Source organism: Hordeum vulgare, chromosome 7H (assembly GCF_904849725.1).
Source record: "Hordeum vulgare subsp. vulgare chromosome 7H, MorexV3_pseudomolecules_assembly, whole genome shotgun sequence".
Taxonomy (NCBI): domain Eukaryota; kingdom Viridiplantae; phylum Streptophyta; class Magnoliopsida; order Poales; family Poaceae; genus Hordeum; species Hordeum vulgare.
The window spans coordinates 247,473,739-247,545,827 of record NC_058524.1 but is presented as its reverse complement, the minus strand read 5'-3'; the positions used below and the strand labels follow the sequence as shown (position 1 = coordinate 247,545,827).

General features: G+C 44.3%; 2 protein-coding genes across 2 annotated transcripts; both read left to right on the top strand.

The window, feature by feature from the left end:
- Positions 1–35,433: 35,433 nt before the first annotated feature.
- Positions 35,434–41,108, top strand: LOC123411244 (peptidyl-prolyl cis-trans isomerase CYP71). Its single transcript, XM_045104178.1, has 14 exons — positions 35,434–35,744; positions 35,852–35,940; positions 36,090–36,178; positions 36,319–36,558; positions 36,643–36,764; positions 37,330–37,405; positions 37,810–37,917; positions 38,004–38,180; positions 38,524–38,741; positions 38,882–39,014; positions 39,153–39,376; positions 39,889–40,042; positions 40,135–40,237; positions 40,744–41,108. The coding sequence occupies exons 1-13, from the start codon at positions 35,509–35,511 to the stop codon at positions 40,216–40,218; spliced, it is 1,950 nt and encodes a 649-aa protein (XP_044960113.1). The 5' UTR covers positions 35,434–35,508; the 3' UTR covers positions 40,219–40,237; positions 40,744–41,108.
- Positions 41,109–41,436: 328 nt separating this feature from the next.
- LOC123411245 (monodehydroascorbate reductase 4, cytosolic) lies at positions 41,437–44,277 on the top strand. Its single transcript, XM_045104179.1, has 10 exons — positions 41,437–41,646; positions 41,759–41,830; positions 41,929–41,980; positions 42,057–42,137; positions 42,355–42,473; positions 42,631–42,850; positions 42,953–43,071; positions 43,169–43,294; positions 43,485–43,625; positions 43,764–44,277. Exons 1-10 carry the CDS (start codon positions 41,593–41,595, stop codon positions 44,085–44,087), a joined length of 1,308 nt encoding a protein of 435 aa, XP_044960114.1. The 5' UTR covers positions 41,437–41,592; the 3' UTR covers positions 44,088–44,277.
- Positions 44,278–72,089: the final 27,812 nt, after the last annotated feature.

Genomic DNA, 72,089 nt, shown 5'->3' with positions numbered 1-72,089 from the left:
TAGTTCCATTCAAATCATACCAAAACCATATAAATTTTTTGTAAACATGGCATAAATACTTCATAAATTATAGATACGTTGGGGACATATCAACATCCCCAAGCTTAATTCCTACTCGTCCTCGAGTAAGTTAATGATAAAAGAAATAACTTATGAAGTGCGAATGCTAGCATAGTGCATAAGTTTGATCAATGATAATTTCAATCACTTTTCCTAGCATAATAACAGCAACTCTTTCTTATAAAACTCATCATGACAAAGTACCAATTGAAAACTGAATTTTTATGTGGAATTATACCTATCATATTCATCATATTCTTTTCTTTATAGCATGGACATATGGACTTGTAGATGATTCAAAGCAATAGTCTATACTTTGACATGAAAACTTTAATACTCAAGCATATCAACAAGCAACAAAGTCTTTCAAAATATCAATGCTAAAGAATGATATCCCTAGCCCATCATGCTCAATATTTGATCCCTTCATGCAACACAACCAAATATTAGCTACATTCATTGCTAAAGTATGATAGCAGTGTTCCATAGTTGGTGCTTTATAAGAGAAGATGGAGACCCAAATAAAAATAAAAAATGCATAAAAGTAAATATATAGGCCCTTCGTGAAGGGAAGCAGAGATTTGTAGTGGTGCCAGAGCTCAAAGCAAAAAAAAAATGAGAGATAAAATATTTTGGACGGCATGCTTTTCCTGTCAACGAAATCGACTAAGAGTTCCCAATATCTTCATGCTAAACAAATCATAGGCGGTTCCCAAACTGAAAATAAAGTTTATTCCTTTTTCCACCATTCTATCACAATCCATGGCTAGCCGCATCCACGGGTACCGTCCATACCAACACTTTCCAAGGAATTTATTAATTGACAACATAAAATAAATTTCTTTGCATTTCAGGACTAGGCATCCCTATTACCGCCATACTCTCGTGCAATGACAAGTGAATAAACACTTATCCTGAGAATAACCTATTTAACATGGAAGATACTGGCCACCCCTCGCCGCTTCATGATCGGTACAGGCACACAAAACAAAAGTTTATTTTGAACATTAGAGTTTCCACATACAAATTTACTTAGAATGGCACTAAAATATCGCATATAGGTAGGTATAGTGGACTCATTTGGCACAACTTTGGGCTTAGGATTTGGATGCACAAGCAGTATTCCCGCTTAGTACAAGTGAAGGCTAGCAAATAGATTGAGAAGCACCCAACCAAGAAATGAAAACCATCATAAGCGAACATTAAACATAAATAAAACCGAATAATGCAACACAAGTAGGATGTAATTTCATAGCATAATTACTGACTTCATGTTCATGCGTAGGGAATCACAAACCTTAAACACCAATATTCTTTCTAAAGCATAATTACTCATCAACACAACTCACATATCACTATCTTCTCGCAAAACTATTGCAAAGAATCAAGTTTAACATCCAATGATCTTCATGAAAGTTTTTATTATATCTCTCGTGGATATATATCACTTTGGTGCCAAATTCTTTTAAAGCATATTCCCATTGCTAATAACAAGCTCTCAAACAAATTTAAGTGGAGTACGAGAGCACAAGTTCCTTTAAAATTTCCAAATCTCAAAATAATATAAGTGAACCAAGAGAGGATTTCTTCAAAGTTTCTACTATCTCTCAAAATAATCTAAGTGAATCATGAGAGCATATTTCTTCAAAATTTTAGCACCATCGTGCTCAAAAAGATATAAGTGAAGCACTAGATCAATTCTAACAAATCATGGCATAATTATGGCTCTCTATCAATAAAGATTTTCAGATCTGATATTTTATTTCAAACATCAAATAAAACAAAATACTGTTGGAAATATGCCCTAGAGGCAATAATAAATTAGTTATTATTATATTTCTTAGTTCATGATAATTGTTTATTATCCATGCTATAATTGTATTGATTGGAAACACAATACTTGTGTGGATACATAGACAAAACACTATCCCTAGTAAGCCTCTAGTTGACTAGCTCGTTGATCAAAGATGGTCAAGGTTTCCTGGCCATAGGAAAGTGTTGTCACTTGATAACGGGATCACATCATTAGGAGAATCATGTGATGGACTAGACCCAAACTAATAAGACGTAGCATGTTGATCGTGTCATTTTGTTGCTACTGTTTTCTGCGTGTCAAGTATTTGTTCCTATGACCATGAGATCATATAACTCACGGACACCGGAGGAATGCTTTGTGTGTATCAAACGTCGCAACGTAACTCGGTGACTATAAAGATGCTCTACAGGTATCTCCGAAGGTGTTCGTTGAGTTAGTATAGATCGAGACTGGGATTTGTCACTCCGTGTGACGGAGAGGTATCTCGGGGCCCACTCGGTAATACAACATCACACACAAGCCTTGCAAGCAATGTAACTTAATGTAAGTTGCGGGATCTTGTATTACGGAACGAGTAAATAGACTTGCCGGTAAACGAGATTGAAATAGGTATGCGGATACTGACGATCGAATCTCGGGCAAGTAACATACCGAAGGACAAAGGGAATGACATACGGGATTATATGAATCCTTGGCACTGAGGTTCAAACGATAAGATCTTCGTAGAATATGTAGGATCCAATATGGGCATCCAGGTCCCGCTATTGGATATTGACCGAGGAGTCTCTCGGGTCATGTCTACATAGTTCTCGAACCCGCAGGGTCTGCACACTTAAGGTTCGACGTTGTTTTATGCGTATTTGAGTTATATGGTTGGTTACCGAATGTTGTTCGGAGTCCCGGATGAGATCACGGACGTCACGAGGGTTTCCGGAATAGTCCGGAAATGAAGATTGATATATAGGATGACCTCATTTGGTTACCGGAAGGTTTTCGTGCATTACCGGAAAAGTTTCGGGCTCATCGGTAGTGTACCGGGAGTGCCGGGAGGGGTGCCGGGGACCATCGGGAGGGGTGTCACGCCCCAAGGGGTCTCATGGGCTATGGGAAGAGATAAACCAGCCCCTAGTGGGCTGGAATAAGTTCCCACTAAGGCCCATAAGGTTTGAGAAGGAAAAACACAAGGTGGAAAGAGTTTCCAAGTGGGAAGGTGGAATCCCACTCCAAGTAGGATTGGAGTAGGACTCCTCCACCTCCAATTTCGGCCAAACCTTTAGGTTTTGAGGCTGCCTCCTCCCCTCCCTCCCACCTATATATACGGAGGTTTTAGGGCTGATTTGAGACGACTTTTCCACGGCAGCCCGACCACATACCTCCACGGTTTTTCCTCTAGATCGCGTTTCTGCGGAGCTCGGGCGGAGCCCTGCTGAGACAAGGTCATCACCAACCTCCGGAGCGCCGTCACGCTGCCGGAGAACTCTTCTACCTCTCCATCTCTCTTGCTGGATCAAGAAGGCCGAGATCATCGTCGAACTGTACGTGTGCTGAAAGCGGAGGTGCCGTCCGTTCGGTACTAGATCGTGGGACTGATCGCGGGATTGTTCGCGGGGCGGATCGAGGGACGTGAGGACGTTCCACTACATCAACCGCGTTCACTAACGCTTCTGCTGTACGATCTACAAGGGTACGTAGATCACTCATCCCCTCTCGTAGATGGACATCACCATGATAGGTCTTCGTGCGCGTAGGAAATTTTTGTTTCCCATGCGACGTTCCCCAACAGTGGCATCATGAGCTAGGTTCATGCGTAGATGTCTTCTCGAGTAGAACACAAAAGTTTTTGTGGGCGGTGATGTGCGTTTTGCTGCCCTCCTTAGTCTTTTCTTGATTCCGCGGTATTGTTGGATTGAAGCAGCTTGGACCGACATTACTCGTACGCTTACGAGAGACTGGTTTCATCGTTACGAGTAACCCCCTTTGCTCAAAGATGACTGGCAAGTGTCGGTTTCTCCAACTTTAGTTGAATCGGATTTGACCGAGGAGGTCCTTGGATGAGGTTAAATAGCAACTCATATATCTCCGTTGTGGTGTTTGCGTAAGTAAGATGCGATCCTACTAGATACCCATGGTCACCACGTAAAACATGCAAACAACAAAATTAGAGGACGTCTAACTTGTTTTTGCAGGGTATGATTGTGATGTGATATGGCCAACGATGTGATGTGATATATTGGATGTATGATATGATCATGTTGTAATAGAAATATCGACTTGCACGTCGATGGTACGGCAACCGGCAGGAGCCATAGGGTTGTCTTTATAACTAACGTTTGTGCTTGCAGATGCGTTTACTATTTTGCTAGGATGTAGCTTTAGTAGTAATAGCATAAGTAGCACGACAACCCCGATGGCAACACGTTGATGGATGATCATGTTGTGGCGCCGGTGACAAGAAGATCGTGCCGGTGCTTTGGTGATGGAGATCAAGAAGCACGTGATGATGGCCATATCATGTCACTTATGAATTGCATGTGATGTTAATCCCTTTATGCACCTTATTTTGCTTAGAACGACGGTAGCATTATGAGGTGATCTCTCACTAAAATTTCAAGACGAAATTGTGTTCTCCCCGACTGTGCACCGTTGCGACAGTTCTTCGTTTCGAGACACCACGTGATGATCGGGTGTGATAGACTCAACGTTCACATATAACGGGTGCAAAACAGTTGCACACGCAGAACACTCGGGTTAAGCTTGACGAGCCTAGCATGTGCAGACATGGCCTCGGAACACATGAGACCGAAAGGTCGAGCATGAATCGTATGGTTGATATGATTAGCATAGAGATGCTTACCACTGAAACTATTCTCGACTCACGTGATGATCGGACTTGAGATAGTGGATTTGGATCATGTACCACTCAAATGACTAGAGAGATGTACTTTTTGAGTGGGAGTTCTTAAGTAATATGATTAATTGAACTAATTGTCATGAACATAGTCTAATGGTCTTTGCGAATTACGATGTAGCTTGCGCTATAGCTCTACTGTTTTTATATGTTCCTAGAGAAAATTTAGTTGAAAGTTGATAGTAGCAAACTTTGCAGAGGATTGTCCTCGTTGCTGCGCAGAAGGCTTATGTCCTTAATGCACCACTTGGTGTGCTGCACCTCGAGCGTCGTCTGTGGATGCTGTGAACATCCGACATACACGTTTCTGATGACTACATGATAGTTCAGTGCAAAATACTTAATGGCTTAGAAGCAAGGCGCCGAAGACGTTTTGAAACGTCACGGAACATAAGTGATGTTCTAAAGAGATGAAATTGTGATTTCATGCTTGTGCCCTTGTTAAGAGGTACGAGACCTCCAACAAGATTCTTTGTCCACAAAGTAAATGAGAAAAGCTGAATCGTTGAGCGTGTGCTCAGATTGTCTGAGTACGACAAACACTTGAATCAAGTGGGAGTTAATCTTCCAGATGAGATAGTGATGGTTCTCCAAAAGTCACTGCCACCAAGCTGTGAGAGCTTCGTGATGAACTATAACATATCAAGGATAGATACAATGATCCTTGAGCGATTCGTGATGTTTGACACTGCGAAAGTAGAAATCAAGAAGGAGCGTCAATAGTTGATGGTTTGTAAAACCACTAAGTTTCAAGAAAGGCAAGGGCTAGAAGGGATACTTCGTGAAACGGCAAAACAGTTGCTGCACTAATGAAGAGACCCAAGATTAAACCCAAACCCGAGACTAAGTGCTTCTGTAATGAGGGGAACAGTCACTGAGGCGGAGCAACTCTAGATACTTGGTAGATAAGAAGGCTGGCAAAAGTCGAAAGAAGTGTATTTGATATACATGATGTTGATGTGTACTTTACTAGTACTCCTAGTAGCATGAGGGTATTGGATACCGGTTCGGTTGCTAAGTCATTAGTAACACGAAATGAAAGCTACGGCATAAACGGAGACTAGCTAAAGGCGAGGTGACGATACGTGTTGGAAGTGTTTCCAAGGTTGATATGATCAAACGTCGCACGCTCCCTCTACCATCGGGATTGGTGTTAAACCTAAATAATTGTTATTTGGTGCTTGCGTTAAGCATGAACATGATTGTATCGTGTTTATTGCAATACGATTATTCATTTAAGGAGAATAATGGTTACTCTATTTTCTTGAATATTCACCTTCAATGGTTTATTGAATCTCGATCGTAGTGTTACACATGTTCATGATATTGGTGCCAAAAGATACGAGTTAATGATGATAGTACCACTTACTTGTGGCACTGCCGCTTGAGTCAGGTTAGTATAAATTGCATGAAGAGGCTCCATGCTGATGGATCTTTGTACTCACCTGATTTCGAATCACTAGTGACATGCAAATCATACCACATGAGCAAGGCCTTGTTTTCATTGAGATGAAATAAGATAGTAACTTGTTGGAAGTGATACATTTTGATGTATGCAGTCCAATGGGTGCTGAGGCACGCAGTGGATATCATTATGTTCTTACTTCACTGACGATTTGAGTAGATACAGGAGTATTTACTTAATGAATCACAAGTCTGAAATGTTGAAAAGTTCAATTCCGTTTCAGAGTGAAGTTCATCGTAACAAGAGGATAAATTGTCTACGATATGATCATGGAAATGAAAATCTGAGTTACGGGTTTTGGTACGGAGTTAAGACAATGTGGAAATTGTTTCGCAGTTCATGCCACCTGGAACATCATAGTGTGATGATGTGTCTGAACGTCATAGCCACGCACTATTTGGTATGGTGCATACTATGATGTCTCTTATCGAATTACCACTATCATTTAGGGGTTATGCATTAGAGACAACCGCACTCACTTTAAATAGGGCACCGCATATTTCCGTTGAGATGACACAGTATAGACTGAGGTTTAGAGAAATCTAAACTGTCGTTTCTTCAAAGTTTGGGGTTTCGACACTTATGTGACAAAGTTTCAGTCTGATAAGCTCGAACCCAAAGCGGATAAATGCATCTTCATAGGATATCCAAAACAGTTGGGTACATCTCCTATCTCAGATCCGAAAGCAAAGTGTTTGTTTCTAGAAACGGATCCTTTCTCGAGGAAAGGTTTCTCTCGAAAGAATTGAGTGGGAGGGTAGTAGAACTTGATGAGGTTATTGAACCATCACTTCAACCAGTGTGTAGCAGGGCGCAGGAAGTTGTTCCTGTGGCGCCTACACCAATTGAAGTGGAAGCTGATGATGGTGATCATTGAGCTTCGAATAAAGTTACTACAAACCTCGTAGGTCGACAAGGTCGCGTACTGCTGCAGAGTAGTACGGTAACCCTGTCTTGGAGGTCATGTTGTTGAGCAACAGTGAACCTACGAGTTATGGAGAAAGCGATGGTGGGCCCAGATTCCGACAAATGGCTGGAAGCCATGAAATCCGAGAGAGGATCCATGTGTGAAAACAAAGTATAGACTTTGGTAGAACTACTTGATGGTCATAGGACTATTGAGTAAAAATGGATCTTTAAAAGAAGACAGACGATGATGGTGATAAGTCACTATTAAGAAAAGCTCGACTTGTCGCAAAGATGTTTTCGATAAGATCAAACAGTTGACTATGATGAGACTTTCTCACTCGTAGCGATGCTAAAAGTCTGTTAGAATTATGTTAGTTGTTGATGCATTATTTATGAAATATTGCACGTAGGATGTCAAAACATTGTTTTCTCGACGGTTTCCTTGAGCAAACATTGTATGTGATACAACCAGAAGGTTTTGTCGATCCTAAAGATACTAGCAAGTATGCAAGCTCCAGTGATCCTTCAATGGACTGGTGCAAGCATCTCGGAGTTGGAATATACACTTTGATGAGATGATCAAAGATTTTGGGTTTGTACAAGGTTTATGAGAAACTTGTATTTCCAAAGAAGTGAGTAGGAGCACAATAGAATTTCTGATAGGTATATGTGGTTGACATATTGTGGATCAGAAGTAATGTAGAATTTCTGTAAAGCATACAAGGTTGTTCGAAAGAAGTTTTCAAAGGAGTACCTGGATTACGCTACTTGAACGTTGAGCATCAAAGATCTATGGAGATAGATCGAAAGCGATTAATAGAAGTTTCAACAAGATGCATGCCTTGACAATTTTTGAAAGAGTTCAAAATAGACCAGCAAAGAAGGAGTTCTTGGTTGCGTTGTGAGGTGTGAATTTGAGTAAGACTCAAAACCCGACCACGGCAGAATAAAGAGAATAGACGAAGGTCGTCTTCTATGCCTTAGCCGTAGAATCTAAAGTATGCCATGCTGTGTACCGCACCTGAAGTGTGCCTTGACTCAAAGTATGTTGAGAGGTACAGAGAGTGATCCATGATTGAATCACTAGCAGCGGTCGAAATTTATCCTTAGTAACTAATGGACTAAGGAATTTTTCTCGATTATGGAGGTGGTTGAAGAGTTCATCGTAAAGGGTTACGTCGATGCAAGCTTTGACACTAATCCGAATAACTATGAGTAGTGAAACGGATTCGTATAGTAGAGTAGATATTTGGAGCATTTCCGAATAGCACGTAGTAGCAGCATCTATAAGATGACATAAAGATTTGTAAAGAACGCACGGATCTGAAAGTTTCAGAACCGTTGACTAAAACCTCTCTCACGAGCAAGACGTGATCAGACCCCATAACTATATGGGTGTTGGATTCATTGGAATCACATGGTGATGTGAACTAGATTATTGACTCTAGTGCAAGTGGGAGACTGTTGGAAATATGCCCTAGAGGCAATAATAAATTAGTTATTATTATATTTCTTAGTTCATGATAATTGTTTATTATCCATGCTATAATTGTATTGATTGGAAACACAATACTTGTGTGGATACATAGACAAAACACTATCCCTAGTAAGCCTCTAGTTGACTAGCTCGTTGATCAAAGATGGTCAAGGTTTCCTGGCCATAGGCAAGTGTTGTCACTTGATAACGGGATCACATCATTAGGAGAATCATGTGATGGACTAGACCCAAACTAATAAGACGTAGCATGTTGATCGTGTCATTTTGTTGCTACTGTTTTCTGCGTGTCAAGTATTTGTTCCTATGACCATGAGATCATATAACTCACGGACACCGGAGGAATGCTTTGTGTGTATCAAACGTCGCAACGTAACTAGGTGACTATAAAGATGCTCTACAGGTATCTCCGAAGGTGTTCGTTGAGTTAGTATAGATCGAGACTGGGATTTGTCACTCCGTGTGACGGAGAGGTATCTCGGGGCCCACTCGGTAATACAACATCACACACAAGCCTTGCAAGCAATGTAACTTAATGTAAGTTGCGGGATCTTGTATTACGGAACGAGTAAAGAGACTTGCCGGTAAACGAGATTGAAATAGGTATGCGGATACTGACGATCGAATCTCGGGCAAGTAACATACCGAAGGACAAAGGGAATGACATACGGGATTATATGAATCCTTGGCACTGAGGTTCAAACGATAAGATCTTCATAGAATATGTAGGATCCAATATGGGCATCCAGGTCCCGCTATTGGATATTGACCGAGGAGTCTCTCGGGTCATGTCTACATAGTTCTCGAACCCGCAGGGTCTGCACACTTAAGGTTCGACGTTGTTTTATGCGTATTTGAGTTATATGGTTGGTTACCGAATGTTGTTCGGAGTCCCGGATGAGATCACGGACGTCACGAGGGTTTCCGGAGTAGTCCGGAAACGAAGATTGATATATAGGATGACCTCATTTGGTTACTGGAAGGTTTTCGTGCATTACCGGAAAAGTTTCGGGCTCATCGGTAGTGTACCGGGAGTGCCGGGAGGGGTGCCGGGGACCATCGGAAGGGGTGTCACGCCCCAAGGGGTCTCATGGGCTATGGGAAGAGATAAACCAGCCCCTAGTGGGCTGGAATAAGTTCCCACTAAGGCCCATAAGGTTTGAGAAGGAAAAAACACAAGGTGGAAAGAGTTTCCAAGTGGGAAGGTGGAATCCTACTCCAAGTAGGATTGGAGTAGGACTCCTCCACCTCCAATTTCGGCCAAACCTTTAGGTTTTGGGGCTGCCTCCTCCCCTCCCTCCCACCTATATATACGGAGGTTTTAGGGCTGATTTGAGACGACTTTTCCACGGCAGCCCGACCACATACCTCCACGGTTTTTCCTCTAGATCGCGTTTCTGCGGAGCTCGGGCGGAGCCCTGCTGAGACAAGGTCATCACCAACCTCCGGAGCGCCGTCACGCTGCCGGAGAACTCTTCTACCTCTCCATCTCTCTTGCTGGATCAAGAAGGCCGAGATCATCGTCGAACTGTACGTGTGCTGAACGCGGAGGTGCCGTCCGTTCGGTACTAGATCGTGGGACTGATCGCGGGATTGTTCGCGGGGCGGATCGAGGGACGTGAGGACGTTCCACTACATCAACCGCGTTCACTAACGCTTCTGCTGTACGATCTACAAGGGTACGTAGATCACTCATCCCCTCTCGTAGATGGACATCACCATGATAGGTCTTCGTGCGCGTAGGAAATTTTTGTTTCCCATGCGACGTTCCCCAACAAATACACCCCAAGAATAACACATATCATGTGGACAAATAAAAATTTAGGCTCAACATAGGTTAACTCATAGTTGTTGATAAAGAAATGTGGGATGCGTAGCATCCCCAAGCTTAGATGCTTGAGAATTCTTGAAATATTTAATTGGGGTGACTTGGGAATCCCCAAGTTTCAGCTTTTGTATCTCATTCAATCCTCTCATATCTCGGTTTCACCTAAGTCTCAAAAACTTCATCCACACAAAACATGAAAAGAACTCGTGAGATAGGTTAGTACACATAAAAGTAAATCAACACTTCATGTACTGCCAATACAAGTTGAATAATAATTTTCAAACATTAGGTACTGTATACTATTATTTCCACAATTGTTATCTACCAATATAAGCTATGTATACTATAGGATAAGTAGATATCAAAACTATGACAACAAACTGTCCAAACAGAACAGTCTAGAGCAACCTATATAAAAAGTGTACTTATGTATCTCCAAAAATTCTGAAAATTTAGGACGTGACAAACAATTTGTATGACATTACTTTGCAAAAAATGGAAAAACTTTACAATTTCCAATAAAATATTGTAATTCAAATACTACAGCAAAAGTTTCTGATTTTGTGCAGCACACCTCACAGATGCAATTCAAGAATTCAACAGGCCATTCTTGGAAATTTTTATTGAAAAATAATATTATGAATAACATCTAACAGAGAACAACAAAATAAAATGACGCTCCAAGCAAAACAGCTATCATGTGACGAATAAAAATGTAGCTCCAAGTAAGATATACCGATAATGTTGGAGACGAAAGAGGGGATGCCTTCCGGGGCATCACCAAGCTTAGACGCTTGAGACTTCCTTGGATATTACCTTGGGGGTGCCGTGGGCATCCCCAAACTTAGGTTCTTGCAGCTCCTTATTCTCGTCATATTAGCATCTCACCCAAAACTTGAAAAATTCAATCACACAAAACTTAACGAAACTTCGTGAGATGGGTTAGTGTAACAAAGATAGATCATTCACTTAGGTGCTACCAAGACAAGATTCATAATTGTTCTCACATGATAAATACTATATATGTCATTCCCATAATTGATATCACTAAATATAAGCTACGCAAACACAAAAACAAGCAAACTATGCATGCAAAACAGAATCTATCAAAAACAGAACAGTCTGTGAATATATGAATTAAAACCATACTTACCTGACTCTAAAAATCTGAAAATTTAGGAAATTATAGAGAATTTGCATACGAAAACTGTGGAAAAATTTCAGGATTTTTTGATGCTCAAGTAAAATCATAGAAATTCTGCACTGGACGTAAAAGTTTTTGTTTTGCACAGAATCAGACAAGCAAGTATCCACACTATCCCAAAGGCTTTACTTGGCATTTTATTGAAATAAAAGCAATAAAACATGATTAACACAGTATATTAATCATTTGAACACTCAAAAAAGAAAGTAAAAGTGTTGGGTTATCTCCCAACAAGCGCTTTTCTTTAATGCCTTTTAGCTAGACATGATGATTTCAATGATGGTCGTATATGAATAATAGTTGAAACATGCAAGAGAGCATCATGAATCACATGGAAAGCACATTTAATTCTAACCCACTTCCTATGCATAGGGATTTTGCAAGCAAACAATTTATTGTAGCAAACATCAACTTGCATAGGAAGGCAAAACAAGCATAACTTCAAAACCTTGAACACATAGGGAGGAAACTTGATATTATTGCAATTCCTACACGCATATGTTCCCCTCATAATAATTTTTAGTAGAATCATGAAGGAATTCAAAAATATAACTATCACATAAAGCACTATTTTCATGATGCACAAGCATAGAATTTTTATTGCTCTCCACATAAGCAAATTTCTTCCCATTCATAAAAGTGGGAGCAAACTCAACAAAATAACTATCAAGTGATACTTGATTGATATGATCCATGTAAAAAATAAAATTATGTTGAAAAGTTTCATGTTCATCCTTATTCTTTATAGCATACATGTCATCACAATAATAATCATATATAGCAACTTTGTTGGCATAGTCAATTGAATCCTCTTCCAAAATAGTGGACTCGTCACTAAATAAAGTCACGACCTCTCCAAATCCACTTCTATCATTATGAAAAGATACAACACCCTCCAAATTAGTGGGATCATTAGTACCTATAGTTCACACTCTTCTAGACCCACTTTCATCAATATAATCATCATAAATAGGAGGCATGCTTTCATCATAATAAATTTGCTCATCAAAACTTGGGGGACTAGAAATATCATCTTCATCAAACATAGCATCCTCAAGCTTGTGGCTTTCCATATCATTAGCATCATGGATATTCAGAGAATTCATACCAGAAATATTGCTATCATGCTCATCATTCAAGGATTCCACATTAAGCATTTTCATAAGTTCTTCCTCTAGCAATTGAGCATAATTTTCCGAACCATCATTTTCACGAATGACATTATAAAGATGAACAATATGAGACCACTTGAATTCCATTTTTTGTAATTTTCTTTTTATAAACCAAAATAGTGATAAAACAAGAAACTAAAAGATTCAATTGCAATATATAAATATATACCTTCAAGCACTCACCTCCCCGGCAACGGCGCCAGAAAAGAGCTTGATGTCTACTACACAACTATATTCTTGTAGACTCGTGTTGGGACTCCAAGCACGGAGTTTTGTAGGACAATAGTAACTTTCCCTCAAGTGGATGACCTAAGGTTTATCAATCCGTGGGAGGCATAGGATGAATATGGTCTCTCTCAAACAACCCTGCAACCAAATAATAGAATTAGCTTATGTCCCCAACACACCAAATACAATGGTAATTTGTATAGGTGCACTAGTTCGGCAAAGAGATGGTGATGCGAGTGTATTAATGATAGTCGATATCGATTTTTTAATAGTAACAATAAAAAAACAGCAAGGTAACGAGTAACAAAAGTGAGCGCAAACGGTATTGCAATGCTTGAAAATGAGGCTTAGGTTCCGTACTTTCGCTAGTGAAATCTCTCAACAATGCTAATATAATTGGATCACATAACAATCCTTCAACGTTCGATAAAGAATCACTCTAAAGTTCCTATCTAGCATAACATAAGAAGAAAATGTTTGTAGGGCACGAAGCCACCTCAAAGTTATTCTTTCCGATCGATCCATCCAAGAGTTCGTACTAAAATAACACAAGTTATACTTTCCGATCAATCTATCTAAGTGTTCGTACTAAAATAACACCAAAACAAATTCAGACTCATAATACTCAATCCAACACAAAGAACCTCAAAGAGTGTCCCAAGATTTCTACCGGAGAAACAAAGACGAGAACGTGCATCAACCCCTATGCATAGATTACCCCAATGTCAACTCGAGAATCCACGAGTTAAGTGCCAAAACATATATCAAGTGAATCAATATGATACCCCATTGTCACCACGGGTATTCATAGCAAGACATGAATCAAGTGCTATCAAATCCATAAAAGTATTCAATCTGATAAAAAGAAATCTCAAAGGGAAAACTCAATTCGTCACAACAAGATAGAGAGGGAGAAACACCATACTATCCAACTATATTAATTAAGTCTGCGATACATCAAGATCGTGCCATCTCAAGAACACGAGAGAGAGAGAGATTAAACACATAGCTACTGGTACAAACCCTCAACCCTGAGGGTGGATTGCTCCCTCCTAGTTATGGCCTCTGTCGGGATGCTGAAGATGGCCACTGGAGATGATTTCCCCTCTCCGACAGGGTACTGGAACATCTCCAGATTGCTTTTTCATCTATACACAGAGTTGTGGTGGTGTAGCTTCTAACCTAGGGTTATTTCTGGGGGTTCCTATATTTATAGGATTTTTTGGCATCAATTTCATGTCGAGATGGCCCACGAGGTGCCCACTACCCACCAGCCCACGAGAAGGCCTCTAGCGTGCCCTAGTGGGTAGTGGACACCTCCTTCACCTTCTCGTCCTCCCACGAAGCTTATAGTGACTCTTTTATTCCAAAAAAATCATCAAAAAGTTTCATTTTATTTGGAGAAGTTTTATTTCTGCACAAAAAACAACACCGCAGTAGTTCTACTGAAAACAGCTTCAGTCCGGGTTAGTTCCATTCAAATCATACCAAAACCATGTAAAATTGTTGTAAACATGGCATGAATACTTCATAAATTGTAGATACATTCAAGATGTATCAAGGGGCAGAATCCCCTCCAAGATTGGATCTCCCTGTATGTTCTCTTCTGTTTCGCGTTCCCGATTTCTAGCCCTTCATTGTTTCTTAAATTCCCAGAGATCTGTAACTCCGATCGGGCTGAAATTTTTACAAATTTTTTTTCCATAAATTATATTTCTTGCGCCCGAAGAAGAGCCCCGACCGACTCACGGTGTGGCCACTAGAGGGCAGGGTGCGCCATGTTGTATGGGCCATGCCCTGGTGGGTAGTGGAGGCCACGGGCCTCCGTTTATGTTGATTTCACCTCCCAAAAATCACATATATTCTAAAATAATTATGTGTAAATGTTTATCGCGTTTGGACTTCGTTTGATATGGATATTCTATGAAACAGAAAACATGCAACAAACAGGAACTGGCACTTGGCACTGGATCAATATGATAGTCCAATAAATCATATAAAATGTTGCCAAAAATATGTGAAAATTGTATAATATTAGTGTGGAATAATAAAAATTATAAATATGATGGAGACATATTACTCTCCCCCTCTCTCCCGGTGGCGCCAGAGTGCCGTCGGGGCAACCATCGTGATGGCGATCTAGACAAACAACTTCACCGCCGTCACCACCAACTCTCTCCCCCTATATGCAGCGGTCTAAAACCTCTTTTCCATGTTGTAATCTCTACTTAGACATGGTTTTAATGCTATATATTATTATCCAATGATGTGTGTTTATCCTATGATGTTTGAGTAGATTTATTTTGTCCTACGGGTTAATTGTGGTATAGTGTGATTGATATGAGTTGTATGTTAACATGATGTTGTCCTAAGGTGCCTTCCGTGTCGCGCACATGTGAGGGATTCCCGCTGGAGGGTGTTGCAATACATTCATGATTCACTTATAGTGGGTGGCTAGAGTGATGAAAGCTTACACCCGAGTAAGAGGTTTTTTGCGTATGGGAGTAAAGAGGACTTGATGTGTTAATGCTACGTTGGGTTTTACCTTAATGATCTTTGGTACTTGCGGATGCTTGCTAGAGTTCCAATCATAAGTGCATGTGATCCAAGTACGCAAAGTATGTTAGCGTAGTCCTGTCCCTCGTTGCATATGATAAGTATCTATGGTGTTATATTCAATTGCATATGGACAATCTTTCTCTTGTGTTACAAAAACCTTTCTACTAAACAACTAGATTTTGTTATCTTGCAAAGTATCCATAGTTTTCTTCTCGTAAAGTACTTCTAGTTCTATTCCCGCAAAATAGTTGCATACTTGTTCTAGGTAAAGTAAGTATTAGCGTGCTTAGAGTTGTATCTCCTCGTTGGGTTAGACACTCTTACTTATCGACAAAGGCTACAAACGATTCCCTGAACTTGTGGGTTATCAAGAACTATTTCTCGCGCCGTTGTCAGGGAGCAATAATGTAGCGGGTGATATTCTTGTCTGTGCTTGTTTGCTTTATCACTAAGTTTTTTTTCTATTATAAGTTGTGATATATCTTTACTTATGGACATGGAACACGAAATACCAAAAAAATAGGTGTACTCGCTACTCATGGAGATGTGGAACCTCCTAAAACCCTCGATGTTGGTTATGTGCAAAACATTAAATACTAATTTGATAATCCTGAGAAATCCCCATTCAACTTGATAATGGGAGACACGTTGGATCAATGTGAGTACTTTAGGGATTATCTCTTGACTCAAAAAGGGAAACACTTACGGTATCAAATTAAAATGGTGTGTTGGTTTGCTTGGAATTTATGCTTGAGATGTGATTATACTTGTTGCTCTAAGATGAAGGCTCCACGCCTTCCCTTTCAGTGTGAATTTAATGATAATGAACCCTTGGCTTCTTATGCTAATGGTATATATGATTACTATTATGTGGAACAAATAGAAGAATTTGTTGCTTTTAAGGGTCATTATGAAATTGCTTCTTTGACTCGGAAGTATGATACTATTCTTTAAAAAGTTGATTTTTTGCCATACTTAAATATTGCTATGAGAATTATGAATACAATGCCTATATTGATGAATTTATTGAGAGAATGTCTGCTTCCTTGGAAGATACTAATATTTTGCAGGAATACATGGAAGAATAAATGTTGAAACTTTGAGCTCATTAGATGAAAAAGATGAGTAGGAAAGCCAAGAACAAATGGAGGAATACAGTGTTTAATTTTCCTTTGTACATATCAAAGGATGCTTGCTATGATAATTGCTATGATCCCTTGGATTCATTTGAAATGTCCCTTTACTATGAAATTAATGCTTGTGGCCATGATGTCAATATGAATTACGCTTATGTAGATGAATTTGATATAGTTCCTTATGTTAAGCTTTAAATGGTTGTTGTTACACCCACACATGATAGTCCTATTATCTTTTTGAATTCTCCCAACTACACTATATCAGAGAGGTTTGCACTTATTAGGCATTATATTGATGGATTGCATTTTACTATTACACATGATGTTGATGAATATAATGTGCATGTGCTTGCTGCTCCTACTTGCAATTATTATGAGAGAGGAACCAAATCTTCACCTCTCTATGTTTCCAATATGAAAAAATTGCAAGAAATTACTTATGATATGTATTCGCATTTACTTGATGTGCCTGAATTGTTCTTTTATGACATGCTAATGCATAGAAAGAGAGTTAGACTTTTTTGTCGCATGATATATATCACTCTGTGCTCACTACTTAATTACAAATCATTATTAATTAAAATTGGCTTTGATATACCTTGGGATCCGGGTGGATCAATTACTTGAGCACTATATGTCTAGCTTAATGGCTTTAAAGAAAGAGCTACCACGGAGATAATCGGAAGTTTTATAGACTAATTTTATTCTGTTATGTGTTTTTAAAATAATAAAAAATAAAAATATAAAGTGGGTAACCTAAAAAAATCAAAAATAAAAGTGAAAGTGAGAAGGACGAGCACCATTGAAGTGGGGGCTAGCCTTGAACTTAGTTCATGCCCATGGAAACTTTGTGAATCTTGATTATAGAAACTTTTCAACAAAAATAATAATCACCTTGTAAAAATCCATTGTATTATAAAAACAATATGCCAAGATTTTCCTTGAGGATGTTTAAATTGCTTGTTTGATATGTGTTGTGCAAAAACAAAAACTTTGGTTGAAGTGTTTGATTTTTCCTATTTTACTCGAACGTAAAAAAAATCTGAAATTTTTATATAATATTTTTGTGCAAAAAATTTAACAGCCTCCTAATATTTCATAATTTTCTGAGTTGCATAAGTATACATTTCATCTGCATCTTTACAGTTGTCCCGTTTTTCACAAATTGTTGTTATAGTTGCTTTATCTGCTTATGTTTGAGTTCTTGTTGAGCCCCGTTAACTTGGGAGGCACAAAATTTTGATAGAATAACGTAGCTAATGTTGGATTATAATTATACAATAATGTTATGGAAGGACATGATGAGATTTGTTGTTATATGTAATAACCTTTCTAATAAAAGTTATGTCAAGTTTTGTGTGGATGAAGTGTTCGAAGATCGAGGAGGTATCGATATGAGAAGAATAAGTAGAGACAAGAGTTCAAGATTGGGGATTCCAAAGGCACCCCGGTAAATAAGTAGACTCAAGCGCCTAAGCTTGGGGATGCCCCGGAAGGCATCCCATCTTTCTTCTTCAACAATTATCGGTATGTCTCAATTTTTGTTTTGTTCACATGATATGCATAAATTCTTGGAGTGTCGTGCGCCTTATATTTTTTATTTTAGCAATGCACCATGATACTATGAGAAAGTCCATGATTGATTTATACAATGCTCTTTGCACTTCACTTATATCTTTTGAGTATGCCTTTATAGAATGCTTCATATGCTTCACTTATATCATTTGAATTTGATGCATGTTTCTCTACATATCGAAAACCATTATTTGTAAAATGCTCTTTCGCTTCACTTATATTTATTAGAGCATGGTATTTTGTAGAAAGAAATTAAACTCCCATTCTGCACTTATACCTATTTAGAGAGTTAACACAAATTGGTCATTCACATGGTTAGTTACAAAATCCAACATAAAATTTGTAGATAACTGAATATGATATGTTTGATTCCTTGCAATAGATTTACGACATTAAGATAGTTATGTGGGGGCACTAGTGGATGATTGTGTATTAATAGGAATATCGGTGTTAAGGTTTGTGATTCCCGAAGCATGCACATATAGTCTCTAGTTATACAATGAAGTTGGAACATAATTTATCCTTGATTGAAATCCTTTGTGTTGTTATAATGAGGGGGGGTAACTCCTACCAAGCCCCTCCCTAGGGGCATGCGAGTAGTACTTTGCTTCGAGAGATCTAATAAAGCTTTGCAATAAGTATATGAGTTCTTTATGACTAATGTGAATCCATGGACGTATGCACACTCACCTTTCCACATATTTGCTAGCCTCTTCGGTACCGTGCATTGCGCATTCTCACCTCGAGGATCAGTGCAAACTTAGCCAGTGCATCCAAATCCCGTGACATGATAAGCTCTATTGCACATAAGCTACCTTATATCTTCCTCAAAACATCCACCATACCTACCTACCATGGCATTTCCATAGCCATTCCGAGATATATTCCCATGCAACTTCCATGTTACATCATATGAATTGTGTGTTCATTGTCATATTGCTTTGCATGATCATGTAGGTGACATAGTATTTGTGGAAAAGCCACGGTTCATAATTGTTTACATGTTATGCTAGATCATTGCACGTCATGTTACACTGCCAGAGGCATTCATATAAAGCCATCTTGTTTAGCTTTTAATATTGAGTTGTAAGTAAATAAAAGTGTTATGATCATCATTATTAGAGCATCGTCTCACTGATGAAAGGATGATGGAGAATATGATCCCCCCACAAGTCGAGATGACACTACGGACGAAAAATTAAAAAATGGGGGAGGCCAAATGAGCCCAGCAAGGAAAAAATAAAAAAGAGAAAAGAGAAAAGAGAAAGAAAAATATAGAAAGAAAAAAGATAAAATAAAAATAAAAAATGAACGAGAGAAAATGAGAGAAAGGACTTGCTACTACTTCTTTTTCACACTTGTGCTCTAAATTAGCACCATGCTTTTCATATAGAGAGTCTCATGTTTTGTCCTTTTCATATGCTAGTGGGAATTTTCCACTATGGAACTTGGCTTGTATATTCGGATGATGGGCTTTCTCAAATGCCCAAGGTCTTCATGAGTAAGCAAATTGGATACACATTTAGCTTCCCTTGAGCTTTCATACACTTATAGCTCTAGTGCATGTGTTGCATGGCAATCCCTACTCCGTGCATCAATATTGATTGATGGGCATCTCCATAGCCCATTGGTCCACCTAGTTGATGCAAGACTTTCTTCTCCACTTTTACACCTTTGAAACCTACCACCATACTATATTCCACCTATATGATATATCCATGGTTCATGCTCATGTATTGAGTGAGGTATAAAAATGCTTAAACATGTTAAAAGTATGACCCAATTGCTTGGTTTGACACCGGGGTGCTCATGATTTATACTTTATGCTAGGAAGACTAAGCATGACATGTTATATGATATTGTATGGATAATTTTCTTTAGCATTGCTATTTTGAAAGAACATGATTGTTTGCTAGTAAACCTTAGTATGGGTGTCTTTTTGTAAATGATAGATATTGCCTTGAATCACTTGTATCTTAATATTCATGCCATGATTAGACATTTGTTCAAGATTATGTCAGGTAGCATTCCACATCAACAAATTATATTTTTATCATTTACCTACTCGAGGACAAGCAGGAACTAATCTTGGGGATGATGATATGTCTCCATTGTATCTATATTTTTTTATTGTTTCATGACAATACTCTACAACTTTCATATACTTTTTGGGAACATTATATAAATTTATGGGACTAACTTACCGATTGAGTGTCGAGTGCACGTTCCTATTATTTTTGCATGTTTTACAAAAATTTCAACGGAGTCCAAACGCGATAAGAATTTATGAAGAGTTTTTTGGAATATATGTGGATTTTGGGAAGAAGAATCAACGCAACATGGTGCCCGAGGTGCTCCCAAACCAACAGGGCGCAACCAGGGGGTGGCTGCACCCTCATGGCTTGGGGCCACCACGTAAGTCGGTTGAGGCCCTTCTTTTGCTGCAAGAAAGACAATTTCCAATGAAAATCTCCTCAACTTTTGGCCCTAATCGAATTTACGGATCTCCAGATATTTAAGAAATAGTGAAGGGGTCAGAAAACAGTAGCAAAAATATGAGAGAAACAAAGAGAGAGATCCAATCTCGGAGGGGCTCTTGCCCTCCGGGAGCCATGTCGGCCATGGACCAGAGGGGAAACTCTCCTTCCATCTAAGGGGAGACCAAGGAAGAATAATAAGGAGGGGGGCTCTCTCCCTCTCTCTATCTCTCTCGGTGGCGCCGGAGTGCCGCCGGGGTAACAACCGTGACAACGATCTACACCAACAGCTTCACCGCCGTCACCGCCAACTCCCCCCCCCCCGCTATGCAACAATGTAAAACCTCTTTCCCCCGCTGTAATATCTACTTAAAAATGGTGCTTAATGCTACATATTATTAGTCAATGATTGTTGAGGAATGTCTCATGGGAAACAAAAAATTTCCTACGCGCACGAAGACCTATCATGGTGATGTCCATCTACGAGAGGAGATTTGGATCTACGTACCCTTGTAGATCGCACAACAGGAAGCGTTAAGAAACGCGGTTGATGTAGTGGAACGTCTTCACGTCCCTCGAACCGCCCCACGAACCGTCCCACAAACCGTCCCACGAACCGTCTCGCGATCCGTTGCACGAACCGTCTTGCGATCCGTCTCATGATCCGTTCCGATCTAGTGCCGAACGGACGGCACCTCCGCGTTCAGCACACGTACAGCTCGATGACGATCTCCACCTTCTTGATCCAGCAAGAGGGGCGGAGAGGTAGAAGAGTTCTCCGGCAGCGTGACGGCGCGCCGGTGGTGGTGATGATCTACTCCGGCAAGGCTTCGCCTAAGCTCCGTAGAAATACGATCTAGAGGAAAAACTGTGTGGTATAGGGTCGAGCAGCACATGGCAAAGTTGTATCTCAAAAACCCTCAATACCTCTAGTATATATAGGAGAGAGGGAGGGGAGGAGGCAGCCTCAAACCCTCAAGGTTTGGCCGAAATTGGAGGTGGAGGAGTCCTACTCCAATCCTACTTGGAGTAGGATTCCACCTTCCCACTTGGAAACTCTTTCCACCTTGTGTTTTTTCCTTCTCAAACCTTATGGGCCTTAGTGGGAACTTATTCCAGCCCACTAGGGGCTGGTTTATCTCTTCCCATAGCCCATGAGACCCCTTGGGGCGTGACACCCCACCCGATGGTCCCCGGCACTCCCGGTACACTACCGATGAGCCCGAAACTTTTCCGGTGACCAAAACACGACTTCCTATATATCAATCTTTACCTCCGGACGCTCCTCGTGACGTCCTGGATCTCATCTAGGACTCCGAGCAACTTTAGGTTACCAACACCTATAACTCAACTATACCGAAACGTCACCGAACATTAAGTGTGCAGACCATGCGGGTTCGAGAACTATGTAGACATGACCCGAGACACTCCTCGGTCAATATTCAATAGCGGGACCTGGATGCCCATATTGGATCCTACATATTCTCCGAAGATTTTATTGGTTGAACCTCATTGTCAAGGATTCATATAATATCGTATGTCATTCCCTTTGTCCTTCGGTATGTTACTTGCCCGAGATTTGATCATCGGTATCCGCATACCTATTTCAATCTCGTTACCGGCAAGTCTCTTTACTCATTCTATAATACAAGATCCCGTGACTTACACTTAGTCACATTGCTTGCAAGGCTTGTGTGTGATGTTGTATTACCGAGTGGGCCCCGAGATACCTCTCCGTCACACAGAGTGACAAATCCCAGTCTTGATCCATACTAACTCAACGGACACCTTCGGAGAAACCTGTAGAGCACCTTTATAGTCACCCAGTTACGTTGCGACGTTTGATGCACACAAGGTATTCCTCCGGTGCTAGTGAGTTATATGATATCATGGTCATAGGAACAAATAGTTGACATGCAGAAAACAATAGCAATAAAACGACACGGTCAATATGCTACGTTCATAGTTTGGGTCTTGTCCATCACATGATTCTCCTAATGATGTGATCCCGTTATCAAGTGACAACACTTGCCTATGGCCACGAAACCTTGACCATCTTTGATCAACGAACTAGTCAACTAGAGGCTCACTAGGGACAATGTTTTGTCTATGTATGCACACATGTATTTGAGTTCCAATCAATACAATTCTAGCATGGATAATAAACGATTATTACGAACAAGGAAATATAATAATAACTAATTTATTATTGCCTCTAGGGCATATTTCCAACAGTCTCCCACTTGCACTAGAGTCAATAATCTAGTTCACATCACCATGTGATTTTAATGAATCCAACACCCATATTGTTGGGGATATTATTTGCGGTGTGACCCGCCCTAGTTGGGCCGGGTCACCTAGTGGGCGACTCATCCTTCGACGATTCAAGATTTGGCCCAGTAGGCCCAGAAGCTGGATGGCGGTTCAAGATCCTAGTGGAGAACCAATTATCGGGGAGTTCTCCCGTCTTGGAAAGCACGACGACTTAGAGATAGAAAGAATCATGACTTGCGTGATGGCAAGGACTCTTGTAACCCTAAGGGCTCGACCTGTATATAAAGGCGAGTCCCTGGGAAGGAGAGGGGAGGTTAGAAATCATCGAGAGCTAGGTTAGGCGAGTTACGCCCTCCTTGTAATCGAAACATCATCAATACAACACAAAGCAGGACGTGGGCTTTTACCTCCTCACGAGGGGCCGAACCTGGGTAAATCTGAGTCCCGCTCCTATTCAACCCCTTTGAGTTTCCACCAAGGTGCGATGGCTCCAACACTAAGTCCTTTCACTAGGACATCTGCCGTGACAAAACCACCACACATATAGTTCTGGGGTCTGATCACTTCTTGCTCGTGAGAGAGGTTTTAGTCAACGGTTCTGAATCTTTTAGATCCGTGTGTGCTTTACAAATCTTTATGTCATCTTATAGATGCTGCTACTACGTGCTATTCGGAAATACTCCAAATATCTACTCTACTATACGAATCTGTTTTACTACTCATAGTTATTTGGATTAGTGTCAAAGCTTGCATCAACGTAACCCTTTACGACGAACTCTTCAACCACCTCCATAATCGAGAAAAATTCCTTAGTCTATTAGTTACTAAGGATAACTTTGACCGTTGTTCAGGATCACTCTGTGTACCTCTTAGCAGACTTGTGGCAAGGCACACATCAGGTGCGGTACACAACATGGCATACTGTAGAGTTTATGGCTAATGCATAGGGGACGACCTTCGTCCTTTCTCTTTCTTCTGCTGTGGTCAGGCTTTTTGAGTCTTACTCATTTCACACCTTACAACACAGCCAAGAACTCCTTCTTTGCTGATCTATTTTGAACTCCTTCAAAAACTTGTCAAGGCATGCATTTCATTTGAAAGTTCTGTTTAGCATTTTTGATCTATCTCTATAGATCTGGATGCTCAATGTTCAAGCAGCTCTATCCAGGTCTTCCTTTGAAAAAAACCCTTTCAACCAACCTTTATGCTTTACAGAAATTCTACATTACTTCTGATCACCAATATGTCAGCCACATATACTTATTAGAAATTCTATAGTGCTCCCACTCACTTCTTTGGAAATACAAGTTTCTCATAAACCTTTTACAAACCCAAAATCTTTGATCATCTCATCAAAGTGTATAATCCAACTCCGAGATGCTTGCACCAGTCCATTGAAGGATCGCTCGAGCTTGCATACTTGTTAGTATCTTTAGGATCGACAAAACCTTCTGGTTGTATCACATACAATCTTTCCTCAAGGAAACTGTCGAGGAAACAATGTTTTGACATCCTATGTGCAATATTTCATAAATAATGCAACAACTACTAACATAATTCTACAGACTTTTAGCATCGCTACGAGTGAGAAAGTCTCATCATAGTCAACTGTTTGATCTTGTCGGAACCATCTTTGCAACAAGTCGAGCCTTTCTTAATAGTGACTTATCACCATCATCGTTTGTCTTCCTTTTAAAGATCCATCTTTACTTAATAGTCTTACTACCATCAAGTAGTTCTTCCAAATTGTACACTTTGTTTTCATACATGGATCCTCTCTCGGATTTCATGGCCTCCAGCCATTTGTCGGAATCCGGGCCCACCATTGCTTCTCCATAACTCGTAGGTTCATTGTTGTTCAACAACATGACCTCCAAGACAGGGTTACCGTACCACTCTGTAGTAGTAAGCGACCTTTGTAGACCTACGAGGTTTGTAGTAACTTGATCCGAAGCTCTAATGATCACCATCATCAGCTTCCACTTCAATTGGTGTAGGCGCCACAGGAACATCTTCCTGCGCCCTGCTACACACTGGTTGAAGTGACGGTTCACTAACCTCATCAAGTTCCACTACCCTCCCACTCAATTCTTTCGAGAGAAACCTTTCCTTGAGAAAGGATCCGTTTCCTGAAACAAACACTTCGCTTCTGGATCTGAGATAGCAGATGCACCCAACTGTTTTGGATATCCTATGAAGATGCATTTATCCGTTTTGGGTTCGAACTTATTAGACTGAAACTTTTTCACATAAGCATCGCAGCCCCAAACTTTTAAGAAACGACATCTTAGGTTTCTCCAAACCATAGTCTATACTGTGTCATCTCAACGTAAATACGCGGTGCCCTATTTAAAGTGAATGCGGTTGTCTCTAATGTATTACCCATAAACAATAGTGGTAATTCGATAAGAAACATCATAGTATGCACCATATCAAATAGGGCGTGGCGATGACGTTCAGACACATCATCACACTATGGTGTTCCAGGTGGCATGAACTGCGAAACAATTTTCACTTTGTCTTAACTGCGTACCAAAAACTCGTAACTCAGATATTCATCTCTATGATCATATCGTAGACAGTTTATCCTCTTGTCACGACGATCTTCACTCTAAAATTGCTTTGAACTTTTCAATATTTCAGACTTGTGATTCATCAAGTAAATACTCCTGTATCTATTCAAATCGTCGGTGAAGTAAGAACATAACGATATCCACTACGTGCCTTAGCACTCATTGGACTGCACACATAAAAAATGCATTACTCCCAACAAGTTACTCTCTTGTTTCATGTGGCATGTTTTGCATGTCTCAAGTGATTCAAAATCAAGTGAGTCCAAACGATCCATCTCTATGGAGTTTCTTCATGCATTTATACCAACAGGTATGGTTTGCATGTCTCAAACGTTTCAAAAATGAGTGAGTACAAAGATCCATCAGCATGGAACTTCTTCATGCATTTTATACCAACATGACTCAAGTGGCAGTGCCACAACTAAGTGGTACTATCATTATTACTTTGTATCTTTTGGCACCAATATTATGAACATGTGTAACACTACGATCGAGATTCAATAAACCATTGAGGGTAATTATTCAAGCAAATAGAATAACTATTATTCTCTTTAAATGAATAATCGTATTGCAATAAACACGATCCAATCATGTTCATGCTCAACACAAACACCAAATAACAATTATTTAGGTTTTACTACCAATCCCGATGATAGAGGGAGCGTGCGATGTTTGATCACATCAACCTTGGAAACACTTCCAACACGTATCGTCACCTCGCCTTTAGCTAGTCTCCATTTATACCGTAGCTTTCATTTTGAGTTACTAATCACTTAGCAAGTGAACAGGTATCCAATACCCTCGTGCTACTAGGAGTACTAGTAAAGTACACATCAATATTATGTATATCAAATATACTTCTGTCGACTTTGCCAGCCTTCTTATCTACCAAGTATCTAGGGTAGCTCCGCCTTGGTGACTGTTCCCCTCATAACAGCAGCACTTAGTCTTAGGTTTGGGTTCAATTTTGGGTTTCTTCATTAGAGCAGCAACTGGTTTGCCATTCCATGAAGTATCCCTTCTAGCCCTTGCCCTTCTTGAAACTAGTGGTTTTACTAACCATCAACAATTGATGATCCTTCTTGATTTCTACTTTCGAAGTGTCAAACATTGTGAATCACTCAAGGATCATCATATCTATCCTTGATATGTTATAGTTCATCACGAAGCTCTAGCAGCTTAGTGGCAGTGACTTTGGAGAACCATCACTATCTTATCTGGAAGATTAACTCCCACTTGATTCAAGCGATTGTTGTACTCAGACAATCTGAGAACATGCTCAATGATTTGAGCTTTTCTCCTTTACTTTGTAGGCAAAGAATCTTGTCGGAGGTCTCTTTGAACATCTCTTATGTTCTGCGACGTTTTCAAAACGTCTTCGGCGCCTTGCTTCTAAGCCATTAAGTATTGCGCACTGAACTATCATGTAGTCATCAAAGACGTGTATGTCAGATGTTCGCAACATCCACAAACGACGCCCGAGGTGCAGCACATCGAGTGGTGCATTAAGGACATAAGCCTTCTGCGCAGCAATGAGGACAATCCTCAGTTTTACGGACTCAGTCCGCAAAGTTGCTACTATCAACTTTCAACTAAATTTTCTCTAGGAACATATCAAAACAGTATAGCTATAGCGCAAGCTACATCGTAATTCGCAAAGACCATTAGACTATGTTCATGATAATTAGTTCAATTAATCATATTACTTAAGAACTCCAACTCAAAAAGTACATCTCTCTAGTCATTTGAGTGGTACATGATCCAAATCCACTATCTCAAGTCCGATCATCACGTGAGTCGAGAATAGTTTCAGTGGTAAGCATCTCTATGCTAATCATATCAACTATACGATTCATGCTCGACCTTTCGGTCTCTTGTGTTCCGAGTCCATGTCTGCACATGCTAGGCTCGTCAAATTTAACCCGAGTGTTCCGCGTGTGTAACTGTTTTGCACCCGTTGTATGTGAACGTTGAGTCTAACACACCCGATCATCACGTGGTGTCTCGAAATGACGAACTGTAGCAACGGTGCACAGTCGGGGAGAACACAATTTCGTCTTGAAATTTTAGTGAAAGATCACCTCATAATGCTACCGCCGTTCTAAGCAAAATAAGGTGCATAAAAGGATTAACATCACATGCAATTCATAAGTGACATGATATGGCCATCATCATGTGCTTCTTGATCTCCATCACCAAAGCACCGACACGATCTTCTTGTCACCGGCGCCACACATGATCTCCATCAACGTGTCGCCATCGGGGTTGTCGTGCTACTTATGCTATTACTACTAAAGCTACGTCCTAGCAATATAGTAAACGCATCTGCAAACACAAACTTTAGTTTAAGGACAACCCTATGGCTCCTGCCGGTTGCCGTACCATCGACGTGCAAGTCGATATTAACTATTACAACATGATCATCTCATACATCCAATATATCACATCGTGTCATTTGCCATATCATATCACAAGCATACCCTGCAAAAACAAGTTAGACGTCCTCTAATTGTTGTTGCATGTTTTACGTGGCTGCTATGGGTATCTAGTACTCCCTCCATAAACTAATATAAGAGCATTTAGAACACTATTTTAGTAATCTAAACGCTCTTATATTAGTTTACAGAGGGAGTAGATCGCATCTTACTTACGCAAAAACCACAACAGAGATGTGCAAATTGCTATTTAACCTCTCCAAGGACCGCCTCGGTCAAAACCAATTCAACTAAAGTTGAAGAAATCGACACCCGCCAGTCATCTTTATGCAACGAGTTTGCATGTCAATCGATGAAACCAGACTTTCGTAAGCGTACGAATAATGTCGGTCCGGGCCGCTTCAATCCAACAATACCGCCGATTCGAGAAAAGACTAAGGAGGGAAAAATCGAACATCACCGTCCACAAAACCCTTTGTGTTCTACTCGAGATAACATCTACGCATGAACCTAGTCATGATGCCACTGTTGAGGAACGTCCCATGGGAAACAAAAAATTTCCTACGCGCACGAAGACCTATCATGGTGATGTCCATCTACGAGAGGAGATTTGGATCTACGTACCCTTGTAGATCGCACAGCAGGAAGCGTTAAGAAACACGGTTGATGTAGTGGAACATCTTCACGTCCCCCGAACCGCCCCACGAACCGTCCCACGAACCGTCCCGCGATCCGTCCCACGATCCGTCCCGCGATCCGTTCCACAAACCGTCTCGCGATCCGTTTCACGAACCGTCTCGCGATCCGTCTCATGATCCGTTCCGATCTGGTGTCGAACGGACGTCACCTCCGCGTTCAGCACACGTACAACTCGATGACGATCTCCACCTTCTTGATCCAGCAAGAGGGGGCGGAGAGGTAGAAGAGTTCTCCGGCAGCGTGACGGCGCGCCGGTGGTGGTGATGATCTACTCCGGCAGGGCTTCGCCTAAGCTCCGCAGAAATACGATCTAGAGGAAAAACTGTGTGGTATAGGGTCGAGCAGCACGTGGCAAAGTTGTGTCTCAAAAACCCTCAATACCTCTAGTATATATAGGAGGGAGGGAGGGGAGGAGGCAGCCTCAAACCCCAAGGTTTGGCCGAAATTGGAGGTGGAGGAGTCCTACTCCAATCCTATTTGGAGTAGGATTCCACCTTCCCACTTGGAAACTCTTTCCACCTTGTGTTTTTTCCTCCTCAAACCTTATGGGCCTTAGTGGGAACTTATTCCAGCCCACTAGGGGCTGGTTTATCTCTTCCCATAGCCCATGAGACCCCTTGGGGCGTGACACCCCTCCCGATGGTCCCCGGCACCCCTCCGGCACCCCCAGTACACTACCAATGAGCCCGAAACTTTTTCGGTGACCAAAACAGGACTTCCTATATATCAATCTTTACCTCCGAACCATTCCAGAGCTCCTCGTGACGTCCTAGATCTCATCTGGGACTCCGAACAACTTTCGGTTAGCAACACCTATAACTCAACTATACCGAAACGTCACTGAACCTTAAGTGTGCAGACCATGCGGGTTCGAGAACTATGTAGACATGACCCGAGACAATCCTCGGTCAATATCCAATAGCGGGACCTGGATGCCCATATTGGATCCTACATATTCTCCGAAGATCTTATCGGTTGAACCTAGTGTCAGGGATTCATATAATCTCGTATGTCATTCCCTTTGTCCTTCGGTATGTTACTTGCCCGATATTTGATCGTCGGTATCCGCATACCTATTTCAATCTTGTTACCGGCAAGTCTCTTTACTCATTCTGTAATACAAGATCCCGTGACTTACACTTAGTCACATTGCTTGCAAGGCTTGTGTGTGATGTTGTATTACCGAGTAGGCCCCGAGATACCTCTCCGTCACACAGAGTGACAAATCCCAGTCTTGATCCATACTAACTCAACGGACACCTTCGGAGATACCTGTAGAGCACCTTTATAGTCACCCAGTTACGTTGCGACGTTTGATGCACACAAGGTATTCCTCCGGTGCTAGTGAGTTATATGATCTCATGGTCATAGGAACAAATACTTGACACGCAGAAAAAAATAACAGTAAAACGACACGATCAATATGCTACGTTCATAGTTTGGGTCTTGTCCATCACATGATTCTTCTAATGATGTGATCCCGTTATCAAGTGACAACACTTGCCTATGGCCAGGAAACCTTGACCATCTTTGATCAACGAACTAGTCAACTAGAGGCTCACTAGGGACAGTGTTTTGTCTATGTATCCACACATGTATTTGAGTTTCCAATCAATACAATTTTAGCATGGATAATAAACGATTATTATGAACAAGGAAATATAATAATAACTAATTTATTATTGCCTCTAGGGCATATTTCCAACAGTGTGGCTATCCTATGATGTTTGAATAGATTTGTTTTCTCCTACGGGTTAATTGTGGTATGGTGTGATTGATATGAGTTGTATGTTAACATGATGTTGTCCTTAGGTGCCTTCCATGTGGCGCACGCATGAGGGATTCCCGATGGAGGGTGTTGCAATACGTTCATGATTCGCTTATAGTGTCTACCTAGAGTGACAAAAGCTTACACTCGAGTAAGGGGGTTGTTGCGTATGGGAGTAACGAGGACTTGATGTGTTAATGCTACAATTGGGTTTTAGCTTAATGATCTTTAGTACTTGAGGATGCTTGCTAGAGTTACAAACATAAGTGCATGTGTTCCATGTACAGAAATTATATTAGCGTATCTCTCTCCCTCGTTGCATATGATAACTATATATCGTGTTATATTCAATTGCCCGTGAACAATCTTTCTCTTGTGTCACAAAAGGCTTTCTACTAAACAACTAAATTTTATTATCTTGCAAAGTACCCATAGTTTTATTCTTGCAAAGTTCTTCTGGTTTTATTCCCACAAAATAGTTTCATATTTGTTTTAGGTAAAGTAAGCGTTAGTATGCGTAGAGTTGTATCGGTGGTCGATATAACTTGAGAGAATATTAATTCTACCTTTAGATCCTCATTGGTTTCGACACTCTTACTTATTGAAAAGGCTAAAAACGACCCCCTACACTTATGGGTTCTCACTTGTTCACCGACCTTCTTGTCCTGAGAGAGATCAATCATAGCAAATACGATTTAGTTAGTGCAAGTCCATGTATGTGTCATACATTCATACTTAAAAATAATAATCATAAGCTGGTCAAATAAATATGCATCAACAATACCAGCTGACTCTGTGGTGCACATACCACATGAAAGAAAAATAGAGAAGAAATCGCATTAATCACAAAAGACGACCTAAAGTATGTTTCTATGTTGGAACTAACAAGCCAACTATTTTGTAGATAAACCTAACTTACCACTAACGAACAAATTATATAAATATTATTTATCTTGTGTAGGAAAATAACTCTAGTGCATTCTAGAGATTTGCAACAACCGACAGAATTAGGCAATACAATTATTTACATAATTGTCCTCTACCGGAATTAGACAATACAATTATTTACATAATTGTCCTAATAGAAATACATCCTTTATGAACCTTGCCATTTTCAAATAGATTATCATATGTATAAATAAGAAAAGAGCATATTGCATGATAAAATGATGCGTTGAACCATCTTAGCTGCTAGACATTTAATTACTCAAAATTGGCCATGAGTCAGAGAAGATTAATATTAGCAGAGCCACTCCCAAATACAACCAATGAACCATGTACCATGTATAATAATAGGCACACAACAATGTCTATTCATGACATTGTGAAGCATGACCAAATCTCTACGCTACAAATAGTCATTTCTACACCTACCATAACATCATAACTATAGTGCTTTTTACTGAAAAGAGCTCATCAGTTTTTGTTTGGGTACCCCACTAGGCTTGCAAAAAATTTATTGGATACCTTCACAAAAATTTAACATAGCTTACGGTTCCACACCAGATGTATGTTTGAACAACCATGTATATACCTAGGATTAGCAAATTACAGGTTTCAATGACTACCTAAAAGCCTAAGTAGCAATGACAAACAAGAAAGGGAGTTTTATGACTATCCCGTTGATGCAAATTAGTGATGTCATGCACTATATTATAACTTGTTTTAACAAGGAAACTTCAATAACATGGGAAATATAAGTGAACAAGATGAGAGAGAGGCATGTGTCACGGAGGAAGAATTAATCCTAAATCACGAACATGCGTACTTGCTTTAGTGATAAAATGTAAGGCCTCTCGTCGGTGGCATTGTGTGCGCCTGGCGCCTCCATGGCCAGCTGCCACGAGGTCGTCTGGACGACCGAGTGATCAATCCTAGACCAAGCAATGCGTCGATGGACGAGATTCCCAGCTTGTGGTCTACTAGTATATCTGCTCTACGACTACGACATGAAATATCTATCTTATAATTTTACAAAAATCTTGTTATCAAATACTAACTGGTGAACTTCACAACTGATGTGATCTTGAGCAGAATAAAGTTTTGCTGTAGATAAACCCACTCCACTCTCAAATTTTCACCCACCTTAAACATAATAAGTAACTACAAAATGAGAGACTGATTATTTCAAAAAACGAACAAAAAACTACGTACATAAGAACGAACATGTTAACTAAATCCCCTAGAGCTCAGATACACATTTGAACGAGCTCTCGTTGGTGCTAAAAATCCACACATTAGCATTAGCATATTTCCACCAATAGGATGGTATCGAAGATGCGGAAGTAGAAGAGCTTCCGGCGGTAGAGGAGGACGAAGAAGAAGAAGCAAAGATCTTGCTCCATGCTCCTCTCTTTTTACCCGCAGTAGGTGCTGGTGGAGGTCGCTGCATTCGAACTCCGGAATATTTTTGCTCATACTTAGCATAAATGTCATATAGCGAATCACGAGCCGTGTTGAAGTCATCAGTATAATCTAAACTTAGGGATGCAGATAGTACATTGAGTGCACTACGATACCCTTCAAGTTTAGCTCTGGGATCCAAGATAAATGCCAATGCATACAAAAGTGGAACTTTTTTCCAATATTTTAAGTACTTTATTTTCATGTCAGCAACAACATTAAGTAATAATCCATCAGCTTCATATGCTTTCAAATGACTAGCAATGTCTAATAAGGTATGCACCATCAAAGGAGATGTGGGGTAATAAACCCCAGACAAAGTAACTGTTGCATCATAGAACAACTCAAGAAATGCAGTCAATGCTGTAATAACATGCCAAGTTTCACCGTTGAGTAGAGGTACAACCGGATTATAGTTTGCATTAATAAAACCATTAAACAAAACTCTATCTTGAATAACTGCCTTAAGCATCAAATATGTAGAGTTCCATCTAAAAGCATGTCTGAATTATACTTATGATGAGTTGCACCTATGGCAATGCAATATCTCTTATAGTTTGCAATTTGTTGTGTTGAATACGAAAGATAAGATATTGCAGTGCATACGCGGTCAACATATGGTTCACATATATCTAAAGCACCTTTAGCAATAAGATTAATGATATGGCAAGCACAACGTTGATGCATTAAAAAGATGCAACATATGTGGAGAATATAGGAGTCAGAGTGTTCATTGCAGTCGTGTTTGCTGAAGCATTATCCAAAGTTATTGCGAAAATTTTGTCGGCAAGACCAAAATCATTCACAACTTTTAGTATAGCTTCAGCAATGTTTGGACCACTATGTGATACATCTATTAGTTCAAATCCTATGATTCTTTTTTATAGCTGCCAATGTTCGTTAACACAGTGGAGTGGATGTACAACCCAGCCACCCAGGTTCAAGTCCCCACGGACGTGAATTTGGGTTCTTGTTATTTTAAAAAACTCGCTGTGGGGGTTTCCCTTACAGTTTTCCTTCAAAAAAAATGTTCGTTAACATAATGCGTTACGATACTAATATAGTCTTGCTTTGCACGACCAGTCCATATATCAGATGTTAACAACACTGAAAAAGTGCACGTAGAAAATTCTTCTTTTATTTTATCTTTACCAGTCTGGTAAAGCTTTTTAATATCCCTACTTGTAGTTTGTCTAGAAACTGGTCTATAATTAGGATTATGACAAGATTGAATAAATTCTACGAAACCATCAGATTCACCAATGCCAAGTGGTAAATCATTAGAAGCAATAAAACGACATAGACCTTCTCGCGCTCGTTGAGGATTGTAAACGAAATTGCTTACCGTACTGTCGGTGTTGAACTTGAGATGACTTTGCACGGCCGAGCTCGACGCGCTCGATGCATCCGCCTTCTTGTGGGAAGCCAAATGGCTCCTCAGGTGTCCGGTTCCTCCCTTGGCATCTCCGGTTAGCTCCTTCTGGTACCTTTTGCACCGTGCCGCCACCTTCCGCACACCGTCCACCATGGATATTTCTTCATCGAAAAATTCCCACACCTCGGAGGTTCTACGACGAGTTCTTCTCACACCCATGCTGGTGGAGGAACCCGTCCCACTACTAGAATTGCCTTGACCATCGGCTTGGTAATCGGGAAGGGCCTCGAGACAGGGATGATCGGTATAGGGTGGTTGCATGGGTGGTGGAGGCATGTGCGGTGGAGGCATGTCAATATCAAAGTCATCAAGACCAAAATCGGCTATTGTGAAGTTGGTATTGTCTTGCAAATTGTCTTGGCTGTTCATGTTTGACAGTTTGAGTGTGTGAAATATGTGAGCTTGGCAGCCCTATTTATAGGGGAATTTTTTTTCAATTTTTGGTCTAATTTGACCCTCCAACGGTCATATATTCGAAAATATGAGTTATGTATAAAAAAAAACACTCCTAACCCATCCCTAATCCCTCCTAACCCACCCCTAATCCCTCCCAACGGCACCCACTGCCCGAGCCAGCTGCCGAGCTGGCGCCTCGGCCCTGCCCCGCAGCCGCAACGGTCGGCCGCCCTGGGGCCCCCGCGCGCCAGAGCCGCCATACGCTCCCCCGCTGCGCTCGACGCTCCCCCGTCGCCCGATGTTACCGTGCCACCGGGCCGTGCCGTGCCGTGCCGCGGGCCGGCCCACCTTAAACGTGACGTGCCGTGCCAGCACGCGGGCTGGGGGTGGCGGCCCGGGCACGGGCACGATTAGCCCGTGCCGGGCCGGGCCTGAGTCGTGCGTGGCACGCGGGCAGCTGGGCCGGCCCGCCAGGCATGGCCCGTTTAGCTAGATTTGGTGCAGATCACTTCCTCCGAATCTGGGCCATGAATATCCCATCCGATGGCCCAGATTCGTTTTTCTATTTTTGCATCACAAGCTGTTCTTTTATTGTAGTCGTTCCCAACTGGACCAAATAAACCCCGTAGTATTTCGCCATACCTTCTTCCCCAAATCCCCGGAACCCTAGTGAAGAGAAGGCTCGAGTTCGACATGGCGACGACGAGCGAGTCCACAGCCAACTCCACCGTAACGAGCGCGACAGCCGACGGAGATACAGAGCGTGAGCAAGAGCACGGCAATGGTGCGACTGCCGCCCCTGCCGTGGTGCAGCAGGAGGAGGAGGGGGAAGAACTGATCGGTCCTGGCCCCGCGCCGGCGCGGCAGCGGCAGAAGCGCCCTCTCCAGTTCGAGCAGGCTTTCCTCGACGCCCTCCCCTCCGCAGCCATGTGCGTCTTCTCCTCCTTGCCGTTTAGTGCTATAGGATTTGTGAGACGCTTGTGTCTGCTTCTTGTGGCTAACTGTGGCTAACTGTGGCGGTGGTTGCCTGCTGCAGGTACGAGAAGAGTTATATGCATAGGGACGTCGTCACGCACGTCGCCGTTTCTTCTCCCGCTGACTTCTTCATTACCGGGAGCGCCGATGGTAATTTATTGCACACCGTGACCTGTTTTTTGCGCAGTAGTGTTTTCAGGTAGTGGATGAATCGATACGCTAGATCTGAAATTTGGCTGTTTCCTTCGGCTTATGGGAAAGTTGGCTGATTCCGTTTCATGTTTTTTTATTCTCCGAAGGACATCTGAAATTCTGGAAGAAGAAACCCAGTGGAATCGAATTTGCTAAACATTTTCGGTCTCATCTCAGTCCCATCGAAGGCTTAGCTGTGAGTGCACATTCTTATGTTCACTTGTTCAGTTAAGATATTACGATGCCGCATAGTACATTTAGCTTGTTAGTTGCTACTATTCGTTGCACTTGCCATAGTACAAACAATTGCAATTATAACCTGATTGAGTAATGCAGGTTAGCGTTGATGGCTTACTTTGCTGCACGATCTCTAACGACCAGTCTGTCAAGATATATGATGTTGTAAACTATGACATGATGTTCATGATGCGGCTCCCATTTGTCCCTGGGGCGATTGAGTGGGTTTATCGGCAGGGTGATGTTAAACCTAAACTTGCTGTTAGTGACCGCAATACATCTTCTGTTCACATATATGACACTCATTCTGGTTCAAACGATCCCATCATCTCCAAAGAGGTATTTTTTGTTGTTGCTTTCTATGTTTCTTTGTGAATTCAAGTAACTAAAGGATTTGTACTTACTGAGCTTCTCTCGCTGCAGATTCATGCTGGCCCTGTAAAAGTTATGAAATATAACCATGCCCAGGATGTTGTGATATCTGCTGATGCCAAGGGACTCTTGGAGTATTGGTCTCCATCTACCCTTAAGTTTCCAGAGGATGCGTATGTTCTGGCTTCTTGGAGCTATTTTCAGCACCATGTTTCTTCTGATTTTTATCTTTTGCTGAACAATTGCAAACTTGGATCAGAGTACATACTTCCACTTTCTAGTACGTTTGTTGAAAACTTGGCAACTGAAACAATGTAACAAATAGTATATGGTTGAACCCTGCAAGTTCTAATTATGTATTGGTATGCTAAGTAGAGATGCATGAGTTGAAGGCATAAGATACCAACTTTTGCTGAAAACTGGCAACTGAACAGCGTAACAGTAGTATGTGGTTGAACCTCTAAGTTCTAATTAAATATATGTACTCCAAGTAAAGATTCTTGAGTTGAAGGGATAACATATTTATAATTTTCCAACTTCGAATCTTGTTCTGCATGCCTAGGTGTTTCTGGTTGGATTATAGTATTTTAATATCCATATCTTCAACTGCTATAGTGCTATGAGGTCTACTTTCACGATGTTTTTATTGTATATGCTATGAAATGTTCTTTTCCACATTGATAGATGCATTAACCCATTGACTTATCAATGCTTGACATTGCTATCTGCTTTTTGCAGGGTGAATTTTCGTTTAAAAACAGATACAAATCTATTTGAACTTGCAAAATGCAAGACTAGTGTGTCTGCTATTGAGGTACCTTTTTATTTGTGTGATAGCGTATACTGCTTCTTCATTACTTGAGCTAGGCATACAATTGCACAACAAGGACTTTGAATGCTTTGCAGCAGAATAAATATACTCCCAACAATAACACAGACTGCTACACATTGTGCATTCTTTCTTTTTACGAGCATACCACTTCAATCATAGAGACACCTGAATTTGTAAGATATATCCACCTTATCACACTGGTTATTGGCTAGATCACTTCATTGATACCTTAATATAATAATGGGCCAAAAATGTTGTCAATCGTTAAAAAAAAACTGCATAGGTCTAGTGCATTATCAAATCTGTTACTTTTTAGAAACGACAGTGGCTGTTATTATTGTAATTATTACCTGAATAGCTCTACTTAATGAGCTGGTCTTTCCCAGGTGAGCAACGATGGCACTCAATTTGTGGTCACATCCCCTGACCGCAGGATAAGGGTATTTTGGTTCAAAACTGGTAAATTAAGACGCGTGTATGACGAGTCCCTTGAGGTAAGATACTTCCTCTGTTCAATGCTGGCACATCACAGGTATATATGTTCGGTTTGTAATTTTGGACTGAATATTGTTGCTTGTAGGTGGCACAAGATCTTCAGAAAAGTGACGTTCCATTGTATCATCTTGATGCTATTGATTTTGGGAGAAGGATGGCTGTCGAGAAGGAAATAGAAAAGACAGAAAATGTTCCTCAACCAAATGCTGTATTCGATGAGAGCTGCAACTTCCTTATTTATGCCACCCTTTTGGGCATAAAGGTATGCCTTCGTTCCTTCCTTTTCCATTGTTTTATTTATATTGGGTTCTTTATCTACTTCAGTATTACCAGTCCATTTTTGTTGTGTAATTATTTTTACATTCTGGTTACGATTCTCAAGGGAATTTATCATTGATGTTAAAGAATTCTTCTGACAAGACATTTATACATATATTTGCTCATGGTGAGCCATTGATCTTTTATCACACATAATTATCATGTTGTGCTCCTAGTCGCTGATCTCATATATTAATAATGACAATATGTACTTCTGTCTGGCATCTTACACCAGCTACTAAGTGAAACATCTTTCTGTAAGACTTCTAAACATCATATATATGCAGGTTGTAAATTTGCACACAAATAAGGTTCCCCGTATCCTGGGGAAGGTAGAGAACAATGAGAGGTTTCTGAGAATTGCTCTATACCAAGGCGACAAAGGCAACAAGAAGGTTAGGAAAATTCCTTCAATAGCTGCTAATGTCAATGACACGAAGGAGCCTTTATCAGACCCTACTCTGTTATGTTGTGCCTTCAAGAAACACCGGATATATACCTTTAGGTATGCCAGTTCAAGCATTTCAGGAGAATATTTAATTGGCTGGTTTTAAACTTTGTTTCTTGGAAAGCTCTTCTGAACTTTGTTCATATATGTTATTTCTTGGAAGTTTAACATCCTTTTTCGTCCTTACTACTGTACAGTCGTAGAGAACCCGAAGAGCCTGAAGATGCCACTAAGGGTAGGGATGTTTTCAATGAAAAACCCCCACCAGAAGAACTTTTGTCCCTATCAGAATTAGGGAAGACTGCTACGACATCACTACCTGACAATTTGGTATGTTTTCCTAACATTTAGATGTGGCTGTTACTCCTTTGGCGAATGACATTAATATCCGGATTCTATGTGAAATCAGTATCTTAATCTGTCATTCTCTGCATTGCCTGAATCTGTTAAATTCTTTTGCTATTTCAGGTGTTTCATACTTCAATGGGTGATATTCACTTGAGACTATATCCAGAAGAGTGTCCAAAAACTGTGGAAAATTTCACTACTCACTGCCGAAATGGTTATTATGATAATCTCATATTTCATCGCGTAATTAAAGGATTCATGGTCCAGACTGGGGACCCTTTGGGTGATGGTACTGGTGGGCAATCAATCTGGGGTAGGGAGTTTGAAGATGAATTTCACAAAAGGTATTTTAGCTATATGACACCTTTTTTTTTTTGAGGGAAACAGCAGGACTCTGCGTATTTTTATTGATCAAATAAAAGAACAAAAAATACGAGTTCCAAAGAATAAAAAAAGCTATACAAAAGGAGAAAAGAAAAGCATTACAACAACACAAGGGGGAGCATGCCCCCAACTATACAAAGGTGTTAACCCAATTCTCGAAGTTGGAGTAACTCTTCCTTGTGGCCCTGTGGACTAGCCACTTGAGCTCTGACTTGAACTTTCTTCGGCATGCATAGGGATTAGGAGTAACTATGTTGAAAATCCAGTCATGTCGGACATGACACCTTTTTCCTGTTTGCACAAAATGAGTCCTTTTTTTCCATCTCAATGTACATTTGTCGATTATGGTTAATTTGTTACTCAGGGAAAACAATATATTTATGATCGACTAAATACAGTTTTTACGTATGCACTGCCTTGTTGTTGAAGAGAGAACTGCCTTACAGTGACAATTTTATTTGTCATATTGCAGCTTGAGACATGACAGGCCGTTTACACTTTCAATGGCTAATGCGGGACCAAATACTAATGGCTCTCAATTCTTTATCACCACTGTGGCAACTCCATGGCTAGATAACAAACATACAGTGTTTGGTAGAGTTGTGAAAGGCATGGATGTTGTTCAGGTATCAATCTTTTGCATATTCCCTTTAGTGCCTGAACATTTTCTTTTCATTTCCTTTATTTTGTCTTCTTAACATTCTATTTGTGTTTAAAGCAAATTGAGAAGGTCAAGACCGACAAAAATGACAAGCCGTATCAGGATGTGAAGATCTTGAATGTTACAGTTCCCAGGACATAAGCTCCCGTTTAATCAATTGGTCAGTAGTTCTTTCGCTTTTTTTTTCCTTTTAACAACACCACCCACTTCATGATTCGTATGTTCTGGATTTAATTTCCAAGTTGCCTTGTTGTACATCTGGAGTCAAACTTGTCCACGTTTGAAAATATGTTCTTGTCTTAACAGTCTGTTTAGCTAGTACTCCCTCGGTTGCAGTTTCAGTTCAAACTAAAACCAGGTCACTTATTTTGGGACGGAGGGAGTAAGCTTGATGCACTGTTCTGTCTTGAGGAACAGGACGCACAGTTTCTGAATCTCAGCTGCATGATTGAAAGTGATTAGAAATTCAATCTGTTATGATGGGCTAGATTCCGCTTTTTTTTTTTTTTTTTTTGCAACTGATAGTAGTATACCATGTCATAGATGCAGGGGTGCGTTTGATTTGTCATAATTAGTTTCTTCTTCCTTTTGTAGGATTTCATTTCATCAATGTTTGTCTCCTTCGTCATTCATTGCCATCATTCTCATGTCACGTACCTTGTGCAGGGTTGCTACATTACGGGCTGTATGATGATTTGCTGAGCTGTTTTAAGATAAATGCGGCCTCCTCAATTCTCCAAGAAGAGGTGTTGTTTCTGGGGTAATGTGTGTAGTAGGAAAGCAATAGAAGGGAAAACACATCTTTGGCTGTGGACAGAATTATTTCTCAAAGTTAGTAGGGGAAAGCTAACAGATGTTTACAATTTGTTCACGGGTTAAGCTTGCAACTTGATGAGAATGGTTAGTGCAAAATGTTTGATACAACTCCTTGTGATCCATATTAACTGTCGTTGAGTTGGTACAACTTTGTATATCGATTGGAGGGAGTAATAAATTCCCTTCCCTTTATTATATCTACTGTAATTGCGTAACGTGTGCATTCGTCACCGGCACCAGGTGGACCGACGTTGACGGCTGAATTGATGGTGTCTGACCAAGTGTAGACGGACAAGGAAGGTGGAATCTTTCCTTCGGTTAGCCGTCGGTGTGTTCCTTTTCTATCTATTCTATTGGTATAAATATAAAAAATATAATGCCGGCCGTGAACCTGGACTGGTGTAGGAGGCCCATATGATATGATAGCGAATCTTACGTCAGCTCTTAGGTTTGCTTTTCTTTTGGTTGATAAATGGTGGGAGGAAATTGTAGAGCCAAAGCCAATTGGTCAACCAACCGTGGGTCGTCTACGTGGACAGGGCCCGCGCCAAAAGCAGCGGAAACGTACGCGGAGGTGAGGGAATAAAAAGCGAGCGAACAGCCGCGTTTTCCTCCCACCATCCTTGTTTCCTCCTTCCTCCTCCGCGCCCTTGCTCGCAATTTCGTCCTCATCCGTCGGTCCATCCATTGAGGGAGGAGATGGCGTCCGAGAAGCACTTCAAGTACGTCATCCTCGGCGGCGGCGTCGCGGCGGTCCGTGCTCTCCTCCATCCTCCTCGTCTCTGCTTCTTGTGCCTCTCCGTGGAATGTATGTATGTTTTGGTTGGATTCTCTTCTCACGCCTGTCCTTGTTTTTGTTTGACAGGGATACGCCGCGAGGGAGTTCGGAAAGCAGGGCGTCCAGCCCGGGGAGCTCGCCATCATCTCCAAGGAGTCCGTACGTCACCCTAACCTTCTCCTTCCCGCCGCATGCCCCAAATCCAATCATTTCTACCGGAAAACACAAAAGGAAATTTGTTGTGTTTGCGTTTTCAGGTGGCTCCCTATGAGCGTCCTGCACTCAGCAAGGGCTACCTCTTTCCCCAGAGTAAGAAACAACTGCAGACACAACGCCGCAGCGCTTGTCGCTCAACTCTAAACGTGTTTTCCTTCCGTGCAACCAGATGCCGCGAGGCTTCCAGGATTCCACACCTGCGTCGGGAGCGGCGGGGAGAAGCTCTTGCCCGAATGGTACACACAAAAAGGTGAGCAAAATGTCCTGTCCCCATTGCGGACAGTGACTGGTTGGTTACTCATTCTTTAAGATTAACCTGAGCAAATTGCGTGACGATTACTTCTCCTCGAGTTTATGCTACTTTAACAGCATGTCTCGACTTCTCTTATGTTGCTATCTCACAGCTTAGCTGTAATTTTTTTGAACCTCTGAGAAAGTGAGAATGCCATAATTTTGGCTGTCTGCAGGCATTGAGCTGATCCTCAGCACGGAAATTGTCAAGGCTGATCTTGCCTCTAAGACATTGACCAGTGCAGCTGGAGCAACCTTCACCTATGAGACCTTGCTCATTGCTACTGGCTCCTCGGTGAGTTCCCAACTGTTAATTTCCCACCGCAAAAATAAATAACCTGCAGCATGCGCTATTGGTGCTGAAAACTTGCTAATCTTACTTTTGCCGAGTCAGTCTTCTCTTCATAAATACGTCCACTCATTGTATTATTTGTATTTCTCTTCTTGCTCAGACCATAAAGCTCACTGACTTTGGCGTCCAAGGAGCAGAATCAAACAACATATTGTATCTACGGGAAATTGATGACGCCGACAAGTTGGTCGCAGCTATGCAGGCAAAGAAGGATGGAAAGGCCGTCGTTGTTGGAGGTGGCTACATAGGACTTGAGCTCAGCGCAGCACTGAAGATCAACAATTTTGATGTCACCATGGTGTACCCAGAGCCGTGGTGCAGTAAGTCTGACTATTCTTGTCTGTTAAGCTCATTTTTGAATAGTTAGCAGCAAAGAAACACCAATATCTCGATACTTATATACATGAACAATAATGTTGTAGTGCCCCGTCTCTTCACTGCCGGCATTGCTCATTTCTATGAGGGTTACTACGCTAGCAAAGGGATCAATATCGTGAAGGGTACTGTGGCTAGTGGTTTTGATGCCGATGCCAATGGAGATGTGAGTTCTGAGTATATCCTCTGCAATCTCAGTTTGATAGTGGTGTTTGAAGTGATGGACTCACCTACTTGAATCTGTTTTTCTCTTTGCTTGCCAGGTTAGTGTCGTGAAGCTGAAGGATGGAAGAGTACTCGATGCCGACATGGTCATCGTTGGAGTCGGTGGCAGGCCACTGACAGGCCTCTTCAAAGGCCAAGTTGATGAGGAGAAAGGTGGACTCAAGGTTAGCTTCATTGTTGTGCTGATGAATGCATCCAACTGACACTTGGACAAAATATTATCCAACTGATCGGCTCTACCGAATTAGCAACTGTACACATCACCTTGTGCATCATCGTTGGGCTCCTTCAGCTTGTTGTTGCTGCTGCTGCCTTAAGGTTTGACATTCTCTTTTGTCTTATGTTTTCACCCAGACTGACGCATTCTTCGAAACAAGCGTCGCTGGTGTATATGCCATCGGTGATGTGGCGACTTTCCCCATGAAGCTGTACGACGAGCCGAGGAGAGTGGAGCACGTCGACCATGCTCGGAAATCGGCCGAGCAGGCAGTAAAGGTGAGCAATCCTTGTTAGGCCCCATTCGCAACCCGGTAGGATTCAATTGTTTGTTTCCAGTGAAATTCACACATCCATAATCTGTCAGACGCTTGACATGTACAGTATTACAAGTGTTTTTTCAATTTGTAATCCTAGGCTATCAAGGCCAAGGAGTCCGGTGAGTCCGTGGCGGAGTACGACTACCTGCCCTACTTCTACTCTAGGTCGTTCGACGTCGCGTGGCAGTTCTACGGCGACAACGTTGGCGAGACGGTGCTGTTCGGGGACAACGACCCAGCTGCGGCCAAGCCCAAGTTCGGCACCTACTGGGTCAAGGACGGCAAGGTCATCGGCGTGTTCCTAGAGGGCGGCTCCGCCGACGAGAATCAGGCCATCGCCAAGGTCGCCAGGGCCCAGCCGCCGGTGGCCGACGTGGAGGCGCTCGCCAAGGAAGGCCTTGATTTCGCCACAAAGATCTGAAGATTCCTCTATTATCTATCTACGCGTGTAAATCTTGTGTTTGTCCCTCCCCTGCCGATGCTTCCTAGTTCCTAGCTCAGAAACGTGATTCGATTTCTTTTTTTCCTTTTGGAGTTTGATGGTGTTGCTGTGACCACTGTGGCAGGATTCCAATAAATTTAGGGCCTTTTGATTCGCAAGAATTTTAAAACAAAGGAATAGGGAATATGCAGAAATAGGATGGTATGTCCTATAGTATCCTACAGAATTGGAAAGAATGTTTGATAGCACAGAAAAAACAACAAAATTTTAGAAAAAGTTTTTTTCGTGAGAATAGAAAAAGGTTTGAGTGAATGAATTTTTTTCATCAAAATATAGTACAAATAGTTCCTATGAAAAAATTTCTTAAGGATACTGTCATCAACAGGTGTGCCTATCATGAGCACATGTCTCTTGCATCAAGGCAATTCTGGGGCAATAAGAGGAACTCAAGACCCACCTTCACCAAGAACAACTTGAGTGGATTCAAATCCAAACAACGAGTAAGGACATGTTATAACTGTGGTAACGTGAGTCACTTCGTGGCCGAATGTCCCTATGAGAAAAGGGAAGACAACGAAGGCAAGCTCATTCGCAAAGACAAAACCAAATCATTTCCAATCAAGAACAACTTTGTGAAGAAACCTCAACCAAAAGGGATGGTGGCCCTTGAAGAGTATCCTTCCGATGATGATGGTGATGATGATGATACAGTGGCAACGGCAACTGTTGCTATTGCCACTATCTCTCCCCAGAAGGTGTCTCTCTTCAACGCCCCCAACGAGAACCACATCACCAAGTGCCTCATGGCAAAAGGTATCAATGAGGTAACTCCCATCATTAAGATCAACATTGCTTCTGCTCCTTCATTGTTAAATTGTGTTGAAGATAGTAATGTTGGGGAACTTAATGAGCATGATCTTGACAAGTTTCTGTGTACTATTAAGGGAGAATCCAAGAAGCACTTTGTTGCTCTCTTCGAACAACTGGGTGAGGCCACTGACCTCATTGAGTCTCATGAGGAGACCATCTCCGAGCTTCAGGGACACAGTCGTGACTATGCCGATGAAATTGCCGAATTATCTAATGCTCTAGAAGAGGAGCGCACTCTTCGTTTGGCTCTTGAGGAGTCATATAACGATGACTGCGCTAAAATGCAAAAGAAACTAGATCATGATGTTGTTCTTACTCGTATGCTTAAGTCTGAACAGTATGCTCTTGGGGTTGGCCATGAAGACTCAAAGAGGAGTTTGACACACTTGACAAGGCCCACAAGGTCTTGAAAGGTGCCCATTTCTCTCTGAAAAAGTCTCATGATCAACTCCAAGCAAAGCTTACCAAGGAGATCTCTACGTGCCCTCCCTTTGTGTTAATTGATAATGCTTGTGCAACTAACCCCTGTTGTGAGCATGTACATCTTGTGAAGGAAAATGCCAAGTTAAAGAAGAAACTTGAGAAGGGCCTTGTGACATGTATACAAGGTGAGAAGAGTCTGAACGACCTCTTGAGCACTCAAAAGGGTGTTGTAGGAAAGGAGGGACTTGGACTTACCTCCAAGTCAAAAGGTAAAAGAAGGAACAGGAACAAACGATCTCCCACCCTCATGGACATCTTTGTCAAAGAGGGTGAGGGGACTCAGAAGGTGAACAAGAACAAGGTGGACTATGGAAACCTCAAGAAGGGCAAAACTATTCCTACTAACACATCCGACAAATTAAATTCTTCTTATGTCTTATGTTGTGCTAGTGATGGGCATGTTTATGCCAGATTTGTTGGTTCCTACGATGAGGATATTGAATGGGCTATCTGGGTTCCTAAGACCCTTGTATCTAACATGAAAGGACCCATTAAAAAATGGGTACCTAAAACCAAGCCTTGATCTATTGCAGGAGTTTGCTTCCGGTGGGGTGTCATGGTTGCTCGATAGTGGAGCAACAAATCATATGACCGGAAGCAAGAACTTAGTGGTGGATGTGCATCCTTCTCCATCTATGCCCACCCATGTCCAATTCGCCGATGCATCCTCTTCAAAGATATTGGGATTTGGTAAGGTGGTCATCTCTCAAGATTTATCTATTGAGAAGGTCATGCTTGTTGAGTCACTTGCCTACAATTTACTTTCGGTTCGGCAACTCGCAATTATGGGTTTTTCCACTTTCTTTAATCTTGATACTGTGGTCCTCCTGAGGAGCAAGACTCTTAAAGTAGCCTATGTTGGACATGTCGAAAATGGTCTTTATGTGGTGAACTTATCAAAGCGACCCACTAAGACTGCGACATGTTTAATGGCTAAAGCTGACGTGGGCTGGCTTTGGCATCGCCGTTTAGCTTATGTCAATATGAGATCTTTGCAAAGTCTTCTGACAGGGGACCATATTCGTGGACTAACAAATGTGAGCTTTGCTAAAGATCGTGTTTGCAGTGCCTGCATTGAAGGAAAGATTCATGAAACTGCTCATCGTCCAACGACTCTTATCTACACTAAGAGGCCATTGGAACTTCTCCATATGGATCTGTTTGGTCCTCCATCATTTGATAGTCTTGGAGGCAGAAAGTATTGCTTAGTGATTGTTGACAACTTCTCAAGATATACCTGGGTATATTTATTTAAAAATAAGAGTGAAACTCAACAAACGGTCATCAACTTTGCTAATGAAGCACAACGTCAACATGAAGCAAAGATCTTGATGATTAGAAGTGACAACGGCACCGAGTTCAAGAACTACACCTTAGATGAGTTTCTTGGTGATGAGGGAATAAAACAACAATATTCTGCACCATATACCCCTCAACAAAACGGCGTGGCAGAAAGGAAGAACCGGACCTTGATAGACGCTACAAGGACAATGATGGCAGAATTCAAATCTCCATATAACTTCTGGGCAGAGGCCATCAACACAGCATGTCATGCATCCAATCGGCTCTACATGCGCAAAGGCTTGAACAAGACTCCGTATGAGATTCTAACTGGAAACAAACCCAATCTCAAGTACTTCCGGGTATTCGGTTGTAAGTGTTTCATTCTCAAGAAAGGTGCACGGTTAGCTAAATTTGATTCTAGAGCACATGAGGGTATATTTGTTGGTTATGCTACAAACTCTCATGCTTACCGTGTCCTCAACAAGTCCACCGAACTAATTGAGGAGACGTGTAACGTAGAGTTTGATGAAAATAATGGCTCCCAAGTGGAGCAAAGTGGTCTTTGTGATGTAGGTGATGAAATTCCTCCCAAAGCTATAAGAAGAACGGGGATAGGTCAAATACTCCCCATTGAGGAACCCCTTATGGCCGAAGGAGAAGGACAATGCTCTACTCAAGTGGAGCCATCACCTCCACAAGCCCCACACGCTTCCGATAAACAACGAGAAGGCTCTCAACAAAATAAACAAGCTCAAGGTCAAAATAAATTGCCCAACAATGATGATGTGTCTCAGGATATTCAAGCACTACCCCAAGACTCCGAACCTGCTCATGATCAAGATCAAGTGTAACCCGATATCCAGACCAAGTAGAAGCACAAGATCGAGATCAAGAGCAACCACAAATACAAGAACAAACTAGTGAGCCTGCTCAAGTCGAAGGACAAGATGGTGAGGAGACTGTCTCACAATTCCCTTATGGAGCACCAACAGCCGGCTCAAGATGCAAGGGCAAGCAAAGTAAACAAGTCAATTCTCCCCCTTTATCTAATGAAGAACTCTTGGAGCGTCGAGCAGCCAAAATTGCGAACAAGCTGAGAGTCAAGTCACATCTTATGAAGAATGTACTTGACAGTTTAAAAAGGGGAGTATCCACCCATCAACAGATTTGCAATTATTGTGAGCATCACGCGTTTGTCTCGTATTGTGAACCTCAACAGGTACAGGAAGCGCTCAATGATGAGGATTGGCTTATGGCCATGCACGAAGAACTTAACAACTTCGAGCGCAACCAAGTCTGGGATTTAGTGCCTAGGCCAACGGAGGAACATAATGTCATCGGAACCAAATTGATATTCAAGAACAAGCAAGATGCCAATGGGATTGTGATTCGAAACAAGGCAAGATTGGTGGCTCAAGGTTACTCCCAAGTCGAGGGTATCGACTACGGTGAAACCTTTGCCCCTGTTGCTCGTCTAGAATCTATTCGCATGTTGCTTGCATTTGCTTCTCATCATAACTTCAAATTACAACAAATGGATGTGAAAAGTGACTTTCTTAATGGTCCTTTGAATGAGTTGGTCTATGTCAAACAACCCCCGGGATTCGAACATCCCAAGCTCCCCAATCATGTGTACAAACTTAATAAGGCACTCTATGGCCTTAAACAAGCCCCACGCGCGTGGTATGAGTATCTTACTGAGTTGTTACAAGATCGTGGGTTTGAAATTGGGAAGATAGATCCCACTCTTTTTACTAAGAGGGTTAAAGGGGATTTGTTCATATGCCAACTATATGTTGATGATATTATCTTTGGCTCTCCTAACATTTCCTTCAATGAAGAATTTGCTGCACTAATGACTGAGAAGTTTGAGATGTCCATGATGGGAGAGTTGAAGTTCTTCCTTGGGTTCGAGATTAAACAAGGTCTAGAAGGGACATTCATCAAACAAGCCAAGTACACTCAAGACATGCTCAAACGGTTCGAGCTCGAAGATGTCAAACCAGTCAAGTTCCCCATGCCAACAAGATGCAAGCTTGACAGTGATCCCAATGGTAAAGCAGTGGATCAAAAGGTATATCGCTCCATGATTGGATCCCTCCTTTACCTTTGTGCATCTAGACCGGATATTATGTTGAGTGTAGGGATATGTGCACGGTTTCAATCCGCACCAAAAGAAAGCCATTACATGGCCATTATATCTAGTTAGCTATTCTGACTCAGATTGGGCAGGAGATTGTGTGGAGAGGAAGTCAACGTCTGGAGGATGTCAATTCCTTGGTCGCTCATTGGTAAGTTGGTCGTCAAAGAAGCAGAATTGCGTCTCTTTATCATCCACCGAAGCTGAGTATGTGGCAGCTGCAAGTTGTTGTGCACAATTGCTATGGATGAGGCAAACTTTAAAGGATTATGGTGTCACTTGTGACAAAGTGCCTCTTCTATGTGACAATCAAAGTGCTATCAAGATTTCCCTCAACCCAGTGCAACATAGCAAAACCAAACATATTGATATTCGCCATCACTTCATTCGTGAACATATCAAGCTAGGTGATATTGAGGTTCACTTCATCCACACTGAAGAGCAACCTGCAGATATTTTCACTAAGCCTCTAGATGAAGCAAGGTTCCGGGAGTTAAGGCATGAGCTAAATATCATTGATTCAAGTAATGTGGATTGAAACTAGGCATGTTGCAACTCACTTTGCATTCCATCTTGGTCTAGATGTAGGCATGGACATAGGGGGAGTGTTGTTCTCTCAATGAACTTTCCCTCCCCCCATTATGCATAAATCAATCTAGTCTTTCACTTTAGCCATTGTCAAATGGCACTTGTGCTTCAAAGACGAGCATTGGTCATGAACCCAAGGATAATTCTTCGCTGTGTCATACCATTGTCTCAAACATTGGTGGCCTCGGCCACCGCCCCTCCCACCTTTCTTTTGTATAGAAGAAAGGATATACAATGACAAGTCAGTACATTTTTTCTAGGTGCTATCTCCTTTAACTTACTTGTCATTTGCCCAAGTTCTTCTCTTATCCTAGGCCACGTTGTGACATTTGCAGCGGTACTACTACCAGGGGTAGCGGTACTACCGCCAGGACCCCAACGGTACTACCGTCAGGGGTAGCGGTACTACCGCCAGGACCCCAGCGGTACTACCGCTAGGTATGGCGGTACTACCGCCAGGATTCCCATCTAACACGACCTGCTAGAAAATTTTCAGGGCTGTCTCAAGGGGGAGCGGTACTACCGCTAGGGGGAGCGGTACTACCACCAGGACCCTAGCGGTACTACCGCTGCATCCAGCGGTACTACCGCCAGGCAGCGGTACTACCGCTAGGTCCTCAGCGGTACTACCGCTGGCCCGTACCCCTTGGGCTATATAAAGGAGGGGGAGCCCGTTTTTCTCAGGCTCTTTCTTCTTCCTCGCGGCTCCTCCCTCCCCTAGCCCGAAATCCCCCTGATTTGATCTTGTTTCGTGGAGCTTCTTCTCTCCGTTGGATTGGAGGGGTTGCTCCACTTCTCCTTCCTCCTCCAAGGGCCATGAATCCTGGTAAAGCTCCTCCCCTTCTTCTATTGGTTGATGTTCTTGTTCTAGGGTTAGGAGCATTGGGGGATTGGGTCCATGTCTTTAATCTTGTGCCCTGTTCTTGGATGGCATGAAGGAGATATTTGAGGGGAGTATAGGTCCTATGGATCCTTGTTGATTATTTTGCCATGCCCTAGGACTTACTTGTTTTAGATCTAGCACTTGAACTATGTTTGGATTAGATCTACAACTTGCTCTCTCTTGACTAGGCATATTCTTATTTCGGTGATTCCTGTGATCCTCATGTGAGTAGGGCTGTGGTGAAGTTCTTAGTGTTCATATACAGCCTATGCCCCTCGTAAAAATCATGTAGCCCTATGCATGAGGTCTATTTTTATCTGTTAGATCTAAAAGTCAAACCCCAGCGGTACTACCGCCATGGGTAGCGGTACTACCGCTAGGACCCCGAGCGGTACTACCGCCAGGGGTAGCGGTACTACCGCTAGGACCCCAGCGGTACTACAGCCAGGGGTAGCGGTACTACCGCTGGGAGGATTCACTGTGCATTTTTTATGTGCTTGGCAATGAGTGTTTATTTTTCTGATTTTTCTAGTTCATTGCCTTGACTCTTTTTGTCGCTTCTTTTTGCTGTGTGTTTTGTGTCACAGGTGGTTCTCGCCGTTCGAACCCCCCATGGGACACGCAGTCAAAGCACTATCGCAACCCAGAAGCTCCAGAGGGGTCTGCCACTTCAGGTCTGCAACCCAAAAAGCAGTCCTTCAAGAAGACCGCACACAAGGATAAGGGGATCAATGTCCGAACAATGCCCCCCAAGGACTTTCTGCAGTTTCGCACTCAGAACCATTATCTCAAGGAGAAGGCTGTGATCAAGAATGTTGACCATGTTTGGGCTAAGGATCAGTGCAGGATCTACCGTGATATTGTCATGCAATTCAAGAAGAACTATGTCCCCGTTCAGTGGATTGACCTAGCTCATCTTCAGCGGAACCTGGACTATTTTGGTGATGCCCTCTCTCTGATTGACAAACTGGGCATCAAGGACATCATCACTTTCAAGACAGATTTTGACCCCACTGCTGTTGCTCAGTTCTATGTCACGGTCCACTTCTCTCCTGATGAAGAGCGCTCTATGATATGGATGACTGGGACTCAGAAGATGACCGGTTCCTCGCGTGAATTCATGACATTCCTCAAGGTTGACTTCCAGGGAGCTGACACTCCACTTGGGTCGCGTCCTCATGCTGCAGCCCCCACCGATAGCCCCCCCGCAAAGGACAGATTGCAGCAACTCTATGTGAGGAAGGGTGTGCTCCCCAAGCATCTGGACATCATGCATCAGATCCTTCGCAACACCCTCTTCCCTCGCATTGGTAACTTCGACGAGGTTCATGGCTCCTTGGCTGAGATGCTGCTTCTTTGTGAGGAGGCTATGACTAAGGAATCTGCCCCTCTTGATATCTCTGATGTGATGTTCACGGAGCTCTCGAACTGCATCATCATGCGTAAGGTTCCCATCTACGGCCCCTATCCGTTCGCTTATATTTGTCAGAAGTGGCAAGATACTTTTCCGGAGGAGGTGCTCTACGCTCAGTCTGACTACATTGTGCACGACCCGATCAAGCTTCGCGTCAAGGATAAATGGGCCAACCCGTCAACTTCCTCTCAGCACATGGATACTGACACAGAGACTGCTGCTGACAGAGGAACCGCCTCTCAGTCCCGCTCTTCTGCCATGCCATCTTGGGCCATTAAACTGCAGGATAAGATGAAGACTCTATTCTGTATGCAGGCTAAGGGTCACCACCAGACGCACATGGCTCAAAAGGAGAACCGCCAGAGGCACACGCGTGTTCTCAGGACTCTTGATGTGGACATCTCCAGCGGATCAGAGGACGACATCACTCCAGAGGCTGCTTGGATGCAGGCTCAAGGTTACCAGTGGTCTGGCGATGAGGAGGCAGAGGAGGAGCAGGACGATCAGGAGGGTACCGACGAGTCTGGCGATGCTGAGGATGAGGAGTAACCACCTGTGGCGTTAGGTGTACCCCTTTTTGGTGTCTTGTGCCAAAGGGGGAGAGAGTCTAGGAGCTGGATTTGCTTTCATAGTCGAACTTGTTTTGCTTTGCTTTCTTTCGTGGTTTGCTTCGAACTTGGTTTGCTTCTAGTTTGCTATCTTTTGTAAGACATGAACTTATGTGAGATTTATTTCCATCATATGCTATGAGTCATATGCCCCGTATTGTCATATATCTCTATCTTTTTGTTCTCATATTATTCTCTGTGCAAATCCGGTATTATCATCAATCCACCAAAAAGGGGAAGATTGTTGGGGCATAGTTTATGCCTAAGTGATTTTGGTGATTGATGACAATACCGTAAAGGACTAACTGTGTGTGTTAAGGTTTCAGATAACACGTCAACGGCACAAGACGACTCGCCTCCTCATTCATGGAACGAAAGCACGGCGCTCTCTACGATTCTCTTTATTTGAGTCATAGGAAAGTCGTACTATAAAGAGGGGATCCGTAGTGGAAAGGTTTGGATGGAATCTATCTTTGCACGCGCACACTTCACATATTCTCCCTTGCCTTCATCTTTGGAGCGGCCCCCGCCACTGTGTTTCTTTCCTCCTTGCAAAATGGTCCCCAGCGGTAGTACCGCTGGAGTGCTAGCGGTAGTACCGCTGCAGCCAGCGGTAGTATCGCCGGCTGGCGGTAGTACCGCCCTTGGTCAGCGGTAGTACCGCTCTAGGAGCTTAGTACCGCCTGCCTAGCGGTTGTTTGTGGACGGACCTTTTTGCCAAGACTTTCTTGGCGGTGGTAGTGCTTTTGCACTACCAGGGGCCCAGCGGTAGTACCGCTGGAATGCCAGCGGTAGTACCGCTGCAACCAGCGGTAGTACCGCTAGTAAGCGGTAGTACCGCTGGAGTGCGAGCGGTAGTACCACTGCAGCTAGGACAGAGAGTGGGAAAACGGTTGGATTTTCCCCCCACTATATAAAGGGTTCTTCTAGGTGTGGAACTTTACCTTTTACTCTCTCAAGCTCCATTGTTGCTCCCTAAGCTCAAAAGTGCCCGATCTCTCTCCCTAGCCAATCAAACTTGTTGATTCTTTAGGGATTGGTTGAGAAGGCCTAGATCCACACTTCCACCAAGAGAAAAATTGATTCCCCCACCAATCCCTTGCGGATCTTGTTACTCTTGGGTGTTTGAGCATCCTAGACGGTTGAGGTCACCTCGAAGCCATATTCCATTGTGGTGAAGCTTCGTGGTCTAGTTGGGAGCCTCCAAGCTTTGTGTGGAGTTTGCCCCAACCTTGTTTGTAAAGGTTCGGTCGCCACCTTCAAGGGCACCTATAGTGGAATCACGGTACCTTGCATCGTGCGAGGGCGTGAGGAGAATACGGTGGCCTTAGTGGCTTTTTGGGGAGCATTGTGCCTCCACACCGCTCCAACGGAGACGTACTTCCTGTCAAAGGGAAGGAACTTCTGTAACACATCCTTGTCTCCATCGGTTCCACTTGTGGTTATCTCTATCCTTTACTTTGTATTTGCTTATGCTCGTGACTATATCTTACCTGTCTTAGTAGCTCTCGTTGTTAGCCTCTTGAGGGTTCATCTCATTGTCGTATTATTTGTGAACCCGTATGTTGTTTACCTTAACTTGCTAAGATTAATTAAAAAGTGGTCGTTGTCTATTCACCCCCCTCTAGCCAACCATATCGATCCTTTCAACACCGCACAGACAACTCACCTACCCACACTATACCTACAGCAAGATATACTATCACAAACAACCAAAACACACAAGAAACCAACCATACATGAACACACCTGTGCCCAAAATGACAAAAAAAAACATGCCAATACAATGCTCGTATCTACACAGTGCACGAATTACCAAGGTCCCTTTGATTGCTTGAGGATGTAGTCACATGTCGAGGTCTGTCATCTCCATCAGGAAGAGTGACAAATAAAAGATGATCAATTTGCATTTGTTGTGTATCTAGCCATTGTTCATCATCTCTGTGACTCTCGATTATGTTGTGAAATACTGCTGCCGCCATAGGAATTTTGACTTGAGTGTCAATTGGGTAATGCGTGCCAACTTTTAAAATAGGAAATCGCATTTTCCAGATACCAATCGTGCGCTCTATATGGTTCCGTAGGCGGGCATGCCTTAGATTGAAAAATTCTTTCGAATTCTTTGGACGAGGACCACCTCTATCAAAATCTTGTAGATGATAACGGACTCCACGGTACGGAGCTAGAAACTGTGGTGTATTTGCGCAGCCTCCGTCAACCAAATAGTACTTGCCCGGAGGTACATGAAAACCAGATTGAATGGCAGATTTCAGTACTCCAGCATGTGGGCAGACCCCTCCCAACCAGCCGACACATAAACAGAGTTGAGATCGAAGTCACACGCGACCATCACATTTTGGGAGAGGGTCCCCTTTCTATTCCTGTATGGAGCAGCCTCATTGGATGCTATGGTCATGGGAACATGAGTCCCATCTATTGCCCCTAGGCAGTTCTGCATTAAACAAGTTATGGTTACTATATGTGATACTAAGGGATGATATAAATTCCTAAAGTACATACAAGGGATGGCGTGTACCTCAAAGAAAGGCCAAAACTGGGGATTTGTTGATATTTTCCAATGAGTATCTAGCGAACCATGCTTGATAAAGTCAAACGCCAATGAACTCATAGCGTTGAAGCATCCATTGATATGTCTATGCACCGTTTCCGGACCGTGCTGAAATCTATCAGTCAGTGTACGATAACTCGCATTCCTGGAAAGCATGTACATAAACATCCTTAGTTGCTCTTCAACGCTGACTCCTTTTGAATTTGTAGAAGTTTTCTGGATCTAAGATGGTCGCATAGAGCTTGGAAGATGTGGGATTCCATCCTAAGAATATCAAGGCACCGTTGAGGGTGGCCATCCAATATTTCTCGGATATACTTAGCTCCCGTAAGAATGGATGTGTTCATTGGAATTTTCTCTCTCCTAGAAGATATACAATATAATGTTGGGAAGACAAGAAACATCATCTCCTCCTCCTCCTCTTCAGAGTCAGTACATGACTCATATCCATCATCATGGTTACTCGTATCCATTATCTAGCGAGAAGAGATAACAAAATAAATACCTCAACTCTCCTTCAAAGTAAATACAACAGTGTATATAATCTATGTTATGACAATGGAAATAAAAAGGATCACTAGCACATTAGTTTCTTGCCAAATGATCGAACCTGAATACTAACAACTGGCTCAAACTGAACCAAGGTGCCACATAACAGAATGCTAACAATTCGCCAAAAGTGAACCAAGGTGCCACATAACAGAATGCTAACAATTGGCCTAACAAGTTTTCAGATTCATTATATTTCTTGAATAAAAACTAGCATCCATTCATCCATTCATCAATTCATGAATTTGTAACTATCCTAGACAAATGAGCTTTTACTACTACACAGCTTTCTGAACCATCTAGCACTTTCTTCTCCCTCTAGTGTTTATCTAGTTATGAATTTGTAAATTATCAATGTGGTATTACTAATGAACTGCATAGTGCCAGTTCGTTAACTGTCAATGCATCACAAAATCGACCATGTAGAGTTGAGCTAGGTCCGCTCCTGTAGCTAGTAACTTCTGATTTCAGTTCTATCACCCTCACCCACGATCACAAGATTAGACACATCAGAGCACTAGTATCTCTCAAGTCGTTCCTGATAGAGACTGAGCTAGCAGAACTACTACTGAACTATAAGATGAGGAAGAACTACTACTGAATGTGGTATTACTACTGAACTACTTATAGAGACTGAGCTAGCACCCATTGTGCTGGAAAAAGAGGATCGGTCGGTCTATTAAATAGTCCCACGTCGGTTTTTTACATGTAATTTCATCAATGTATAAATATTTTTTAGTTTTCCTGGTCTCTATAAGATGAGGAAGAACATGCTTTCTAGAAAAACAGCCTGGCTAGCAGAACAGTGAAGGGAAAGCATGCAGGAACAGGTAATAAATCAACGAGGTGAACTCGCTACATACTGGCAACATCAACGAGGAGGAGGTGGAGAAGGAGGAGGGGGGGGAGAAGCACACCAGATCGTCGGCGAAAATGGGGTCGCGATAGAGCAGAGGAGGCTGTGGAGGAGGATGAGGGAGTCGCCATCGCGGTTGGAGGAGGGAGCCTTCGGCGAGGTCAGCAGCGAGCCGTGGAGGAGGGAGCCGTCGAGGTCAGGAGCCTCCGTCATTGCTTCGTCCGGTGGCGCCCTCGATCCGATCTGGTGGCGCCCTCGATCCGGTGGAGCCCCCAGCGGCGCAGCCCTCGATCGGTGGAGCCCCCGACGACGCATCCCTCGATCCGATCTGGTTTCCAGCGAGAGGAGGGGAGAAACAATGGGCCGTGGGGGAAAAACGACGAGACGTGGTGTGTATCAGATACGGGCCTATTACAGGTGTAAAATCGAAAACGAGTGTAAAATTTACGGCCAAAAACGACCAACTAAGCAGCCGATCCGTATTTTTCTTGCATGGGTATATTTTACAAGTGTATTCAGATCCAAAACAACCAACCTACAGTCCTTTAGGGCGACTCCGAAGGCCCCGCCGCCGAGACCTTAGAAGGCCCTTCCCCAGCTCCCCGTTCACCATGCCGCCGTCGGAGGAGGCCGTCCCGCGGGCGGCGGCGGAATATGTCCACTCGTCTTGTTTTCTTTCTCTAATCTGGTGGTCTTCAACCCAACCTAACCAAGATCTCTTTCAATCTGGCCCTCACCCTTCTGCATCCCCGATCTGGCTGCGGCCGTCCTACATCGGCGACACCGCAATCTGGCCGCCTGTAGGCTCCCGATCTGGCAGGCCGCCGGCCTTTGGATCTGCAGTCGTCTCCGCGGATCGGCCGAGTCGAGCAAGATGCGTTTGGCAAGATCTTTCAAGTCCACGCCTCGTGCATGCCAAGCAACCAACGCATGTGCCTTTGCTGGGCTGGATGTATGGCTCCACTACCAGGATCATGCACGTGCACATGCACGTTGTGCCTGAGTTGAGCACAGGAGCGTGGAGAAGACCAGCGGCCGGCTAGCCTATCGGAGAACCATGCCCCCATGCTGACACCAGACTCTCGGTGTTGTTAAGTAAATTTGCTTTTTTTTCAATAGATTAATCGACGAAATAATTAATGGTACTGTTTGGATACACCAGCCTGGCTAGAGGTTAGAGTTAGTTTCTAACTCTGGATTAACTTTGAACTAGCCCTAACTTTTGGTGGTGTTTGGATGATAGAGTTAGTTTGACAACATATATACTTTTTTAATCATTTGACTCTTTTAACCAGGATTTGTTGTGGCCGGCTCTTGTGTGGCCTCCTTCCTCTCATAAATGATATTAAAATCATCTTTGCAAATCAAGTACTCCCTCCGTCACAGTTTATAAGGCATGTACGTGTATCTAGGTCGTTACTTTAACTTATATAAAATATATTGTTTAACATAAAAATTATATCATTAGAAAATAGAACATCTAAAGTTTCTAATGATATATTTTTTGTAATATATGTCTCTTATTAAGTTGGTCAAATTGACGACATAGGTATACGTGCATGCCTTATAAACTGTGACGGAGGGAGTATTCAAAATATGATTAATTTTATTTTATCCATACAAATAAGGCGTCCCACTTAAATATACAAGTCATCAATCAGGCTTAACAAAACAAAATTACATTTCACTTAGACATACAAGTCATCAATCAGGCTTAACAAAATCGATCCAGATTTCCAAAGACACATAAAGAGAGAGAGAAGCGTAGGTCTTTGCATACAGACAAAATAAATCATACAAAGGTCACATGTAGCTCGTAATCTTCGCCTGGATGCGGCCCAAATCGAACTGAACGAGGCTACAATGCTCGCTTGTTTCCTCGGATTATCCCGAGTGAATCTGCAGATGCCAAATGCTGATGCAAGTAAAACCGCTGGTACGTGCTCTGCTCACCTAGTATGAACGACATGGTCTTGAAGCCACCCTGCTGCTTCCTCCTCTTCCGGTTCCCATCTCCGTCCCTGCCCACCGGTGCGGTCGCCATGGCACGACAAGCGTCGAAGCTGCCTCCGTCCATCGCAGAGTGGGGGGCGGGACAGGGCCAGCGGTGGGAGGCGGGACCGGGGACCGGGGCCGGCGGTGGCACGCGACGGGACCGGCAGTGACAGGCGGGGCGAGCGTGGCCGACGGTGGCTGTCGCGGGCTGGTGGGGGCGTCGGCAGGCGGTGGCGGGGGCGGCGTCGGCAGGCGGTGGCGAGCGCGGCGGCAGGCGGTGGCGGGGGCGGCGTCGGCAGGCGGTGGCGAGCGCGGCCGGCGGGGCCGAACGGGCGAGCGGGCGAGCAGCGGCCGGCTGAGGCGAGCGCGGCGAGCAACGGCCGGCTGGGGCGAGCGGACGAGCAGCGGCCGGCTGGGGCCAGAGCAGTGGATGCGGGAGGATGGGAAAGGATAAGATTAGATGCGGGAGGATGGGGATTTTTTTACTGGTATTCCCCAACTAACTCCAATTAGCACCTCTTCTCAGGGATAGTTTTTTTGGTGGGTTAGTTTCCATCTAACCCAAACTAGCACAGATGTTTGGATACTTTGAGGGTTAGTTCAGCTTCAACTAGCCCCAACTAGCTCTAGCACTGGGATCCAAACAGGGCCAATAACATGACATTGACTAGATTGGATGTACTGATTACGGAGCAGACTAGAAAGTACTACGCATATAATAAAAACATCTACGCATATAGCTAGTACACTAGTAGAAAAAGAGGCTTTCGGCCGGAGCAAAAAGCACATTAGCCCCGGATCGAAGTAAAACCGGGTCCAATGCCACACATTGGTCCCGGTTCGATTTGCCAGGGCAATAGTCCCGGTTCGTTTCGTTTTATTAGTCCCGGTTCGGGGCAAAAAGCGGGACTAAAGATCCAGTAACTGCCACGTGGCGTGCCGCGGAGCATTAGTCCCGGTTTGTGGCCAGAACCGACACTAAATGCTAGGCTGTTAGTCCCGTTTTTAGACAAAAACCGGGATTAAAGTTTTGCCTACATATACCCTCGCCCTGCCCACCCTCTTCTTTGTTTTTTGGCTGTTAAGGTGTGCTTGCCATGCTCTTTGCCATCCTTCTATGCATGTACATGACGTATTCGATGAAATGTCCGAGCCACACTACTTAAGTTTTCTCCTCTTCAAGCTCGACCTCCAAGCTCCATTTTCCTCAATATTTGTCTAGGTTTGGCCGTGCACCAACTACACAAGTGTTCTAAAAGGTTAGCTACTTAATCTTTTCATCTCTCACTGCTAGTTTAGCTCATTTCAAATGCTCTAGAAATAGAGTGGTTTGTGCGTTTTAGTGTACGAGTGTATGTGGGAGTTATTTTGATTTAGATGCAAAATTTGAGCTCAAATTAACTTCTTAGAGTCTGCACATACGTAGGGTGCCGTCCCATGGCCGTCCTCACCGTTGTCGATCGCCCTTGCTGATCTCGTCGCGAGCACCACCGTGGTGAGCCTCTTGTTCTTATCTTCTTTTTAAAAGATTTTTTTCTTACTTGTATGATTTAGATAGATACTTGTATAAATTACTTATTTTCATTATTTTTTGTTATTATATAGTGCGATGGTTTTGGTATCCGCCTCCGTCGGCCCTCGTCTTGTCTATGATTCACATGTGGTATATATTATCTTTTATAACTATTTATTTTATTTAGTGTTTATGACAATTATGATGACCAATGTGACATATATTTTTTAATCTAGGAGGTATGTGAACCGGAAATTCCAACCCACATAGAAATTCTTGTCGAGAAGTTAAATTTGGTTGAAAAAGAAAACAATTACTTAAAGAAAAAATTGAAAATAATTGAGGAAAAGAATATGGAACTGGAGTTGCATGTTGTCGATGTCGTCGATGATCGCAAGATGAAGATGGATACAATGCGGTTGAAGATGGATGCAATGCGCTTGAAGATGGATGAAATGCGCTTGAAGATTAGGAATATTAGAAAATATGCCATTGATAAAGAGGCTTGGTATCATTATGCTGTTGGGTCAATTGTTACCTTAGTTGCGATTTTGATCGCATTTGTTGTTGCATTTAAATGTTTTACATAGTTGTATGTTGTTTTATGAGAGAACTTTATGTAATTATTTTTGCAGTAATAACATTTGATCACTACTGTGCTTTGGTTTTAATGTGATGATGAACTTGTATTAATTTGGTCATTTCTGACGGGGGGATAACCCCGGGTAGGCTCATCAAGCCTACTCCTTTGCATTCAAGATTAAAGGAAAACCACAACTTTCTTCATACGGTCAAAACCCCTGGCCGGCTAGGAAGCCTCTGCCGGCTAGGGGCGAGACGACCAACTCTACTTGGCCGGCTAGGAATCACCTGTCGGCTAGGAGCGAGACGGCTACCTCCTCCTGTCCGTTTGGGAAGCATCTGCTGGCCAGAGGCGAGACGGCCGTTCCTAGGCCGGCTAGCGAGGCCGCTAGCCGGCCAGGGAGCCCAAGTCACATCAGATCATAGGCCATGACGAGACTCTAGTATTAAAGGTGAATACGCGTTAGTAAGGGTACAAGATTGGAGCGCACTGCACGTACGGTGTCAGCGGCCATGCCACTGACCTACTCCGGCTCCGATCTGTCAACCCCGCACAGTACCAGCCCGTCAACACCCACTCCATTACCAAGCTTGGCATGGCAACAGTGGAGACGACCGTACTGGCAACCCATGACGAATCTCGCAAGACGACGCTGGACGTACTACACGTGTCCTGCGTCGGCCTTACGCGAGAGCTTCGTTGGCTGGCCGGCGGGTCCCATAGCCATGTGGGACCTTGCAGTCGGCGGGCCCTTCCAGTGACAAGACAAGACCACTGTGGACCCCCTGGCCGGGTGGCGAGGCTGCCAGGTGGGTCCCTCCTTTGTACCTTTATCCTTATTGTAGATCGGTGGGTTCGTCTATAAAACCTCCCGACCCCCCTCCACGTAGAGGATCGGTCAATTGCTCACACAGACACCCATACAGGAGAGGTAGACGCGAGCCGACGCCTCCTTCTTCCTCCTCCGTCGAACAGCTCAAGGAGCACACTGTAACCTCTCTGGTCAATTATACATTCCGACAGGACTGGGGGTGTTATATCTACGGAGAGCCCCGAACCTGGGTACTTCGTGCGTCCCTCGACTGTACCAACCCCGTTCCCGGAGCCCGCCGGTGTCCTTTCGGTTCCCACCTCACATCTTTAGCCTACCCATGGCTTATGTCGTGAGTAAACACCGACATTTTGCGCCCACCATGGGGCCGTCCGCGACATCGACCGGAGTTACGCTCTTTGCGGGGCCCTTCGCCAACACCGCCGGATGCCTCGCGTCCGGATCGATCAGCATGCCCGTGGAGCCTGCCCTTGCGGAGGTTTCTGCGATGCTGGTCGATGTTCCAGTCCGTCTCATGGACTCTGATGAGGAGTCTGACGACGAGTCGCTCCCCAGCGTCATCGTCGCTGCTGTTGGGAACCTCGGCGTCGTCTTCAGCGACTTGCGCCTCGACGATGAGCCTCGCTACCTCGGCGAGGGCATAAACATCGATGCTCTATGCGCCAGCTTCGGTGCTTGCGCATGATGAGTACCCTAGCAAGGTACTCGTCTTCGATGGTCCACGATCATATGTGGGGTGTCTTGCCCCGCACCACGTCGCTGTCGTCTCCAACCTCATGGAGGTGATGGTCATTGGTGGCGGCACGAGCAAGCCTCACGGCAAGGCATCATCAGAGGTAGCTGACCCCGCTGCGGGTTCTGGAGACACACTTCATGCTGCCCTTGCCGGCTTGAAGACGCCTATCGCCACCTCTGCAAACCCAGCTGATGCTCGGGCCTCGCTCGAGGAGGCCCGCAGGCAGATCTTGGAGGAGGGCATTATCATTGCCGCTGCCAAGCGCCGGATGGAGGCCACGCAACGCGAGTATAACTCCGCTTATGGCCTCACTCCGGCTGTTGATGGTCCTAGCCGACTCAGCGAGGTCCGCGGCCACGGCCGGGTCATCACTAATATCCTAGGTGGCAAGCATCCCATTTACGATACCCCCGCGGCTAACTTGCGGGCCGCTCAAGCGGCTATGGCAGAAATGCCAAGTTTGGAGAGCGAGGAGCGCGTCCTTCAAGAGAAGCGGGTCAAGTATCTCCTTGACGCCGGTAATGAGCAGCAGTCTCTTCTTGACCCTGGTCATGCTCAGTCGGTGTCTCTAGGAGCCGACCTCGGAGCACACCGCAACCCCAATGGTCGTCATCATGCCGAGGGTTCCTCCTCGCATCGCACTTCTGGCCGGAAGGGCGAGGGCAGTCAAGACAGGCATTCCCTGCGCCAGAGCAAGCCAGCTTCAGGCCGACATCGTAGGGATGCTGGCTACGAGGGGGATTCGGTGCGTGAGGTTCCTCCTCCGAGGCGATGGGAGGGGGCCAACGCCACGAGCTCCCAGGACACCCTTCCGATCTCAGCCCGGATCGGCCCTCGCGTCCTCACAACGACAACGATGCTCGCAGACGCCTCAACCTTCTAGCGCAGTTGGCCCTCCTTGAGGAGGATGGTCCCATTGGTCCGGCGTGCTTTGGCCCCCGGATCCGAGGGGAGCCATTCCCTAGAGGCTTCACTCTCCCTCGGGACACCCCCAAGTACAACGGCACCGCCAAGCTAGAAGATTGGCTGATCGACTACACCACCACAGTCGGCATTGCTCGGGGAAACAAGCGCGTAGCAGTCCGCTACGTGCCTCTCATGCTGGCCGGCTCGGCCAGGACATGGCTCAACAACCTTCCAGCCGACAGCGTCAACTCTTGGGTTGACTTCGAGGAGGCATTGTCCGCAACTTCACTGGCACATATAAACGCCCTGGTCGGCCTCGCGAGCTGGCCATGTGTGTCCATAGGCCCGACGAACCCCTTCGCGACTACGTCACGCGTTGGACGCAGCTGTGCAACTCATGCGAAGGAGTGCATGAGGTACAAGCCATTCAATATTTCATTGACGGCTGCCGAGACGACACCCTACTCACGCACAAGCTCATGTGCTCCGAGCCCACCTCTCTGGCGGTGCTCATGGCCAAGGCGGACAAGTACACCACGGCTGACTCCACTATGTGGGTCAAGGTCACCGCCTCGGACAAAATTGTCCCCATGCCGTCTACTCCCAAGCCAGCTGGCGACAACTGAGGCGGCCAAAACAGCAAGCGTAAGGCGGATCAACTGGATTAGCGCTCTGCAAGCAAGCATGTGGCTAGCCTGGAGGAAGATGTGCTGGCTACCCAAGCCGGCTCTCAACGGGAGCGGACCGGCAAGAACAACTGGCAGCCCAAGCTCACATTCGAGCAAATGCTCGACGCACCATGCAATATGCACAATGGGGCAAAGCCGGCCACTCATACCCTCTGTCAATGTAGCTTTGCACAGCGACTATCGTGAGGAGAGGGTTTGCGGGGTCCCTCGGCAGCAGCTGCAGCGCCTCGTGCTCCGGATCTAGGGCCGGCTCCGGCTCCACCACTGCCGGCTCACAACGACAACCGTCTCCACGATGAGTACCCCCACCAAGACGGGGCTTACATCATCTTCACCAGCAAGGGTGACGACAAGCACAACCAGCGACAACGCAGGCATGAGGTGAACGCCACAGCCCCCCCGGTTCCCCGATTCATGCATTGGTCTGAAAAGCCAATTACATGGAGCCGGGTTGACCATCCTGCGGTGATGCCAAACCCTGGCTCATACGCGCTCGTCCTCGACCCCACCTTCGCCTCCAAGAGGCTCACTTGCCGGTTCTCCTGGGTGTTGGTCGACCTCGGCAACAGCATAAATATCCTCTACCGCGACACCTTGCTCAAGCTTGGGCTCAAGGAGAAGGACCTCCAGCCGACCAACACTGTCTTCCACGGCATCGTGCTGGGACAGTCCTGCTCGCCGATTGGCAAAATCGAGCTGGACGTCCTCTTTGGCGACAAGGCGCACTTCCGCCGAGAATCAATTTGGTTCGAGGTGGTGGATCTGAACAGCCTGTACCACGCGTTGCTGGGCAGTCCGGCTTTGGCCAAGTTCATGGCTGGCGACTACAAGAAATCGCTCGAGTGTGCACACGACAACAGCCATCTGGCTGACGCCCTGGTGATTGCTGAGGAAAAGAGGCAGATCGATCGGCTCGTGGCTCAGGCTAACGTGTATCCGGTGATCCCTAATCCAGCATCCCAGTCGGCCGGCGAAGGATCATTCAAGCCGGCCAAGGAAACCAAGCAGGTGCCACTCGACCCTGCGAACCCCAAGCAGTGCGTCACCATCGGTGCTAATCTCAGCACCAAATAGAAAGGCGAGCTTGTCGACTTCCTCCATGAGAATCGGGACATCTTTGCATGGTCTCCAAAAGACATGTCAGGAGTTCCGAGGAAGTACGCCGAGCACAAGCTTCATGTGCGGCCGGATGCCAAGCCGGTGAAACAACCCTTGCGCCGCTTCGACGAGGGGAAGCGGCGCACAATTGGAGAAGAAATCGCCTGGCTGCTCCCAGCCGGCTTCATAATGGAGGTTTTCCACCCGGACTGGTTGGCCAACCTAGTCCTGGTGCTGAAGAAGAACAACACGTGGCGAATGTGTATAGACTACACGAGCCTGAATAAGGCGTGCCAGAAAGACCCTTTTGCCTTGCCCCGGATAGATCAAGTGATCGACTCCAGAGCCGGTTGCAAACTGCTGTCCTTTCTGGACGCCTATTCAGGCTACCATCAAATCAAGTTAGATCCGGTTGGCCAGCTGAAGACCTCCTTCATCACACCCTTCGGGGCCTACTGCTACACCACCATGACGTTTGGTCTGAAGAACGCTGGTGCTACATTTCAGCGCTGCATGCAACAATGCCTCCTGCCACAGATCGGCAGGAACATCCACGTCTATGTGGATGATATCATCGTCAAGACCAAGCAACATTTTAGTCTCCTTGAAGACTTGCGGGAGACATTCGCCAATCTGCGCGAATACAAGATCCGTCTCAACCCGGAGAAGTGCATCTTTGGAGTTCCAGGCGGCAAGCTCTCGGGTTTCTTCGTGTCCGCTCGTGGCATTGAAGCGAACCCTGAGAAGATCGGAACCATCGAGCGGATGGTGAAGCCGGCTCGAATCCTTGACATGCAGAAGTTCTCCGTCTGCCTGGCGTCCCTTAGCCGGTTCCTCAGCCGACTGGGCGAGAAGGCACTTCCACTCTATCAACTGATGAAGAAGATGAATAAGTTCGAGTGGAACGACCAGGCGGACGAAGCCTTCTGCGACCTCAAGCGTGTCATCTCGAGCCTGCAAATCTTGGCTGCGCCGGCTGAAAGGGAGCCCATCCTCATCTACATCGCGGCAACCACTCGCGTGGTCAGTGTGGTTCTGGTAGTGGAGCGCAAGGAGGAGGGAAATGTACTATTAGTGCAATGCCCTATCTATTACCTCAACGAGGTCTTGTCCGCCTCCAAGCAAAACTACCCCTACTATCAAAAGATGTGTTATGATGTTTACCTTGCCACAAAGAAGTTGAAGCAATACTTCCCGGAGCATGGCATCACTGTGGTGAGCACTGCTCCGCTTTCAGAAATCATGGGCAACCGTGATGCCACGGGCCGGATTGCCAAGTGGTCCATCTCCATGGCTGACCACGACATTCCGCTACGTGCCGCGCACTGCCATCAAATCCCAGGTGGTGTCTGACTTCCTCGTCGACTGGGCAGAAACCCAATTTATGCCACCACCTCCAGACTCCACTCATTGGTAGATGCACTTCGACAACTCGAAGATGCGAACTGGTCTAGGAGCCGGCATCGTCTTGATGTCTTCGAAAGGAGACCAACTCAAGTATGCTCTCCAGATACACTTCGCCGCCTCCAAGAACGTCGCCGAGTACGAAGCGCTCGCTCACGGCCTCCGGCTTTCCAGAGAAATTGGCATTCGGCGGATCCTTTGCTTCGGTGACTCGGACCTCGTGGTGCAGCAAGTCTCTGGCGAATGGGACGCCAGGGATGCCAACATGGCGAGCTACCACTTCCTCATTCAGCAACTCAGTGGTTCTTTTGAGGGCTGCGAGTTCCATCATGTCCCCAAGGCGGACAACGAGGCGGCCGACACCTTAGCCAAAATCGGCTCCACAAGGCAGGCAATCCCAACCAGCGTCTCCCTCGAGCAACTACACAAGCCATCCATCGAGCCGTCTCCGGAGTCGGTGTCGACCTTTGTGCCGGCAGATCCATGAGTACCAACGATGTCGGCTACGCCAGTTCCGTCGGCTACAGCTACTGGCCGGCTGCACTGCCTCTGCCGACTCCAACTGCTGCGCCGGCTACAACTGCTTTGCCGGCTACAACAACAACTTCGGTCACGCCAAGCCTCGAATCCTGTCGGCTCGACACCCAGTGGGTGGCCGTCATGGAGGTAGATGGCGAGCCGGCTGCCACAACGGCACCAGAGACAGAAGGTCTCGAGCCCGCGACTACAACAACAAGCGCGGGGGCTGTAGAAGCTCTTGATACTCAAGTCGAGGCGGAGCCGGCTCTTGTGTCGGCTCCTTCGTGGGCTCAACCCATCTTGGCCTTCCTTCTTCGCGGCAAGCTTCCCCAAGATGAGGCAGAGGCAAGGCAGATCCAACGTCGATCAACAGCGTACCCCGTCATCAACCGCGAGCTGGTTCGGCCTAGCGTGACTGGCGTGTTCCAACGCTGCGTCTAGTCAGAAAAGGGGCAGGAAATCCTTAGAGATATACATTAGGGTGAGTGTGGGCATCATGCTGCCTCTAGAACCTTGGTGGCCAAGGCATTCCGCCATGGATCTTAATGGCCCACGGCCCCCGAGGAGGCTGTGGACATGGTCAACAAGTGTGAAGGCTGCGAACGCTTCAGCACGCAGAGCCACATGCCGGCTTCAACCCTCAAAATCACCCCCTGTCATGGCCGTTTGCCGTATGGGGATGGATATGGTGGGGCCATTCAAGACCGCTCGAGGCGGCATGACGCATCTCCTGGTTTCTGTTGATAAATTTACCAAGTGGATTGAGGCCAGGCCCATCAAGAAACTTGATGGCCCCATGTCCGTCAGGTTCATCAAGGACATCGCTGTCCGCTACGACGTCCCCCACAACATCATCACTGACAATGGCACCAATTTCGCCAAGGGTGCTTTGGCACTCTACTGCTCCAATGAGGGAATCCGGCTCGACTTGGCATCGGTGGCGCACCCACAATCCATTGGCCAGGAGGAAAGGGAAAATGGCCCGATCCTGGCCAGCATCAAGCCAAGGCTGGTGGCGCCACTTGTCAGGTCAGCCGGCTGCTGGATTGAAGAGCTGCCGGCTGTGCTGTGGAGCCTCCGCACCACGCCGAACTGGTCAACCGGCTTCACACCATTCTTTCTGGTATACGGGTCCGAGGCAATCATCCCCACGGATGTTGAGTTCGACTCTCCTCGGGTCACCCTGTACACAGAGACGGAAGCGAAGGAGGCAAGAGAAGACGGTGTCGATCTGCTCGAAGAGGCACGAGATCTGGCCTTGAGCCGGACGGCCATATATCAACAGAAGCTGAGATACTTCCACATGAAGAAGATCAAGCCCCTCTCTTTCAGAGAGGGATACTTGATGCTCAGAAGAATCCAACAAATAGCCGGCCAGCACAGGCTCTCTTCCCCATGGGAGGGACCTTTCATCGTCAGCAGGGCGTTGCATAACAATGCATACTATCTGATAGACGCCCAGAAGCCAAGGAAGCGCAAGAGAGATGACTCCGGCCAGGAAACGGAGCGTCCATGGAACGCGGCATTGCTTCGCCCGTTCTATTGCTAGAGTGCAAGAGAAAGAAAAAAAGCTCTACGTATGTATCTTCTTCCCCTTCGGGACTTTTAATGAATGCAATGGGTGTTTCAAGCCGGTGCTTGAGGTACACCTCTTTTAGATTCATGGCAAGAGTTTTTCGCTCATTTGTGAGTCCCCTGGTCCGGCTCTACGGGCTCGGGGGCTCGCTAGCCGGCCCGAACGGTTTCCTTAGTTGTACGTGAGCGTATAGTGTGTGCCGGGTCGAACCCTTGCCGTCTCGCACAAGCTACAGTCCGGCTCCTGGCTGTCCAGCTAACGAGACGGTGGGAGGTAAGGCAGGCTGCATGAAAAGCTCAACTACAAAGAAGGTTGCCGGCTTGGTTCGGTTTGATCGCTTTTGATCTTATTTTCTAGCTGGCCTCTGCTGGCTCGCTTTTGAGTCTAAGAGTCTTGATGGCTTTGAAAAATCTAAGTCCAATGCTTTCAAAGGCAGAAGCCTCGTCCCAGTGACAGACCGGCTCCCGACTGTCGGGCTGGCAAGGCAGATGCTAGAGAGAACAAAGGAGTTGGATGAAAAGGATTCAAAAAGGAATCGAAAGATAAAAATGCAAGTCAGCAAGCACAGTGCTTACGAATACAATGCAGAATAAGATAGCATACATCACATTCAAAAGCATTCAGAGGCCCACGACCGAAGTTCATTACAATGAACCCTCCCCCCAGTGGGTGGAACTGTTGGACTGACAACAAAATGCAGATAAAAAACGCAAAGGGCAAGCTAAGGGGCGGCAGCTCCGTCTGTGGCCCCGACAACAGCTCCTGAAGTGGTGGCTTCACCATCGCCGGCTACGCGTGAGGTGGATGCACCTTCGCCGCCTCGAGCGGTCGAGTCCACGTAGGCCTCGCTGCTGGATTCAGCGGCTTCCTCCTCAAAGGCCGCCTCGACAGAATTGCCTTCGGCATCATAAGGCTGCAGATGGAACAGGTTCGCAGGGACCACGTTGCCATTTGCATCATGCTCCAAGCTGAATTTGTCCCATGCGGCGAATGAGGCAATGCCACTGGCTTTTACTTGTAGCTGGTCCTCCAGGGCCACCAGCTCCTCTTCTGAGCCGGCGTGCTATGCTGCGAGCTTGCCCAAGTCCAGGTTTTGGTACCAGGACTTGGCCAGGTGGAGCGCCAGGTATGCACCAGCGCGCGCAGCTGATGCGCGCGAGGCGTCGAGGTGGGAGCTGCCGGCTTCAAGCCAGCGGGACAGCCGACCCATGGACATTGGCTCCACGGCATCAGGCTATAGTGCCCTCACCATCTCCAGTCGAGCGTTCTGGAGCCGCTCCAGGGAGCGGACCAGTTCGTGCAGGCAGGCTGTAACGCCCAAGATGCGACCCTATGCTCAATTTGGCACGAGGGCCTCGTCTGGGATAGAAGCGCATCTCGTCATTTCACAAGAATGGATATCGTTACAAGTACATGTACTGAAAAGAAGATATATATATATATATATATATATATATATATATATAGAATTGGCTTACACTCGCCACAAGCTACATTAGAGTCATATCAGTACAATACATAATCATCATGAAGAAGAGCAGGGTACGACTACGGACAAAAACAAATGAGAAAATAAGAACGACATCCATCCTTGCTATCGCAGGCTGCCGGCCTGGAACCCATCCTAGATCGATGAAGAAGGAGAAGAAGAAGCAACTCCAAATGAACAATCAACGCGCTCGCGTCAAGTAACCTTTACCTGTACCTGCAACTGGTGTTGTAGTAATCTGTGAGCCACAGGGGACTCAACAATCTCATTTCCAAAGGTATCAAGACTAGCAAAGCTTAATGGGTGAGGTAAGGTTAAGTGGTGAGGTTGCAGCAGCGGCTAAGCTTATATTTGGTAGCTAAATTTACTAGTACAGGAAATAAGAGGGGAAAGATCTACGCATAGCGGACGTGACTACTGATGATCAAATGAATGATCCTGAACACCTACCTACGTCAGACATAATCCCACCGTGTCCTCGATCGGAGAAGGAACTCACGAAAGAGACAGTCACGGTTACACACTCAGTTGGCATGTTTTAATTAAGTTAACTTCAAGTTATCTAGAACCAGTGTTAAACAAAGTTTCCACGTTGCCACATAACCGCGTGCACGGCTTTCTAAAAGATTTAACCCTGCAGGGGTGCTCAAACTAATCCATCACAAATTACCACAAGCCGCACAGAAATCCTCGATCACGAAACTCGCGATCTCGTCGGATTTCTTAGTGGAAAACCTCAACTCTGAATTTACCCAAAGCATCACCGGAATCCCGATGCACAAGATATCTCGTAAAAGGTAAAACTAATCCAGCAAGGCCACCCGATGTGTCGACGATCCCGATAGGAGCCGCGCATCTCGTTCTCAGGACACGACGGATAAGCAAAGCGTACGGTGGCATGATAGACATCTCCCGAGTTGCCCCGGGTTGGCCCCGCACGATGCTCTATTTTGGACCAGCACCATCAGCACTGGCCCTCCCTGTATTATGTAAAATTACTCCTCGTGTTCATGACGCCCTATGCTTTCAGTATTAACAAAATTATTATGTTGGGCAAATGTAGTACCAATGTTGGGCCTTGCCAGACCAGCTTTAATCTAAAACGAATTATCAAGGGGGTCCCCATAACAACCCCGAGCGTGTTAGGAGCGCTCAATTATGAAACATAACACTGGTAGCCGAAACTAAGGGGGCAAAGGTGGAACAAAACACCAGGCTAGAAAGGCCGAGCCTTCCACCTTTTACCAAGTATATAGGTGCATTAATTTAAATAGCATTTAATAGGGTGAAATAACAAGGAACCCATGTTATCACATGGAAGCAACTGCACCTGCAACTAGCAACGCTAACACATGGTTAAGGAAGCGGTAACATAGCCAATCAGTGGTTTTCTAGGTGGTGAACAGGTTGAAGGTTTTCATGGCATTGTTGAGAGGCTGATATTTAACATGTGGTAGGCAATGAGACATAATCGATAGAAGCGGTAAAAACTAGCATGGCAATGATAGTAATGGTATCTGGGGAAATGGTCATCTTGCCTGAGATCCCGCTTGGAAGAAGAATGACTCCGCGAAGCAGATGAACCGATGTAGTCGAACGGGTCCTCACAATCCGACACGCTTGCAGAACTCTATTGAGACGAAGGAAACCGGAAACAATCATCAACACAGATATTCACCACGCACATGCACGTCAAGATGCATCCACAGATGATGCATGAGTGGCTGAATAGATGCAAGACATGGCATGACAATTCACGGTAATCAAACACTACACATTAAGTGAAGTTCAATATGCAACGAGTTGCATATTGACGAAACTCCACGTTTAATTATTTAGTTCTATCCCGATTAGATACATGGCAATATGAAATGTGGTTAAACATGGCAAGAGGTGAAGCGTAATTACTCTACTTATCTAGGCATTTTAAATGAGGTCGGAAATGACATATAGCACCTCCGAGACGACCTCACATGTTAATTTACAATTCTGTACAGATCTGAACTAACACATTTAAATGTTTGTTAAACAGCACAAATTGGTTCACGTGATTCTACGCGTCATTACAAGCAATTTACACATAGAGAACATCCCCAACGGAGCTACGGAACAAAATATACGAACACCGCAAGATATGATGGCATGAATGCAATATCTGTGCAACGACAGTCACAATCATTTCAAAACATACAACCAGCAATATAATATGAAACTACACGAGATTCTAAGCAAGTTTCATATAGGACACGATCAAAACGGAGCTACGGTTCAACAACTACGAGCTAAACAAGAAAACAGTACAAACTGTCAAAATCAACCACATAGCATTTTCTACACCCCACAACTACGAGCTACACAAAACCAATATGCTCAACCAAGGCATGATACGGAAGAGGG

What these genes read in the sequence shown, in the direction of transcription:
- LOC123411245 (XM_045104179.1), top strand. Translation starts at nt 41,593, where the DNA reads ATGGCGTCCGAGAAGCACTTCAAGTACGTCATCCTCGGCGGCGGCGTC. An exon ending in GTACCCAGAGCCGTGGTGCA is followed by an intron (nt 42,851 to 42,952) that starts GTAAGTCTGACT and finishes ATAATGTTGTAG; the next exon opens with TGCCCCGTCTCTTCACTGCC. An exon ending in CGGCCGAGCAGGCAGTAAAG is followed by an intron (nt 43,626 to 43,763) that starts GTGAGCAATCCT and finishes TTGTAATCCTAG; the next exon opens with GCTATCAAGGCCAAGGAGTC.
- LOC123411244 (XM_045104178.1), top strand. Translation starts at nt 35,509, where the DNA reads ATGGCGACGACGAGCGAGTCCACAGCCAACTCCACCGTAACGAGCGCG. An exon ending in CTAGTGTGTCTGCTATTGAG is followed by an intron (nt 37,406 to 37,809) that starts GTACCTTTTTAT and finishes GGTCTTTCCCAG; the next exon opens with GTGAGCAACGATGGCACTCA. An exon ending in CCACCCTTTTGGGCATAAAG is followed by an intron (nt 38,181 to 38,523) that starts GTATGCCTTCGT and finishes ATATATATGCAG; the next exon opens with GTTGTAAATTTGCACACAAA.